The 72,089-nt window shown below is 41.0% G+C and overlaps 1 protein-coding gene across 1 annotated transcript; it reads left to right on the forward strand.

The window, feature by feature from the left end:
- The first annotated feature begins 8,606 nt into the window (after positions 1-8,606).
- PRDM13 (PR/SET domain 13) lies at positions 8,607-17,435 on the forward strand. Its single transcript, XM_025384437.1, has 4 exons — positions 8,607-9,011; positions 10,604-10,735; positions 11,049-11,169; positions 14,895-17,435. The coding sequence occupies exons 1-4, from the start codon at positions 8,868-8,870 to the stop codon at positions 16,619-16,621; spliced, it is 2,124 nt and encodes a 707-aa protein (XP_025240222.1). The 5' UTR covers positions 8,607-8,867; the 3' UTR covers positions 16,622-17,435.
- The last annotated feature ends 54,654 nt before the right edge of the window (positions 17,436-72,089 follow it).

Here is a 72,089-nt window from a genome sequence, read left to right on the forward strand (position 1 = left end):
CTTGAATTCCCAAACTCTTTATTCATTTATGAGATAGAATACATCTATAAAGAGAGGCTTTCCTTCATCAATTATTTGTTGCCCTGAGCTATGCATGACTGTATCTTATGTGACTGACCAAGTAGCCTCTGGCGCCAGAAGTCCTGCTCCATTTAATTTATCATATACAATTCCTAGCCTAACAGTACAAATACATTATCATAGGGCTTGGTAAATGGTGGGCATAGTATCATTATAAGAATATTATTAAGTAACATTTCTGAGTATGTCCTACGTCTTCAGTGCTCTGTTGAGCACTTGAGAAGTAGGTCTTTTTTATTACTCATATTTTACAGATAAGGAAACTGGAGAATAGAAAGGTTACCCTTGCTCAAGTTCACGTGGCTAAGTGTCAGAAGAAGGATTTGAATCTAGGCACTCTGACTGCAGAGCCCACTCTCTCAACTACTTGGATGTCCCATGGTAACTTAATCATTTGCATAGAGAAGAACAGATATGTGACATCAATTAAGCCCCTTAACGCAGTGAGGTCAAGTGTAAATGGCCTGGATTTTTTTTTTTAAATTTATTTATTATTATTATACTTTAAGTTGTAGGGTACATGTGCATAACGTGCAGGTTTGTTACATATGTATACTTGTGCCATGTTGGTGTGCTGCACCCATCAACTCGTCATTTACATCAGGTATAACTCCCAATGCAATCCCTCCCCCCTCCCCCCCCCAATGGCCTGGATTTTAAACCCAGAATGATGTGAGAGGAATTCTGTCTCCATTATTTACTGTATGACCCCAATAAGCTCTCAACCTCTTTGAAATTTTCTCATTGGTAAAAGATAGATAAAAAATTCTACCTCATAGTGTTGTTATGATCATTCAACCTAATAGCCTGTTATGTGTTGGGCATTTAAAAAGTTATAAAAAATGTGTGTGCTCAATAATTAAAAGACAAATAACCCAACTGAAACATGGGCAAAGGACCTAGATAGACATTTCCCTAAAAAGGATATATGAATGGCAGAAAGCACACGAAAGTATGTCTGAGCATTATTCATTTAGTCATTAGGGAAATGCAAATCAAAACTACAGTGAGACACCACTTCATCCCTACTAGGATGGCGATAATTAAAAAGACAGATAATAAGTGTTGGCAAGGATGTGGAGAAGCTGAAGCCCTTATACACTCCCGGTGGGAATGTAGAATGGTGCAGCTGCTTTGGAAGACAGTTTGACAATCCCCCCAAAATTAAACACAGTTATTGTATGGCCAAGCAATTCTACTCCTAGGTATACAGCCAAAAGAAATAAAAACAGCTGGGTGCAGTGGCTCATGTCTGTAATCCTAGCACTTTGGGAGGCTGAGGTGGGTGGATCACATGAGGTCAGGAGTTCGAGACCAGCCTGGCCAACATGGCGAAACCCCGTCCCTACTGAAAATACAAAAATTAGCTGGGCATAGTGATGCACACCTGTAATTCCAGGTACTTGGGAGGCTGAGGCAGGAGAATCTCTTGAACCCAGGAGGTGGAGGTTGCAGTGAGTCGAGATTGTGCCATTGCACTTCAGCCTGGGCAACAGAGCAAGACTCCGTCTCAATAAAATAAAATAAAACAAAACATATATATATATGTGTGTGTGTGTATATATATACACACACACGCACACACATACACACACACAGAGACACATACACACAAACACGTATACCAATGTTCAAAACAGCATTGCTCATAATAGCAAAGGCCTATTAACTAATGAATGGAAAAATAAAATTTGAGATATCTCTACGATGGAATATTATTTATCCACAAAAAGGAATGAACTCTTATACATGGATGAACCCTGAAAACATACTAAGTAAAAAACCTCAAAAGACCACATGTTGTATGATTTCATTTAGATAAAATGTCCAGAATAAGCAAATGTTTAGAGACTGAAAAACGCTGGTAGTTGCCTAGAACTGGAGAGGTTGGGGATGAATGGGGAGTGGTAGCTATTGGGTACGAGCTTTCTTTGAGTGAGGCAGATGAAAATGTTCCAAAATTAGCTTGTGGTAATGGTTGTACACTATGTGAACTGTGAATACGCTAACAAAATTTGTACACTTTAAATGGGTGAATTTTATGGCTTGTGAATCTCAATAAAACTATTTAAACAATATCTTCGTGTGTATGTACATAAAATTTACCTTTTGTAACCTTACCAAAATTTTAGATTGTGATTATTTATGTGTTGGAAAGGTTATCTGAATGTTTATCCTACCATAAAATGAAGGATATATAAAATTCAACTATACTTTCAAGAAATTGAAATGTATCCTCATTTGCTCACGCATATAAATAACATGAGTATGGATAACATGAGTGATAGCGTTGCATCAGACACATAATTAGTGGTGACAGTAGAAGAACACACAGATCCTACTAGTGAACTTTCTAATTGCTCTTTGAAGATGCTGGCTATGAACATAAATTTGGCTCTTAGTTGTGACAGAAGCAGAAAATTTTTATTGTTTGTTTATTTTGTTATTGCGGTGATCACTGGATCAACTTCAACTGCTCACAGGTTCTCCCAGGGACAACCAAGGTATCTGCCAGGCCAGCTTCCTCTGATAATGCACTACTTTCCAAAAAGTTTAAAACTAGATTTGGGGGTAAAGGAAAATCCTGTGCCTCCTGAACACAGATTCACAAGTTCTTTCTTTATGAGGTGGGCTAGCCTGGGGGAGAAAGAAGGTTTTAGGAATTGAAGGAGAAAGAAAATATTCCACTCATGGCTTGACATGGTTGTGGGGTGGGGGGAGCTTGTCACTCTGTCACATGGTCATCCCCTTTATCCAGAATCTCCTTTGTAGTTGGAGAACACAGCTTCTCACCATGGCTAAGCCCATGGTTAGCAGGTGTTTCTAGAGTGAGTTTGGGAGACTAATTTTGCATAGGAATTTATTATAAAAATTGCTGGTTGTCATCTCTTTTTCATATTTCCACATTACCATCCTTTTATTTCGTTCCTCTTTTCCCCTTGCCCTCATACAGATTTAAAAAATGTAATATCAAGAATAACTTATTAAAAATTTTTTTGTAGACACAGGGTCTCATTATGTTACCCAGGCTGGTCTCAAACTCTCAAGCAATACCCCAGCCTCAGCCTCCTAAAGTGTTGGGTTTATAGGTGAGAACCACCACATCCAGCAAGAATAACTTTTAATTGGAAATATACTCTTATGGTACCAAATCCAAAATGATACCAAAAGTAGTATAGTGAGAAGTCTCTCTCCTATCCTGAGCTCAGACAACCAGAGTCTCTCACTTTTCCTGGGAATCAATGTTTGCAGATGAATTAGAAAGAAAGAAAGAAAGAAAGAAAGAAAGAAAGAAAGAAAGAAAGAAAGAAAGAAAGAAAAGAAAAGAAAGAAAATCCAGAAAAGAAGTATCTGCTTTCCCCCTCATTCTTTTGTTCAGTGTTCATCTGTCCTTTCTGGCTTCTCTGCTCCTCAAGGGCTAAAAGAGGCTGTCACTTCTCTTTGCTTAGACAACTGTCTGAGCCTCAGTTCCATGTTGATTTTCAGGTTTTAAAAGGCCTTGTGGGCTGAGCACCATGGTTTACGCCTGTAATCCTAGCACTTTGGAATGCTGACTTGAGCCCAGAAGTTCCATACCAGCCTGGTTGGAATCTCCAAAACATAAATAATAATAAAAAAATAGCCAAGTGTCATGGCTCACACCTGTAGCCTCAGCTACTCTGGAAGCTGAGATGGGAAGATCGCTTCAGCCCAGGTGATCAAGGCTGCAGTGAACCATGATGGACCACTGAGCCATGTAAGCCATGATTACTCCACTGCCCTCCAGCTTGGGTGACAGAGCAGGAAGTCGGGGGAAGCTTTGTCAATTCAGCTCAGAAACCTAGCAGCTACTTCCAGGTGGAGATTTACCACACTATATATCTACACACAGCCTTAATTATATAAATACATATTATGATCGTGTTTAACATAGCATGTGTATAGTTTACACACACATTCATATGTCAAAATACTTTCATTGATTTATTTGGGTGTGAAGTCTTCAACATACAAAAAAAGAGAGATATTTTTGTTTCTTTTGTGACTTTTCCCCTCTCTAATTCGAGTACCAAATTGTTCTTATTATTGCTCCAAGAGAGGGTATGTTATTTAGGGTGGGTGTGGGAGGGTAGAGATAAAAAGAAATGTATCCCGGCTCTTCAAGGAAAAGAAAAAAAAAAAAAAAAAAAAAGAAGAAGAAAAGGGGGAAACACCGTCTGGGAATCTCCAGAACATCTTTATTTCGCCTTTTAACTCTCCGCCTTTCTGATTAAAGAGTTCAGACCTGCTCCCCCGCCCGCGTTCAATTATTCCCCAGCATCTTTTCTCAGAAGCTGTCACCACCACTTGCGGAACCGCAGCCCCATCGTGAGCCATTAGCCCAGTTGTTTCCCTTTTCGCTTTTCTTTCCTCAGTTTCTCCGAGAAATCTCTATAAATCTCCCCTGGAGGAGGAGCGTCCGAGCGGGTGGAAGTCTGAACACAATGCAACCTGAGAATTTCTGTCACTCTCTGCATATGCTCCTAAGTGCTTTAATCCCAATTAGGGGCGGCTGACACACGGTCCTATTCATTCCCATCAGCTCTTGAATACATTTGCCTAGAAATGAACTTCACAAATAGAGGCGCTCCTAAATGTGCCCAACAGCAAGGAAAATCGAATTGAGTGCGGGCTCATTCGGCAGCGGCCGGCAGAGAAGCGCTGAATGTGGAGGTGCCCCGAGACATTGCAATTCAGCAACACGCTCGCTGACTTTTCTTTGCACCATGTCAACCGAAAGAACCAAGAAATAAGTTGGAGAACTCCGGTTAAAAGGCAACTTGAGAGGGATTCTGAATACTTTTATTGAGCCGTTTCCAACGGAGGACTTAAAAAACAACAAAAAAGGCACCACAAAACCCACCAGCGGCGTCCGGGCTGCGTCCTGGCTGCCACTTTGGAGACTCCCGGCCGCCGCGCATCCACCGGCCACGCAATTAAGGGGAAAATGGCCTCATCGCCGGCGTGTCATCTGGTGGCGTTCCCAGAGCCCATCGCCGCCGCCCTATTCAGACCCGGCCTTAATGTCCCACCCGCGCCTCGGGGGCCGCGCAGCTGGTCCGAGCTGACCCGCCCGCCCGGCCCGCGCGGACACCCTCGGGGGGTGCAGCCTAGGCCACCTCCGGCCAACATTCGGCTACTGAAAGCGGGGCTTGCAGGCCTCTCTCTGCTTTCCCCAACCTCCTTCGTCTCGGGTCGCTGACCCCGAGCGGCTCTCTGCATCCCCGGGTTCAGGACTCCTCCGGGACCAGTTTCGGGATTCCGCGCCGACCTGGGAGGGAGGGGTGTTTGGTGAGTCACCAGCACCAGGGTCTCCAAGACTCAGCCCTCCCCACCCCCGCCACCCCTCAGGACAGCTCACTCGGTCCCCGTGGGGACCTGAAACTCAAAGCCTTTGAGCAACGGTGACGAGCAGCGCAGAAGTGTGGTCTGAAAGAAGCCACTCGTCTCAGCGCCAAAGTCTTAAGGCGCTCCTTTTCTCTAGGCGGAGTCCAGTCAGGTCACACGTGCTCGGCGCCGGCCGCATTCCCAGCTCTTCGCTCATTCGCGACTATGCACCGGGCGGGGCCGTGCGCTATCACTGCCGGGTCCGAAAGCCGCGCGCGGGTGGGACTTAGCTCTCCCCAGCCTGCCCCTCGGAGGGCCGGCGGCTGCTGGTGAGCATTCCAGCCTTGTTATGGCAACCTGTTACTGGAGCGGGAGCCTTGCACGAGCGGTTCCACAGTGGGCAGGGAGCAGGACCGCCCCTAAACCGCCTTTCCCCGCACCTCGGTGTAGGAGAGATTTCGCTTTAACGGGGCCTCTGGACGCCCATTTCAAGTCGATAAAAAAAAAAAAAAAAAGCCGAGTGGAATGTTTTGATTGAGTCTCAACATTGTCTTTGAATAAGGCTGAGACCATGTAATTAATGTGTCTTTTTAATAAGGGACAATACGGCCGTTCAAGCTATTTAATTTCATTTAATTTTCCATCCCATTTGCTGCACAGCCCGCTTTTACTTTTAACACCCAGCCTTTCACGGCCCATCTTGCTCCACTGGGCACATTAGATTGGTTTCACCCTTGCTTTTTAGGGGAGGAAAAATAAAAGAAAATGTGTTCCTTTTCTCCTTTGTGGACAATTTATTTCACTTGGGGAACTTCAACTCTGAGCCACAGGACAGAATAAAACTCGGCGAGCTGGTGTGAATGCCTCTGGCGCAGTCTCTTTCTTCTCGCGGGGCTGGGAACCAGTCACAATTGGCTATATTAATAAATAACTTTCCTCACAGTCGGCCTTTACATGGTCCTATTGATAAAATTGTTCGCGTGTCGTTCACGCTTTTTCACTCATTAAGGAGGGCCGGGGAGGCGCCCCGAACCCAGGCCCAGCGCTCGCCCCTTCCCGTTTGCAGGGCTGGTAATTTAAACTGGGTGTCATCCCGGAGTCGCCAGGCCAGAGGTTAGAGGGACATGTTCATGGCTTAAATTTATTGCCCTGACTCTTCGGAGAGGCTTCCTCTCCTCCTTCCCTCCCCCACCCCCGGCTTTTGCCATTCATGGGCCGCTGGATCAAAGGCTCCCTCTTCTCCGTCGAGGGCAGTCTTCGCAGCCCTCAGAGGCGCAATTGGAGGCTTCCGAGGAAAAATCAGTGGCAGCTCCCTCAGAAAGTGACCTGGGCATAGTGTGGCTGCACGGTCCCAGAGGCCACAGTGTGTGGCCCTCCAGACTTTCCAAGCGACTCTTCTCTGCCTCAGCAGCCATGTATACACAGGCCCTGGAGTTGGCCCGAGGCCAGCCATCCGTGTGTCCTCTCAGGGTCTGACGTGAGACGTTAGACTTGAAACCTTTGGCCTGACCTGGATTCTCCCATTAGGCAAACAACCAGTTTTGGAGCTTCCAGAATGCACTCACTCTACAGATTGTTGTTACAAATGAAAGTGAACCGCGGAGAGGGAGCAAAGGGTCTGTTTGTATCCATCATTCCCATTTTACAGACTAGGAGGCCGAACCTCCGAAGCAATCCACTAAAGGTTCCCCGAGTCTTGAGTGGGAGAGCACAGAATGAATGATCCTGAGTGTCCTGGACCTGCCCAGTGTGGCGAACATAGGTTTCGACTGAGGGGCACTACACGGAGCTTCTCTGAAGACCTCCTCAGATAAACTGCTGAGTTGCAGGTGTCGCCACCTTGCGTCCTGCCACCCTTGCTAACCACAATCGCTCCAGCACCTTCAGCCCACAAAGCCTGGAGAAGCTAGCAGCGTGGGCGCTGCTGAGGGCCCTCCGCCCTTTTGTGCAGTGGCTGGGCCTCTGGCGCTAGGCTTGGAAATACACCACCACTCAGGCCTCTCTTGGAAGAACTGCATCGGGCTCGGTGCTGGCTGCATAGGATTGGGGGAGCTGTGCCCAGAGCTAGCAGCACGCGGCAGGTGCCGGCAGGAGTCACAAATATCTGATGATTTGATTACTCGGCTACTATTTATGAAAATAAATGTCCGCACGCTAATTGGAGGCTTCCCTAAAAGAAAACGGGGAGCTCTCCGGTTTAACTCTGAAGCACAACGTCTTGTTAGTTCACAAAGTAGGTGTAAGAAAGAGTTGTCCCAAACGCCCACCTCGCCCCCCTTCTCTACAACCTTTAGCAGATTGCGGTGATTTCGTTTTTGTTTATTTTATTATTATTTTTTAATAGAAAAGTCCAGGTTGTTGGTTTTAGGGGAGTTAGTCCAAGGACCTCTTCCAGGGGACGTGATCAATAACCCACTGTTAGAACTTCTTCCTCTTCAACCCTGGGCCGCGGACCGGGGGTCAGGATCCCCGGTCGAAACTGTTGGTTCTGGGGTCGTTTCCCATTCTCCAGAGAAAGTGCAGGCCCGGGGTGTGCCCGAGAAAAGTGATGCACAGTTGACCTCGCCTTCTCAACTTGATCTGGAGGCTTCATCATATTTTGGGACGAAATGGGACAGAAGTGACAATTAAAGCAGTTCTAAATAGACGACTGGCCTGAACCCAATCCCCTGAAATGGTAAAATGGTCGTTATTTAAAAAGTGTAGGTATTTTCTGGTGTTTTCCCATCAAGTACCTGCCTAATTTCTGTATGGCACACGCCAGAAATCAATAGAAGTTAACAAGTCCTCCAAACAGTCTCCATCTCTTTGTTTAATCTCCTTTACAATAAAGCCAAGGGGAGAGAATTAAAAATCTTTGAAGTAGACCAAGGCTCAAAGGAATCAGCCAAGTAGACTTAAAGTAGTCACTTATTTCCCAAAACTGGTTTGTCGGGGAACAATAAAAGGAAGTAAAATTTATGGAGAAATTATACAGTGGATTTGTCACTTAAAATATCGTAACTGTCTCGAGGACAATACCCCATGCTGAGGATTAATGGTCCCGCCGGACCTTTGATTCACCAGTGCCTTTTCTTCGCCCTTGACAAATTGGATTTTTAGGAATGGGAAGGTCGCCTGGACCATTGTGTGCTAGCCATTCAGAGGCCTCGATTATGCAGGGGGCTGAGGGAACCACTCCATGTGACCCTCTCGGGTAGGACTCTGCAGCTGCTTCGCAGCGCAACTCTCTCACCAAACTACGCGCCCTTGCGCTGGCGGTGCCAAAAGGCTCCCGCCCCAATTGAAAAGGCGCAGTGCATGCCCGCCCGCGTCACTCCGCGGGCGGAGGACGCACGTCGGGGCGCGGCTCCCTGGCTAGCGCGCAGCTCCAGCTCTGTCACTCGCGCCCTTCCGAGGACCTGGCGCACCCGAGCGCCTGCCTGGGGGCGGCGGCAACAATGCACGGAGCCGCCAGAGCTCCAGCCACCAGCGTGAGTGCCGACTGCTGCATCCCGGCCGGCTTGCGCCTCGGACCGGTGCCTGGTACCTTCAAGCTGGGCAAGTACCTGTCAGACCGCAGGGAGCCCGGGCCCAAGAAAAAGGTATTGACCATTCAGACCTCCGCCTACTGCTGTTCGCCTCTCAGTGCCCTGACCCGGGAAAGGGCTAGAGAGAGAAAGTGGAGGAAGGGAGTGATTGAGTCGTTACCTGCTAATTCTGCCGGGTGGAAGGGGACTCCTGTTATTCTGAGCAAGTAGCCTCTTTAACTGTGAGCGCTGGACGGGTCGGGTTGAGAGGAGAGGATGTGGCCGAGAGGGGACAGCCCTGGGTGGGGTGCACTGAGGGCTGTAGGTGCCGGGACCATTCGCGGCTTGTGTTTTCCCTCGGGCTCTCGGGTCTCCTCAGAACCCAGAAGCCCACCCCCGCACCCTGACCTCAGCTCTCTCTGCAAAAGCACCCTCTTTCTGGGGGCGTAGGGCATCGAGAACCTTTCTTCCCTTCTGCCCTTCAATATGTTAATTTGAGGCCTAATTTCGCCTTAAAATAATTTACTTTTTTTTCCCCTAAACAAAAAAAAAAATCTTTGGGAGGCTCTCAGTTCCCAGAATCTCCTCAGATATATATTTTTTTCCCTTGCCGATGTCGGCTTGTGGGTTTGGGGCATATGGAGAGAGGATGAGCAAGGTGCTGGCTCTGACGCGGGCTCCAAGGGCGAGGGGCGCCCATCCGCGCGGGGCACAGGATCAGAGCGCCTACAGCGGGGCTCTGAGAGTTCAGAGTCCCAACCGGCAGGCGCCAGGGCCAAACCACTAGCTTTGACTCCCACACCCCACACACCGTTGCGACCCCTGACCAGGGAGACTTAAAGCACTCGCCCGCTTTGGGGGTGTCCCAGGAGCCAAAGGTCGGCAAACAGCGACCAGGAAATGAAGGCAGAAGTCAGGCGTAGAAGGAAGGGCTTTGGCTTCCTTGGCTTTATAGCTTGCTTTGCTTGGAGATTTCTAGTAAGAAAAAGCTCCGGTGTCCAGCCAGCGGGACTTGTACCTCGCTCCTCCTGCAATCACGCCCCCACCCTCCGCCCCTCTATAGTCTAAAGCAGGGTTTGGTGCCCACCGCTCATTCCTCTTTAAACGCTTTTTAATCGCTTTTAAATGGCCTGCCAGCTGCGGGCAACCTTTACCCGCTTGGGCTTTGTTCTGAGACTTTCGCTGCAAGGCTCACAGGCACCTAGGTGCGATGCACACAGAATAGAGGAGGCATGAGATAATTTTTTTTGTTTGTTTGTAGGGGGACGCTCTGGGTCCTGGGACTGACCTAGAAACGTCTCTAACCTGGTGTTAGGGCTGCTCTCAGAACTGCCAGTGGGAGAGCTGGGGTAGTGTGTGGGGAACAACTTGGTACAAGATGTGCTTAAGCACTAAGGGAGGATGTTCCCAACATCCCTCCCCACTCCCCGTGTTGCCAAGGTGGGGCGCAGGAAAGTGGTGGTACTGTTAGCATAGGTAGACTTTCCTCTTTCTCCCTCCCCCAAGCAAGGTCATTAGGAATTCTCCTCCTTCCAGTAGCCCCTAGTGGTCTGGCCAAACCAAAAACAACCACTTTCCTGTGTTGGGTGGGGGTGGAGGATAAACTTTCTGTCTGGGTTGTGGGCCTGGCCAAGGTGCGGGGAGAACGACCACTGCTTGTGTTGCAGGTGCGCATGGTGAGAGGGGAGCTGGTGGACGAGTCGGGGGGCTCCCCTCTGGAGTGGATAGGGTTAATCCGGGCAGCCAGAAACTCCCAGGAACAGACTCTGGAAGCTATTGCAGACTTACCCGGAGGACAGGTACTGCGGGCTTCTCTCCACGTCCCCTAGTCCCCACCACCAATTCAATCTACCTAACCATCCCTGCGGTGGCCAACAATATTAAGAGCAAAGTGCTTTAGCTAGACGTCTCATTTAAATGTCTTGACAACCCTATAAGGTAGATACTATTGTTTTTCCGTTTGAAGGGTGAGGGAAGTGAAGTTCAGAGAGCTCCAGTAGCTTCTCCAGGGTCACACAGCATCAGAATCGGGATTTGAACCTTTCTTCTCAGTTGCTTTTTGACCAATTACCCAGGAAATGACAGAGAACTGTTCCATTCCTTGCGTCCCAGATCTTCTACCGAGCATTGCGAGACGTCCAGCCAGGGGAGGAGCTGACAGTGTGGTATTCTAACTCCTTGGCTCAGTGGTTCGACATCCCCACCACGGCGACTCCGACTCACGATGAGAAAGGTACCCACTCCAAAAGCGTGGATGGGCAAGAGTCCAGTCCTCCTCCTCCTGTCTTGAAGCGAGTCACTAGACATAGCTCAACCAGTGTAAAATGGAATTCACATTCCCTGTATTTCAAGGCAAAGAGGAGAGGTCGCCACTACCTCCTTAAAATCAACCATAAACGATAACAGTGATAGTAATCTGGCTCACAATGGCAGGGGAAAAAGTACGCATTATGAACTTAGGGCCATCCTTTTTCTGATGCCTATTCAAAGAGACCATTATTTACTCAATTAAGATAAAAAAATTAGGCGCGGTAGTTCATACCTGTAATCCTAGACTTTGGGAGGCTGAGGTAGGAGGATCACTTGAGGCTAGGAGCTTGAGACCACCCTGGGCAACATAGTGAGACCTCTGTCTCTATACCAAAAAAATAATTAGCCAGGTGTGGTGGTACATGCCTGTAGTCTTAGCTACTCAGGATGCTGAGAAAAGAGGATCACTTGAGCCCAGGAGGTCAAGGCTCCAGTGAGCTGTAATGTTACCACTGCATGCCAGCCTGGGTGACAAGTGAGACCCTGTCTCAAAAAATAAATAAATAAATAATAAAAAAGGAGCCTTAAATTGTTGTTACAGCAATTACATCCTGAGTTCCACAGAATATAACTCAAACCTGGATTGCTTTTACAAAGTCCAAGGACATTTCTTCTCCACTGGCTTTCCAGGAGAACAGTGCATTTCTACAGCATTTTAGAAGTATTACGGTACTTACAGCTGGTCAGTTGGCAGGTACTGAGACCCTTCCATTTAAGTGGCATTTATTCATTTCCCTTTGCCTACTTAAATTGAATCTGGGATGTATCCCAGTTTCTTCTCAGATTTATTTGATCCCTTCAAAGCCAAGAGCGGATTTATGCAAATTAAGGTGCAGTAACTAAACAGAAAAACATTTTTAAACCTACCCTTGAACACTGAAGAACACTTCCTGTGGAAAGAAGTCTAGGAGGTGCTAGAATAGTTAAGGTCTTGGAGACTTCCTTTTCACATACAAAGCTACCATGGCTTTTTTTCCATGACAATGGTCTGTAATTTCTCCTAAAGACACATTTATTATTTAACATCAAAATAATGAATGCTGTGAAATATTCGAACATGCTGTCTTCCTGGATTGCCTGCTCAATCACATCCCTTTAGAAATAGGGTTAGAGAAATTAATACAAGTATGTGAATTAGGAAACACTTCATGAATAAGACAGAATGAAGTTTATTCAAAACAATGAGTCACTTTACTTTAAAGTATCATCGTCTCCTGCAAGTTAATTGTTTATTTTGCATGTATAGTATTCAAATTATCCTAAGATAGTTTGTTCCTTGCATCACATTATATTACATTCTCTTGTCAACTTCTTCCAGTAAAAAGAGACGTATAATAAAAGCCGCATAGTGGAGAACTCTCGAATCTGCCACTACAGAATTTGGAGGACCACTAACCTTGAGGAGCCAGCCATTTCTACACAGAACATCCTTTCTTAGGTAGTTCCAAATAGTACAAAAGCAACTGGAATAGCGGTCCTTGTGTTTTCCTTTCAGCCAATTGAGCTTATAAACATCATATGGTAACAGATGTCAAAATAAACACTTTTTTTTTTTTTTTTTTTTTTTTTTTTCTGGAGGTGAGAAGGCATGGGTGATTTTGAACCCTGACTTCCCCATCTTGGAGAAGTCTGAACTGTTGACTACCTTAGAGTTACATGAAGAGGAGGCAGTCACTTGTTAAATGTGTTTGGTACTCTTGGCATGATTTGGATCTGAGAGTCTGGAGAACATGTCAGTTGGTTAGGATAACTGAAAAAAAGTATATATTAAATGTATGCTGCTTAAAGCTTGGAAAGAGGAAGAAATAAATACGGATGGCTGCTATTCTCCTAATTCTAGCTAACTTCAGTGGGTTTCAATTTCATAGTAAGGTGGAGGAAAATACTGCCCCTTCATGTTAAGAAAAAAAGTGTATGTGGCTTTGCATTAAGCTGAGTCATTCTGCGGCAGACTCGGAAAACTCCCTCTTTCAAAAGGGGTGATGAGAGACAGAAAGGCTCTGAAGTTAGAAGGAAGGTTATTTAAGACAACATACCCACCAAGAGAACCAGGAGGTCTATTCTTTCTGTTTTTCAAGATTTCTTTTACATGAATGTTCAGTACAAAGTAACAGAACATTGAAATGGTTTTATCTAAGACTTCTATAAACAATTAGGATAGGGTCTCATAGGGAAATACTACTCTCCCATTTTTCTTTCTGCTCTCCTTGGAATATAGTGCTTATCACTTGAGTTTTCACAGGTGTTTCACAGGGGTGGGGGTGGGAGCTACTTGTGTTATGCAAACCCAGAAGTTACTATACATAAAGGGAAGAAGATCTGGAATTTTTCCCTATTGTTATTTCTGTAGTAATATTTCAGAAGTTTGAGCTGCTTGTATATGCAGAGGGGGAATTTAACTTTCCTGTTAAATTTTATGAGACTGATTTATATTTTGGATATTTCCTTGCGGTTCAACTAACTTCTTTCTCACAGACATCTTTCCTTTCAGTATTATCAATCAACCACGTTTTAAAAGAAATCCAACTGCAAGATCATTTCTCTCTACAGCAGTAATACGACCCTTTTAAGTGGAAATTAACTTCTAGTATGTGATCATATATGTGTCTCTTGGTTGTGTTCACAAACTCGGGCGAAATGAAAAAACTAATGCTAATAATACTAAACACAAAAAAAGATTTGACACCAAACACATATGTAGTGCCTGGTAGAGAATTCTGCACTTATTAAAAGCTGAGTATCTATATTTATTTATCGATCTATATCATTTATATATATTCATATAATAAAAAACTAATATATTTTCTCCAAAGACTTTACTAAGCTTGGATTTGTGCAGCTATCTAGGAGTTAATTAATTACCAAGTGGCAGACAAGACAATGCAACATCATCCTTCTTAGATTATCATCATTCTTTATAGAGTATCATGGCATAAGATTTTTTTCTTTTCTCCCAGCAAATTAAATGGGGTTAAAGAGGAAATAAAGATACAAATAATTTTGAAGAATGGCAAATCATAGTCCCTATGTGGTCCTTCAGTTGGTCACGCTCCAGGAAAACCTCAGGCAAAGTGTTTAAGGCTGGAAGGGGGTGGAATGGGTGGGTAGGGGACACAAAAGACATTGTTCTATGAAAAGGAATGATTACATATGGCCTATACATACAGGATATTGTCTCGCCTGGTAATGAGGCGCTCACGACCATTAGATTGGTCTTTGTTCAGTTTATCCAAGCTCCTTGACATACGCTACCTATTCTGCAAACGCCAACAGATGGGCCCAGACACTGCACAGCCTCAACACTTGATTTAAAGCAACAGCTGCTCTTTGCTCTTACCCGGCCAGCCTGCCTGAGTGCTGCCCTTCCAACGAAGATTTTGCTTGGAAGGCCTGGAGGAAGTCTTCGTTGGAAAGGTCCCGTCACCTTTTTTGGCCTCTAAGTAGTCCCAGAGGATGGAGACACTGATAAGGATTGGCCATTTGGGGTTTTTCGGGGTCCTTGATACCGTAGGGCTACCGAACTTATATTTCGCCCTCTCCCAATACCGCTGGTCGAAACTTGGCCTTTGCCTTGGGTGCACTGGCGCTTTCTTTCTGTCTCTCTTGTTCGCCTCTCACCGGGTCGCTTTTCCATTCTTTCTTGCCCAGGGGAGGAGCGCTACATCTGCTGGTACTGCTGGAGGACGTTTAGATACCCCAACAGCCTTAAGGCACACCTGCGTTTCCACTGCGTGTTCAGCGGCGGTGGAGGCGGCGCCTTCCTGCACCACGAACACGCGGCTCGTCAAGGCGCCGTCCCAGCGGCTGATGGCCTCGGTCTCTCCCCGAAACCCTCCGCGTCCGATTTCGCCGCGCCTTCCCAGGCAGGAACTTTGCGACCCCACCCGCAGGGCCCGCCACCAGCTCAGGCCTGCGGTGCGCGGGAGGGCATCAAGCGCGAGGCCTCTTCCGCGCCCTCGGCCACCTCGCCGACCCCAGGCAAGTGGGGGCAGCTCAAGAAAGGCAAGGAGCAGCTGGACCGTGCCTTGGACATGAGCGGGGCCGCCCGAGGACAAGGGCACTTCCTCGGCATCGTGGGCGGCTCCTCGGCGGGGGTCGGCAGCCTGGCCTTCTACCCCGGCGTGCGCTCCGCTTTCAAGCCAGCCGGCCTAGCCAGGGCGGCGGCGGCCGCCCACGGCGACCCCTACCGGGAGGAGAGCGGCAGCAAGCAGGGGGCCGGCCTCACCTTGGGCAGGCTGCTGGGCGGGGGCCGGGCGTGCGGGCGCCCGGGCAGCGGGGAGAACTCGGCGGCGGGCGGCGCGGGTCACCACCATCACCACCACGCGCACCACCATCACCAGCCGAAGTGCCTGCTCGCGGGGGACCCGCCGCCGCCACCGCCCCATGGCCTGCCGTGCTCTGGGGCCCTGCGCGGCTTCCCTCTGCTCTCGGTCCCCCCGGAAGAGGCGTCCGCCTTCAAGCACGTGGAGCGCGCCCCGCCCGCCTCCGCCGCGCTGCCAGGAGCGCGTTACGCGCAGCTGCCCCCGGCGCCCGGGCTGCCCCTCGAGCGCTGCGCGCTGCCGCCCCTCGACACGGGCGGTCTCAAAGCCTATCCAGGTGGTGAATGTAGTCACCTGCCTGCCGTCATGCCGGCTTTTACAGTCTACAACGGGGAGCTGCTCTACGGCTCACCGGCCACTACCGCTTATTACCCGCTCAAATTGCACTTCGGCGGGCTGCTGAAGTATCCGGAGTCCATCTCCTACTTCAGCGGGCCAGCAGCGGCCGCCCTAAGCCCCGCTGAGCTGGGCTCGCTGGCCAGCATCGACCGAGAGATCGCCATGCACAATCAGCAGCTGTCCGAGATGACTGCCGGGAAGGGTCGCGGACGCCTGGACTCGGGGACGTTGCCACCGGCCGTCGCGGCGGCGGGAGGCACAGGGGGCGGCGGCAGCGGAGGCAGCGCCGCAGGTAAGCCCAAGACCGGCCACCTGTGCCTCTACTGCGGCAAGCTGTACTCGCGCAAGTATGGGCTCAAGATCCACATGCGGACGCACACGGGCTACAAGCCACTCAAGTGCAAAGTCTGTCTGCGGCCCTTCGGCGACCCCAGCAATCTCAACAAGCACATCCGGCTGCACGCCGAGGGCAACACGCCCTACCGCTGCGAGTTCTGCGGCAAGGTACTTGTGCGCCGCCGGGACCTGGAGCGACATGTCAAGTCCCGCCACCCTGGCCAGAGTCTGCTCGCCAAAGCGGGCGACGGCCCGGGTGCCGAGCCCGGCTATCCCCCGGAACCTGGGGATCCCAAGAGCGACGACAGTGACGTGGACGTCTGCTTCACAGACGACCAGAGCGACCCCGAGGCTGCGGGCGGCGGCGAGCGCGACTTGTAATAAGTCTTCCCGGGAAGGGGCGGGGCGAGGACAGAGGAATCGAGGGTCTATTCTCGCAGAAGAGGAACTCCTGGTGGTGGGAAGAGGGACCCAATGGACAAAACCGTTTTTGTTTTTGAGAGGGCGCCAGATTTGGAACAGTGAGAGGTCCCAGATCTGGTGCTGAAACTCAGAGCAACAGTTCAGAGGTGGCGTAAATCCGGCCACCTGGACAGCTCGAGGGCGACCAGGACCTCCGTACCCCGGGCCTCTGGACTTCTTGGATGAGCTCACCCTGAACCGCCCAGGCGGTCTGCTCTTGGTGTTCAGGATCACATCAATGCGAACGTCACAGCGCCCTCGAGGGCGCACATTTTAACTGCCACGTATTTTTAAGTTGTACTTTTCTGTGGAGGAAATTGTGCCTTTTGAAACGACGTTTTGTGTGTGTATTTTACATTAGCATTTCATTTCTTAGGCAAAACACTAGTCACAATTGGGTAGATGTGACATCCATATACTGATTTCCATTTTATCTGTTCTCATGTCAAAGACTACGCCTTGCCCTATTGAATATAGTGGTAGCAGGTGTACAAATTGGTCAAGTTGCAATTATTTATGAGAGAATAATGATAAATGTAAAATATCTAAAGCATGAATCTAAGAGCACGCAATATATAATTTTGAAGAAAATATTCTATTTGGTAGAATACAAATGTGGTGTGTGTTGTTTTATAATGAGTGCTGTACAGTGGATATAGTATTTTGGTTTTGGTTCCAGCTTGTGCAATCTTTAAGAAAAATAAAGATACAAACGAGAGTTTGTTCACTTAGTGATTTCAGCAGATATTTTAAACAAGTAGTTTAATTTGAAAACAATTTGCGAGGAGACTGCATAATAAAATAAATCATTGGAGACTTGAATACTTTGACTATTCATAAAATAATGTTAAGCGGTGTTGTATTATAAGAGGGAAGTATGCCATTTTCAATATGTGCATTTTACAGGCTCCCAAACATCAGGCAAAAGAATTGTTTCCTAAAACCATTGTTAATCATGCTAAATGTTTTCATGTTTACTGAAAGAAGTTCATGACCTTCAAGAAGAAAAACTCCACATATTGTTAAAGTATGGAACAGTAGAATCACTATTTCTTGTTGTGTTCCATTTTGACAGAACTTTCCTTGGGAAGCAAAAAAGGAAACTTGCTCAGTGTCTTTTATGAGTCATATATTTTATTAATTCAACAAATACTAAAGGAGGGTCTGTTTTGTTGGAAGTGCTGATCTATTTACTTTACTCATAAGTTTCTTTTTCCCATGTCCTTCTTCCAGTGGTCTTCTGCTGTCAGTATTGGTCCTATCTTACAGAAAAGAAAGCATATTTTTTAAGGTCACGGGGATGCCCATAATTAGAACAGCAAAATTAGAAGCAATGACTATATTTACTGGTTTTTTAAAAAATGCTAGCTAATGGGCAGATATCATAAAGAATATAATTTTGTTGACTAAAATTGGAAAGCACCCATCTTCATCCCCATATACACTCTGGGGAGGATTTCACTGTGGAAAGTGGAGGCTCAGTTAACCCCTTAGCTAAGGGCAGGTACCTGAAGGGCCCATGTCCACAGCACTTTTTCAGAGATCAGTTTGAAGATTCTGGTGAGTCACCCAAGGGTCTGGATGTGGCGCTGGTAATTTAACTCAGTTAAAAATGCCCTTTATTTTCTGAATCCTGAATGATTTGCAAGTCTTCACCTTGTCTTCCTGTTGGCAACACTGCCTTAGTCGCTTCGCCTGGTGGCTGGCAGGAACATGTTCTGGCACATTACAGCAGGGGGGCATGGGTAGGGGAGGGCATTCGATTTCTGTTGGTGGTGATCTGCAAGATTTCTTCTATGAGAAAATGTATGCTAGGAATTACAGGTTTTTAGTGGCAGCTGACCAGAAAATGTTTTGCTTTGTAAAAGAAAGCTAACACACAGAGAGAGAGAGAGAGAGAGAGAAAGTATCAACATGAAAATATGGTGACAAAGATACCATCATTTTTGAGGACCTATACTGTGCCAGGTTCATATGCTACTTTCAGCTCTTTCCATTCCATAGAAGAGGACCATTGACTTGCCCCACCAGGTTCACAGTTCGTCACACAGAACTAGAAGTGAATTCAAGCATCTGCCTGCTAAATCGGCTCCAAGAGCCCAGAGCTTCTTGCTGTCTGTTTAGTATTGTGGTCCTGCCCTTTGAAGCAATTATTGCTTCAAACCAAATCCACCACTACAGAAGAATATTGGAAAAGCTTTTCTGAAATCAGAGCATGTGAGTTCTCAAGGAAAGTGAGAAAGGCTGCCCAGATTTGAAACATGGGAAACATTTTATCAGCTATAACAGTATTGCCCCCGTCTCCCGTTTTCTGGCTCAGTACCAACTCCTGTAACTTCTGAAAATAGCTCATAAAAATAAATTGAAAATAAGCCGGTGGCAGTGGCTCATGTCTGTAGTTTCAGCAACTCAGGAGGCTGAGGCAGAAGGCTAGCTTAAGCCCAGGAATTCAAGGCTGTGGTGTGCGATGATCATGTCTGTGAATAACCACTGCACTCCAGCCTGGGCAACATAGCGAGACCCCATCTCAAAAAATAAAATTAGTTTGGTTAAAGGATATACATTTAGAATTCAATAAAACAAAGGACCCAATATTCTGTTTCCCCTTTGTGAACTGGTATCTTCTAGACGTTGTTAAAATAGATTCCAATACGAAAAAATTGAACAAAGAGTCTCTTAATCAAAAGTCATGTGTAATTCTCCATAGGTTGCCTCAAATAACTCATATATTTGTTCATGTCTGTGCATACTATCATACGTAATGCCATTATTCATTTTAATGACAAAGTCATATCAGCGATATACAATCAGGAACAATAGTATTGTTTGTGTTAAGTGCCTTAGTTGAATTAGTGTTTCTCAGATTACTTCTTTCTGTCTCCTATCCCCTTCTCTCTTCTCCCTGTCACCCACCATTCAACTCTTCTTATCTTGGTGACCACAACTAACTTTGAGCATTATGCTAACGCCACTGGAGGTTTCTGGGATTCTAACTGAATATTTTGTACCAATTTTTTTTTTTTTTTAAAGATAGGAGGCGTATTCATTTTCTTTAGAACTGAAAGACTCTAGATTGCTTGAACCTAGTTCGGTTGGGTATTAAACTGTTTTGTTAATCTAAATACCTCAGACAGACCTGGGTTCTAGTCCCGCCTCTGTCACTTACTAGCTTTGCATCTTGGGCCGTTTTCTCTATTGCCTCAATTTCCTCACTTGTAAAACAGGGCGAAATAAGCAATAGGATAGTTGTGAACATCAAATGAGTTAACGCAGGCCAGCAGCTTAGATCACACCTGACGCATAGTGAGCTATCAAACGATAGATATATTTTTGAAAACCCTAAACTCTAGCAACTCTTTGTGTTTTCATTTGGAAGATATCAACCTAAGGAGATAAGGGTTGACAACCTTATATAACACTAGCATCTTTTTGCAGAACACTCTCCTTGGTTAACTTCTAACCCCCAACTCGCATCAGCTTCAGTAAATAAAGGCTTTCCATCCTTTTGCTAAGGAGAGACTTCTTTCAGAACTCTTCCTTCTCAGGCCATCTTTCCATTTTAAGCTGAGACAACGGTTCAAATGGTTCGTAGCGGTCAACTGCGTGGTAAAAAGAATTCTCGTTTGTTTTCACTAAATTTTGAAAAGCTTGGCTGGGCATCGAGGGATGAGCTTAAGCAGAAGAACGCAGCGGAGGTGAGCGCGTGTGCATGTCTTCCTGAGCCAAGCATAAGCTGCAACTCCGCAGGATTCTACTCTGGGGAAAGTATATTTAATATCTAGACTCTGAGGGAAGGACTGGAGTGGCTAGAACTACCGTTTGGCGGAGTTACAGGAGTAGTGATGACACTGCTGGTGGGGTCCTAGAGCCGAGAGGGGGGTGATTGGTTGAGCCGCGTTACTCCGAGCGCTCCCATTGGTGCATTCCTTGGAGCCAGGGTTGCTATTGGTGGCGAGTTGGCCACAGCGAAAGAACCCCAGGCCCCGCGACGGCTTCGGCGTTTGGGCTAGTGCGGCGGCGGCCAGGCGGAGCGGGAGATGAGAGTGAGAGCAGCATCCTGTGGCGCGGCGCCCCCTGGGCTCACAGCCTCGCGCTCTCTGGGCTCACAGCCTCGCGCTCCCTGGGAACAGGGTTTTCTGGGGTCTGGTTGGGGCAGAGGTGCGGGAGTCTTGCCCCGCTTAGGTGGACGGTCCAGGCGTCCTGCTGGAGAGAAGGACCGGGGAAGACCCGCGGTGCCCGGCAGGAGGACGGGAGAGTTTCAGGCCTAACGGGTCCTTGTGGAAACTGCCCGACCCCGCTGTGGAGGGGAGCTGCGGCACCCGCGCGGTGCGCTCTCGCCATCTGCCGCCTTCCCAACGGGAAGAGGGCAGAGGCGCTGGCGCCAACGCGAGGTCAAGAGTGACCCTTGGCCACCCAGGTGTGAGTTGTGAAGAGAAGGACTCAACAGACGGCGGGGCCAACGTGTTTAGTTCCAGAAGGAGCGTGGCGCTCGCTCTGGGCTCGGAGGCCTCCCTACAAAAGATGAAAGGAGGGCTTCTGTCATCTGCGACTGTAGTTTAATTCAAATTAAGCCGTTGTACCACAGACAACTTGTTAATGCCTTTAGCTTGCAAACCCTCCAAGAGTCCTGCAAAAAGGGACCGAAAGTGGGTAGACTACACGTGTACATGTAACTCCTCTGAAGACACTTTGTTTCAAGTACATTTTAATTATTTAAAGTTTAACGTTTCATGTAAATGGCCAATAAAGACGAAATCTTGAGTTCATTAAAGAATATAAAAGTCATAGATTTTTTGGTAATTTGAGTTAAACAGATTAAGAGAAATGTTTAGAAGTAGAGCGAGGAAACTATTAAAAATAAAATAAATATCCAAACGTCATGAGCGTTCTCTACTTTTTTCTATCCATATATACTTTTGCATAATTTGATATTGTAAGAAATGGCTATAAATACGAATTTTCTATTCTTAATGCTGGTAGTGCAGCAGTTTTCCTGGAAGTTACTTTAAGTAGAGAATGATTTAAAATCCAGCGTTTCATGGCAAGTTGTATTTGAGTGGGAGACACTTAAATCTAGTGATTTGAGTAGAAAGCCTTAGGTGGAAATGTCTTATGTGACAGGAGATATGGTGAAGATAGATGCAATAGCAGATGGCTTTACATAAGAACATAGCGAAGGTCAAAGATTGTTTTTAATCTATGTTAAATTCCTGGGAAAAAAAAAGGCAGAAAGATAAGATTCTATACTTGACACTGAGCAGTTGATTCCTGAATTGTCACCTTAAGGGAAATGGAGACGTGACCAGGTCAGATTCAAGCTCTCTTGAGGGCATTGGACTGTAGCAGCACACATGTGTGAGCAACAAAATGCTTTCAGGTATGCTAAAAGTCAATCCAATGAGAAACAAGTCAACGTAGGATGTCGCATTTTATAAGCTGATTTGTGATTTTTCAGAAAGCATGAGAAAGAAATGCCTTAGCAACCAAGAGGATGTAGAGAAAAGAAAATACATCAGAGGGTTTATGGGATAGGCTTTCGGAATTATTTAAAGCTAGCATGCTGAAATGTGATCTCAGGGTACTGGCGTTGCCATCTATAGGTGTTTGTATATATTCTATGCCCTACATTGGTTTCTAAATCAATTTGTATATTATTGTCTTGAATTAGTAGTTTGAGACTTCATGATATTTATATGGGCCGATATTCTCCTCATAAAGTGGAAAAAAATAGCTTTGCCTCAAGGTTTCCTTGACAGCACTCATTTAATTGAATCTTCATGATCTCATTTAATCTTTATAACAATCTATTTTATAGATAAGGGAAATGGGGCTTGTTTCAATACCAAGCTATAAGTATTCCTAAGATTCATTCCTAAGTCTACCGTCTCCACTCCACAGCCTCATTCTCAACATACTATTAATGTATGTCCTCTTGTTCTATTTATTTATTTAGGGCTCTGTTGTAGTTTGTTTGTTTTTGAGATGGGTTCTCAATATGTTGCCTAGGCTGGTATGGAACTCCTGCGCTTGAGCCATCCTCTGGTCTCAGCCTCCTGAGTAGCTGAGATTACTAGGCACATGATACGACACCCAGCCATATGACCTCTTTAGAACAGTGTCACCTGATGAAAGAAGTTTGCAGAAATTCAATTTGAATCCTTTGTAACTAGATCCGGTGAATGTTTTATAGGGTGATGATAAGGTGAACTGAAAGATAAGTGGGTTTCCAGGCTTTTTCAGCTGAAACCAGAGTTAAGTTAGAGACCATCTTTGGCTTGTTATGTATTTGAAGTCGTTTGAATTCTGGTAAATCCCTGCAAGGCTGTGTCCAATCTAGTCTAGGCTTACTTGGTTTTGTTAAACAAAAAGATGTGTATAAGGATAGATCTAAAATGGCCCACCTGTGATCCTGAGGACCCTGGGAAGGAAGGTGTAATAGTTTGATTCTGTTGAGAATTTCAGGACTATGGTGCACAGCCAGAGAATCACCAAATTTCCAAGTCAGTACTTTAAAAAGTTCCCAGTTTCTTAGTATCCCATGGTATTGGAGATCATTTGTGGTGTGATTTATCCAACGTTCAAACTCTTTTTCACATGTAGCAGGCTGTATTCCTGGAAATCTGGGCTAGGCAGGGGGCAGAGGTGGGGCTGGGGTGGTCTGAAGCTGCTCTATTGATGACAGAGCTGAGAGTGATCAGAAAGAGGGAAATACAAGGGCAAATTCAAAACAGAATGCTAGGCACATTGTCATCAGGAAAAAGCCAGGCTGAGGGAGAATCCCTGCAGACACAAGTTTGCAGAATGGAGCCAAACTTGAATAAGATGGTTGAGATGCTCAGGTGTGGTGGTTCATGCCCATAATTCCAGCACTTTGGGAGGCCAAAGCAGAAAGATCACTTTGAGGCCAGGAGTTCAAGACCAACCTTGGCAACATAATGAGACTCCTGTATCTACCAAAAAAAAAAAAAAAAAAAAAAAAAAAAAAAAAAAAAAGGTTGGTTTTGCATTCTAAATAAGAAATATATTCACATTTTCAAAGACCAAAACGTCTAAATAGGTATCTATCTAGGAGTCTTAATCCAATCTCATTTCTGTGCACTTCTGTCAACTCAGGTAGTCACCACGGGTAGATGTACCATGAAGCTCACTGTCATGAAATCCTTATATAAGACCTTGATATGGTCTGGCTGTGTTCCTACCCAAATCTCAACTTGAATTGTGTCTCCTAGAATTCCCAAGTGTTGTAGGTGGGACCCAGGGGGAGGTAATTGAATCATGGGGACCAGTTTTTCCCATGCTATTCTCATGATACTGAATAAGTTTCAAGAGAGCTGATGGTTTATCAGGGGTTTCCGCTTTTGCTTCTTCCTCATTTTCTCTCTTGCTGCTGCCATGGTAAGAAGTGCCTTTTGCCTCCCGCCATGATTCTGAGGCCTCCTCAGCAACGTGGAACTGTAAGTCCAATTAAACCTTTTTTTTTCTTCCCAGTCTCAGTTATCAGCAGCATGAAAATGGACTAATACAGAACTGTACCTAATTCTGTGTTTTATTTCTTAAAGTAGGTCACCCAAATTCTATGAATTTCAAAACCAAAAAATCTGGATCTATACTTGTAATCACTTATTTTAGTTTCTTGTATACATCTAATTTTCTTTTTATAAATACAAATATCCAAGAATGAATATATTTTTATTTTCTTCCCTGTCTTAAATATTTAATATTCACTCTTCTGTATCCTGCTTTTTATTCAAATTAATATACTCTGGAGAAATTTTCCATGATAATTCAAAGAGAGCCTCCTCAGTTTTTTTTCTTTTATTGCTACATAATACTGTATTGTGTAGAGGTAGAAAGCTAGATTTAACCAGTTCTCCTGTTGATGACCTTTGGGTTGTTTTCAATCTTTTATTACCTTAAAGACACTTCAATGAATAACTTGTGTTAGGTGATTTTGCAGGTGGGGTGCAGGTGTATTTCAGAAGGTGTTACCACTTTGATTGCAGTGAGGAAAGAGCTATTGAGGACACTGAGCTGGCCAGGATAGTGTCAGAATCAGACCAGCCTCTGGGAGAAGGATGACTGGCTGACTGTTCAACTGGTCCTTCTCTCCATAGTTGGAAAACTCAGAGTTACCTTTAGCTCTTGATAATACTCTGTACATAGGGAGACAACAATGGGGCCTCCACCCATTCTTTTGTTCTCTTCAGAATTTGGCAAAGGATCCTTGGGAGGCCTTAGCTATAGAACTTTACTTCTCCATACCTAGCAATATAGAAGTCCTAATGTTGGGCTCACATGGGAAAAGAGTATGTTCTCATGCACATGCATTTGAACTTTTAAAGTTTTTTCCTGTGAACACTATCACCAAATTTTGATTTCCCAATGATGCATATTATTTAAAAATACCTCATGTAAAACCATCTTTGGGATTATGATTCAGACTTGTAACTGGATGACTGGAGCCTGGGCCTATGGTAAGTGGCAGGTACTGAGCACAACCCACACCAGCTGTAGAATAGTGACAAGCACTCCAGTAGGGAAACAAATGAATGCAAATGAGATGTACTTGGCCATGGAACAAAGATGAAAATGACATTCACTTGTAAATGAGTTTTCTGTGTTTGATGTAAACAGAATGACATGTATTTTGCAGGAAACCTCTATGACCTTCGGACAGTTGTTGAATTCATTACATGGAGCTGCACGTGTTTCTGACATTTCATCATTATTAATGTATCTCATGATCTAACAGTCTCTAGGTTTTTAATTTATTTAGAAGCATTTCCACAATTTTCTGTCCTAGGAGATGATCTTAGAGTTAAGGTGAGATGCTTATCATTGAAAGATTAAATGCCCTGGAACAAAACTTGAATCTGACACTTTGCTCTTGGATAAGGAAACAGCTGATCTGACAGAATTCAAGAGCAAGAGGAAGACGATCAACTTCTCAGATTTGCCATTTATAGCTAACCATGGTTCCCAGCCTAACCATTTGCTCAAACATTAGATTTAGATTATTGATATGTGGCTTTGCTTTCTGAGCCTTGTACATCTTTTGACCCCATTTAAATCTTCCCTTTTCTCTATAGCCTTCCCTGACTGTCCCGGCCCAATACTTTAATACATACATTAGAAATAGTAGATATTCAACAAATATTTGAGAATTAGTTGACTAAACACCTTTATTTCTTATTCTGAACATTGATGAAGCACTGAGAACCCACTACATGCCAGGCACAGCACTGGCTGGGGACATATGGATGATTAAGATGGTCTCAAGCCAGGTGCGGTGGCTCACGCCTGTAATCCCAGCACTTCGGGAGGACAAGATGGGCTGATCCATTGAACTCAGGAGTTTTAGACCAACCTGGGCAACATGGCAAGACCCCATCTTTATCAAAAATAGAAAAAGTTAGTCGGGCATGGTTGTGTGTGCCTGTGGTGCCAGCTACTCAGGAGGCTGAGGTGGGAGCATTTCTTCAGCCCAGGAGGTGGAGGTCACACTCTAGTCTGGGTGACAGAGTGAGACCCTGTCTAAAAACAAAACAAAACACAAAACAAAACAAAACAAAACAAAACAGAAAGATTGTCTCAAGCTGCTCATCATGGTCTAGTGGAGGAGGCAAACATAAGAACAGAAATTGATAACACAATGTGGTGGGTGTAGTAATGGAGATGAAGACAGAGGAAGGGTACCTCCTGAGTCAGAGAGAGAAAGGTGAGGGCAGGGAAGGAGTTATATAGGAAAAGGCTTCCTAGAGGATGCAACACCTGAGCTGAGTCTTAAACAAAATGGATAAGAGTCATGTAGGTCATGGTTAAAAGGAGAAGGAAGGACATTTCCAAGAGACAGAATAGCATGAGCATAGTGAGTGGGGAAGCAGCGTGAATGTATTTGAGGAATTCCAGGCATTGCAGTGTTACTATGGGGCAGAATGGCAAAGAGGCAGTATTGCTGAGAGATGAGGATCCACCTGTGAGGAAGTGTGATGCAGTGGTTAAGAGAGTATGTGGGTTTTGGAGTTCAGTAGAGCTGAGTTTGCATCCTGTCTCTGCATCTTTCTAGCTGTGAGAACTTGGTGAAACTACTTAGCCTCTATATGCTTCAGTTTACTCATCTGTAAAATGGGAACAACAATGGCATTGTATTTAAAACATTCTTATGAGGGGTAATTGAAGTAATGTTTGCAAAGTGCTTAACTCAGGTAAACATTAAAAGCATGTTGGCTAATTGTTACTGAGAGACTGGAGAGTTGTGGGGCAGGGTGCAAGGGGATGAGGGGACATAAAGGGAGGGACTCTGGAAGGTTAAAGTTGGCACTAATGGCAGTTTTGCATTGCAAGAGGACTATTTTGGAGACAGGGAGACTAGTTAGAAGGCAGTTAAATTCAGCATTTCAGGTGACAGATGATGAGGGATAGTGGTAACAGGGATGGAGAGGAGAGGATAGAGTTAAATATTTAGGAGGTAACATTGATGGGATTTTGTTACTGTGTGGAGGAATGTGAGAAAGAGTAAGGAGTCTAGCATATTAATGACAAGACAGGTATAATATTCTCAGTAGTTTTGAACTGTGTTGATCACTATTGGCAAATGCACTGTAGGTCAAGATGATCTTAGAGGTGTTTGGTTTTGTTGGGAAATAAAACCTTAAAAAGAAATTAAAAGACCAATATATTTAAATGTATAGACAACAAAAGTTTATATTATCCCTCCATACAAACAAAAGTAAAGTGAAATAATGATAATACAGCCTAAGAAAAATAATAGCTTTGCCAAGAAGGTAATAGTGATATGTAAATAGTTCACTAAAATTTATGAGAAGGCGTCATGATTCCAATAGATAAATAGCAAATTATAAGAATTAACCATTTTAATTATATTTTCAAATTCTGGCTCTCTAAGGTCAGCCAGCTAGGTTTCATGTTCAAATATCATTGTCAAGTACTTCCTGTGATTTTGTTTGAAAAAAAAATTCTGAGGCTGAGTGCAGTGGCTCACGCCTGTAATCCTAGTACTTTGGGAGGATCACATGAGGTCAGGAGTTCAAGACCAGCCTGACCAACATGGCAAAACCCTGTCTCTACTAAAAATACAAAAATTAGCCAGGCATGGTGGCATGTGTCTGTAGTCCCAGCTACTTGGGAGGCTGAGGCGGGAGAATAGCTTGAACCAGGAGGCAGAAGTTGCAGTGAGCCGAGATCACACCATTGCATTCCAGCCTGGGTGACAGAGCAAGAGAAAAAAATCCTCTCAAAAAAAAAAAAAAAAAAAAAAAAATCCTGAATAAGCTTTAAAAAAATTAACCAAGTTGCCAATAAACAAAGATGTAAACATCCTTATATATAAAAATTTGATAAAAATATAAGAAAATGCTAGTAATGGTCTGAAATTGACACACACACATTTTGCTGATGTCACTAAAACCATTTGTCCAGCAACGTAGAAAACTTTTGCCAGGGACATATATATACATATATTTTTTGTTTGCTGTGAAATTATAGTACTGTGGTCATGGAAGAAAATGTTCTTGAGGCACACTACACTATTAAAGGATAATATGTCAGAATGACTAAGATGTACTTTAAAAGATTTCAGCAAAGAAAAAACACTGTTCAAGGAAGTAAGAGAGGACACAAACAAATGGAAAAACATTCCATGCTCATGGATAGGAACAATCAATATCGTGAAAATGGCCATACTGCCCAAAGTAATTTATAGATTCAATGCTATCCCCATCAAGCTATCATTGACTTTCTTCACAGAATTAGAAAAAACTACTCTAAATTTCATATGGAACTGAAAAAGAGTCCGTGTAGCCAAGACAATCCTAAGCAAAAAGAACAAAGCTGTAAGCATGATGCTACCTGACTTCAAACTATACTACTAGGCTACAGTAACCAAAACAACATGGTACTGGTATCAAAACAGATATATAGACCAATGGAACAGAGTAAAGGCCTCAGAAATAATGTCGCACATCTACAACCATCTGATGTTTGACAAACCTGACAAAAAAGCAATCGAGAAAGGATTTCCTATTTAATAAATGGCATTGGGAAAACTGGCTAGCCATACGCAGAAAACTGAAACTGGATCCCTTCCTTATACCTTATACAAAAATTAACTCAAGATGGATTAAAGACTTAAATGTAAGACCTAAAACCATAAAAACCCTAGAAGAAAACCTAGGTAATACCATTCAGGACATAGGCATGGGCAGAGACTTCATGACTAAAACACAAAAAGCAATGGCAAGAAAAGTCAAAATTGACAAATGGGATCTAATTAAACTAAAGAGCTTCTGCACAGCAAAAGAAACTATCATCAGAGTGAATGGGCAACCTACAGAATGGGAGAAAATGTTTACAATGTATCCATCTGAAAAAGGGCTAATATCCAGAATCTACAAAGAACTTAAACAAATTTACAAGAAAAAAACAAACAACCCCATCAAAAAGTGGGCAAAGGATATGAACAGACACTTCTCAAAAGAAGACATTTATGTGATCAACAAACATATTAAAAATAGTTCATCATCACTGGTCATTAGAGAAATGCAATTCAAAACCACAATGACATATCATCTCATGCCATGTAGAATGGCGATCATTAAAAAGTCAGGAAGCAAGAGATGCTGGAGAGGATGTGGAGAAATAGAAATGTTTTTACACTGTTGGTGGGAGTGTAAACTAGTTCAACCATTGTGGAATACAGTGTGGTGATTCCTCAAGGATCTAGAACCAGAAATAGCATTTGACCCAGCAATCCCATTACTGGGTATATACCCAAAAGATTATAAATCATTCTACTATAAAGACACATGCACACGTATGTTTATTGCAGCACTGTTCACAATAGCAAAGACTTGAAACCAACCCAAATCCCCTTCAGTGATAGACTGGATAAAGAAAATGTGGTACACAGACACCATGGAATACTATGTAGTCATAAAAAGGATGAGTTCCTTCCCTTTGCAGGGACATGGATGAAGCTGGAAACCATCATCTTCAGCAAACTAACACAGGAACAGAAAACCAAACACTGCATATCCTCACTCCTAAGTGGGAGTTGAACAATGAGAACACGTGGACACAGGGAGGGGAGCATCACACACTGGGGTCCGTTGGGGGTTGGGGGCTAGGGGAGGGATAGCATTAGAAGAAATACCTAATGTAGATGACGGATTGATGGGTGCAGCAAACTACCATGGCACGTGTATACCTATGTAACAAACCTGCATGTTCTGCACAGGTATCCCAGAACTTAAGGTATAATAATAATAAAAGCAAAAAAAATTGTTAATAATTACTGAACACAGGTGACAAAACTAGACTTACTAAAGTAAAAACAAAAAGAGCAATGTAGTGCGCATGAGAATATGCAGTCTAGTACAACTACTTTCATGTTTTGCATATTATTTTCCAGTCGTAAATAAAAACATATTTATGTTTATATATTATATATTTATACATTTTTATTGTATTATATATTTTATTATACATATTTATATGTTTTTATTATATAACCATAATATGTAATAAAATTATGTAACTATAAATATGTACATATTTGTGCTCCATTCTTATAGTTCTGAGGATTTATTTTAGTGAAACAATTTAACAAAAGCATAAAGCTATATATACATGATTTTTCTCTGCAACATTAAATCATACAGCAAAAAAGCGGGGGACCAACTCAAGTATTCAAAATTAAGGTAGTGTTCTTTAGGGAGTATCAGTATTATGGCGCATTATAAAGTATTGTTAAAAATAATTATTAAGACAAAACAATGAAAAATTGAAAATATTAAATGAGAACAACTGACCAAAATGATTGTCTGATTGTAGTTACTTAAGCATATGTATTTGTATAGATTAAGACTGGAGAATAATATGCAAAACACGAAAGTAATTGTACTAGACTATACATATTCTCATGCACACTATATTGCTCTTTTTGTTTTTACTTTAGTAAGTCTAGTTTTGTCACCTGTATTTAGTAATTAGTAACATTTTTCTATTTTTCTTTGCTGAAGTATTTTCAAGTACATCTTAGTCATCATGACATACTACCCTTCAATAGTGTAGTGTACCTCAAGGACATTTTATTCCATGACCATAGCACTATAATTTCACAGCAAACAAAATGAATAGTTTTTAATATGATCTAGTACTCAGTCCACGATTAAATTTGTCCAATTTACATTTTCTTTCCAAAAATGAAATGATTTGATAAATCTGCCCTGTCCAGTGGGATTGTTTACTGCTGGGTAGAGTACTGCTGACTGGATCCCAGCCCCTGGTACCATGGTGGTGAGTGTCCCCAGGCTGGTGGCCTGGGAGTGATCGGCCATTCGCCCTCTGGACCTCTCAGCATGGAGCCCTAAGAGGAGGAGGACAGCTGACTCTGAGATGGTGAGTTCCATCTGCAAGTAGAGTTGCCTCTTTTCTTCTGCCCTCTGCTCCTGGGAGCTGGGGGCACAGGCTGAGACCCTTGGAGCCAGCTGGCAGTGAGCAGTGGGAAACCAGCCAGCAGGTCTGTATTTGGGCTGAGTAACTTTGGAACGTTGTCTTTGTCAAGTCAGTTGTGGAAGATCCCAAGATTTCACACAACCCTCCCTACTCTGCTTGGTGCTTCTAAACACCTGGCCTTTTTTTTTTTTTTGATGCCGATTTACCTTCTTTATGGTTTGTACAAAGAACTGTCTCTTCTTTTGATTAGTTGGATCTTCTGTATTAAATCAGGTCTTAAAAAGAATCTTCAATGTATGATGTGACTAATAAAGTTATCAAGTCTCTGTTGTAAGAACAAACAAGCAAAACCAAAGCAAAACAAAAGCTAACCTAAAAATATTTTAATATGAAAGTTTTCCAAAACTCACAAAAGCGGAAAAAATGGCAAGATGAGTCTCCCAATGTTTTACCAGTCTCGTTTCATTTACTTTTGCTTAAGTATAAATTCCTAGAATTGTATCATTTCACCTGTTAATAGATTACACCTGACAAAAAATTGACAGTTATTCTGATATCATCTAATACCTAGTCCATGTTGAAATTTCTCAAGTTATCTAAAAAATGTCTTTTATAGTTGAATTTGTTTGAATTTCAGTCTGAATGAGGGACACTCATTTGCATTGATTCATGTTTCTAAAGGTTTTTTTAATGTTTATAATGGCTCTCCTCCTTCCACCTCTCTTTTATGTGTTTAAGAAACCAGGTCATTTGTCCTTTAGAATTTCCATAATCTGAATCTGCTTCTCCACAGTGTTTATCATATTTCTCTACCCCTCATATTTTCTGTAAACTGGTGGTTACAACTAGATGATTGATTAGATTAAGATTTAGTTTCCTTTTTTTCTGGAGGGACAAGAATACTTCATAGGTGGTGCTGCATACTTTACATTGTATCCCTTCAGGAGGCATGTCATGTGTGTATGCTCCACTCTTCAGATGATTAAGATTGATATTGGATTCAGGTGTAATTATTATTGTTTCAACTAATGGTTTTGGCAACTATTGATGAAACTTGCTTAGATCCATTCTTTCATTAGGGGTGCAAAATAGTGGTTTTCAAATTCAAATATTTCTCTGCATTTGTTATTTCTTTGTGCTATCTTTTAAACTTCAGGCCTCTGTGGCTAGTTGCATTACCTAGTTCACTCACACTTCCCCTAGAAATGGGCTATGGTTAAGTTCTTGGCACAGTTGGAAGTCGGCTTCTGTAAATTTCCCTTCTTCAGCTGTAAACTTTTGAGGTAATGATAATTTAGACAGTGTCAGATTTATGCCTTGGCATAGTTTTGATGTCTGTGTAATATGACTTGAGGAAAGCTAAAAGGTTGGCCTATAACAATATTTTCCTCTTCTCCAGCAATGGTGTTTGACACCCCAACACTGGTATTCTCTCTCAAGGGCCTTCAGCTGACTTGTGAATTTTAACCAGGGTAAGGTATAATGTTATCTGGAAGAAGGGATGGGAGGAGCAAAGACCAGGACGTTAATGAACACATTAAAAGCAATTTTAAAAATGTGATTTTTTAGTTGATTACCACCAGTTCACTCCACGTAGTAAGGTCTGGAACACACAACTGAAAAGTGTAGCTGGGAATGGAACATGGGTGTGTATTAGCTTGGATGAGGGAAGAGGGTTGCAATTGATACAGATAATGTGCATACTTGGGGCTTGGTTCAGCTTTTTATGTAGTGATTTCCAAGAATGAGGACTGTTGAGTGGGTAGAAAGCAGAGAAAGAAAATGTTAAAAGATGTGGGGGAACAAATTACCTCCTTAATACTTTCATTGAGAACTCCTACTTAAGCTCTCAAAGTAGCACAAATAGGAAAAACAGTAATCCATTTCCTGTTTTTTTCTCTACTACTATGTTGGTTGGGGAGCACAAAACAGTGCTATATTCTAAGTCCTAGTGGAGTTTTCATTAGAGATCAGCAGTCATAAAGAACAAAATGTTCAAAGGAGGAATTTAAGCAAGACAGAGGGCTTATAAGAGTATGAGGGAAATAGAAGGAATCACTTTTTAAAGGCAAAGGATGACAGATTGATCCCTTTTGACAAAGAAGAAAGTTCAGTTTGCTGTTTTACAGAAATAGACCATTTTCTCTTTCCACCTACTCAACAACCAGTTCTAATAAGGAAGTTTCAGTATTTTTCTCTTTATGATAATTTGAGAAACAGTAGTCCATTTATTCCTAATAATGTTACTGAAAAATACCAGTAATTATATAATGACTGCAGAAATCACATTTTTAAGTAAATGAAGAGGGAAATGATTTTTTTCTTATTAGATGTCCCCAATTTATATGTAATTACCAGGTATAAAAGAACCTTCCTGGTATGCTTAATAACTGCCTTTTGTCCTTGCATGAAAAGTCGAGGTTTTTTGATTCAAGGTTTTGTTCTGCTCAGCTTTTTTCTGGCTGGTTGGGGAGATAGAGGCAGCTGTTTTATGACATGTCTCACAGGCCTTCTTCAGACCAGGAAGCGTATTGCTTTGGAAACCAGCTGTCCATGTTCTTCGCCTGTCAGACCCAATGCAAGCAAACAGAATTCAGGCAAACCAGTGGAAATCCGCCAGTACAGGGAGAAGTGGCTCTTGATCAAAAAACGTGATCACTTTAAGCCAACAATTTCTAATTACCTGCAACTCCTCCATTGGTAGATAATAACATATAATATATAAACATGTATGGTTTTTTCCCCATTAACTTTGACTTCATTGGTTATTTCCTCCTTTATGAAACATCCTTTGAAAACAAGGCAGAAAATTGAAGACAGAAAAGAAAAACAAAACATAAAACAAAAACTCAGAGCTTTCTTTTTCTATTTAGTGATGGGATCAGGTGGTTGTATATCTGCTGTCTATACATTGCAAGAGAAATAATAAATAGAATAACACTTTTCCTCTTAACTAAAAAAAATTTTACTTTTTTCTCTTTTCATAAATTTATTATACATTCCAGTCCAGAGTGAGACCTTGTCTTAAAAATAAAAGTCAAATAAAAGAAGAAAAAAATAAAATTTATTATAGATCTATAGTTAGATTAGCTAACATTTTATTTTTGCATTTAGTATGCTCAAATCATATATCACAGCATTTTTATTAAATTCTTATATTTTAAAATATTTCACATGAAATAATGTGAAATCATGACACATAGATAATAGATAATAGACTGTAATATCTTTGCAGATGTATATAAGAATTACTTATAAAAATCATTACAAATTATAAAGTCTTATTTATTCATTTGCAGGTTATTTTTATTTATCAGGTTAATGCCAGGTACTGTGCAGTTATTAGAGCTACAAAGACATGGATGGCCAAGAGATCACTTCAGCTACTGATTGTTAAGGAGTACAGTTTGGGAGAGGACCCAGGCAGGTAAACAAGGATTTTAGAAATACAAAATTCAATGGGAGTGCAAAAGAAAAAGTGAATAACCAGTTTTCAACTCTGATTTATTATCAGAGTAAGATGAGAGAGGCTTTCATTTGTTCTGTGTGTGAGATGGCAAGATGGATGAATCCCAGAAATTCAGCATGCTTGTGCAGACAGTGCTTGGGAGCACGCCTACCTGATTCAGTGTGAAATGAATAGGTGACTCAGAAAGAGAATCTTAGCTCTACTTGGTCTGTTGTGACCTTGGATACATCATAATCTCACAGAGTCACCTTGGAGCTGGGGGAGGATTGGGTTCATAGGTAGGAAGATGAGGGGGTGCTGATGAGGGTGTAGCAGGACAGAAGCATGGACTGTTATTTCCCACGCTGTTACTTCTGCTTAGAATTTTTCTTATTTCCTCAGTGTGAAAGAAAGGTTTAGCTCAAATGTCATCTTTGGTGAAGTCTTCCTGGATTTTCCCTGCAGTAGTAATTATTCCCAATGTATTTTGTACATATGTATATTATAGTATTTATATCACATCTTAAATATTCATTTATGAAACTGTCATCTGTACTGAAATGTGAAAGTCTTCTAGGACTGAAACTCTGTGTTGTGTTTAATATCTGCAGTGCCACTTATAGCAATAGGAGTATAGTAAGAAATTAATATATATCTGTTAAGTGAAATTAGTGAATCAGTATGTAGTTGTTCTCACAAAGTTTTTTTCTACTGGATGGTGACCTTTTTGTTTAGTTAGTTCTTTAACAAATAATAATAATGACAATTGATGTTGTAGATACTGTTCTATGCCCTTTGTACACTATTAACTACTTTGATCCTCATCGTTAATCCTGTGAGTTAGGTAATACTATTATTCCCAATATTGTTGATGAGAACAATTAGTAAGCTATAAATTTATATTTGTTTCCAGTCTGCACTGTATTTATTCAACCAACAATTTTTGAGTGTCTGCTTTGTGCCAGGTACCATTTTAGGTGTTAGTGGATACAGAGGTGAACAAAGCGCCTGCTCTCCTGGAGCTTACATTCTAGTGGCAGAAGACAAACAGGAACAAATACATACATAAGCAAAATACTTCAACTAAGTGTTATGCAGGTAAAATTAAGCGATGTGACAGGAGGGACTGGGGAACTTCTATGAATCAGGTGGTAGGAGGGGCCTTTCTGAGGATGTGACACTTAACATGAAGTCTGATTGACCAGAGGAGCCAGACATTGGATATCAAGGGGAGGTTCTCTGTGGCAAAGGGCAAAGCTCATGCAGCAATGCTTATGGCAGCAACGAGTCTGGTGCTCCTAAGAGAGAATGGCCAGTGTGATGAGGAGAAAAGTAGGATGAACTGAGGCACCTGAGGTAAGCAGAGTGAGGAAAGTTAGGGCTTGCTCTATAAGTCAAGGCAAGAATAATGATTTTTGTTTTGAGTGTGGTGGGAAGCCATTAGAAGGCTTAAAGGAGGGTGGTGGTGTTTTAAGAAGATCATGTTGGCTGCTGGGAGGAGAAGGTGTTGTGGAATGAGGCAAGAGTAGAATCAGAAAGGTTGCAGTCTTTGAAGGGAAAGATGATGGTGGCAGTAGAGATTGTAACCAGTAGTTGGATACTGGTGTGTATTTTGGAGACAGAGTCTTAAGCACTTGTAGATGGATTTCATGTAGAAGGCGAAGGAAAGAGATGAATCAGTGCTGATTTCTAGATTTTAGGCTTGCAAACTGGGTGGCTGGTGGTGGTGTTACTAAGAAGAAGAAGGCTTGGGGATGAGCAGCTGGGGAAATGGGCAAACAGGAGCTCTGTGTGATTCGTGATTTTTTTCCTGAAGGGCTCAGCAACAACTCAGAATTAAGAGAATGTCAGTGAATGGATTATTCGACAGTTCAGTTTGCAAAGGGAGTTGAGGAGTTGACAACTTTGCAGTTGCACGGGAAAAGAGTTTACTAAAGTGGTGGAGAAGAGGAAAGAGTTCTGGTGCTGAAAGTCATGATGCATTTAAAGATTGCATTTACAGTAAGGTGGGAAGAAGCTTGAAAGATGCGGGGGACTAAGACATGGGAGTTTGAGATTTCAGATGTGAAACTTTTCTGGGTGTTGATAAGGTCCAAGCTGTGATCATGGATATGGATTGCTGAAATGGAGCAGAGGTCTTTAGGGTATAAATGTTAAGAAAATGTGGTATTGTAGAAAAAAGTTGTTTTTATTTTTTAAATGGAGATTGAAGTCCCAAAGAGTAATGGAAGAAACCAACGTAGAGGGAAGAAAGTAAACAAGTGCCAAGATCACGAGAGGCAAGATTTGGAGGCTGGTAGATGACAATCATGAGAAGATTTAGAGGGTGGTACAGAGGCATGGCACGCTTTTCAAAGACTTGTGTGCAAGTGGAGTTGCTTTTTTTTTTTTTTTTTTTTTTTTTGAGACGGAGTCTCGCTCTGTCACCCAGGCTGGAGTGCAGTGGCCGGATCTCTGCTCACTGCAAGCTCCGCCTCCTGGGTTTACGCCATTCTCCTGGCTCAGCCTCCCGAGTAGCTGGGACTACAGGCGCTCGCCACCTCGCCCGGCTAGTTTTTTGTACTTTTTAGTAGAGACGGGGTTTCACCGTGTTAGCCAGGATGGTCTCGATCTCCTGACCTCGTGATCCGCCCGTCTCGGCCTCCCAAAGTGCTAGGATTACAGGCTTGAGTCACCGCGCCCGGCCGAGTGGAGTTGCTTTGATGCAGAGGAGTGTAGGAGAATGTTGTTCCTAGATACCTTATTAGAGGAAAGGGATCGTTCTTCAATAGGAAGGGCCCCCAGGGTGCTAGGTCCTAGTAGGTTTCAGTTAAGTCTGTAAGTTCAGGGAACCCTGTGTTGAAGGTTTAGAGTATAGAGAAACTTGTTGATGAAAGAATGTAGACCCAAATAGAGGAATAAAAGGGAGTAAGCTGCAGGAGCATAGCAGAAGACTGAGCCATGAAAGAGAGGTGGAAGGTGTTGGGGGTGGACTGCAGGGAGGGGTCAGAGCAATATGTGGGGAGGATGGACTGCCAGAGAGAACTGCATCAGGACAGTGATAAGAGCTCTACAATTCTGCATAAAATTGGAAAACTTTGGGTTAAAACTGTTTGTAACAACTTGGTAGGATCAAAATCCTAGTTTCATACTACAGAGTACTTATTAAGGTACCTCTCCAGTGTATTAGAGACAACACTGCCAACATATCTAATTTAACATTATCAGTAATGGGACAAACTGAGTTGTGTCCCCTGATGAGATGCACTTATAAGGACCCATCAGCAACTATGGAGCACTCTGGTCAAAAATATTTAACCTGAATCTAATCATAAGGAACAGGCTAGTTCAAACTGAGGAGCATTCTTTAGAAACAATTGGCCTAGATTCTTCCCAAATGTTAATGTTACCAAAGGACCAAAAAGCTGAAAAATAATTTTAGATTAAAGGACATTAAGGAGAAAACAATTAAATCTAATATGTGATCCTTGATGGGATCCAGAATTGGAAACAAACAAAAAATTTAAAAAATCCCTGAATTCCAACTATAAAGGATGTTATTAGGATGTATTAGTCTGTTTTTACACTGCTAATAAAGACATACCCAAGACTGGGTAATTTATAAAAGAAAGAAGTTTTATGGACTCACAGTTTCACATGGCTGGAGAGGCCTTACAATTATGGCAGAAGGCAAAAGAGAAGCAAAGGCACATCTTACGTGGCAGCAGGCATGAGAGAGCAGGGAAACTCTCATTTATAAAACCATCAGATCTCATGAGACTTATTCATTACCATGAGAACAGTATGGGGGAAACTGCCCCCATGACTCAATTATCTCCATCTGGCCCTGCCCTTGACCTGTGGGGATTATTACAATTCAAGGTGAGATTTGGGTGGGGACACAGCCGAACCATATCATTGCACCCCTGGCCCTCCCAAATCTCATATCCTCACATTTCAAAACCAATCATGCCTTCTCCCAAAGTCTTAACTCATCAGCATTAATTCAAAAGTCCATGGTCCAAAGTCTCATCTGAGACAAGGCAAGTTTCTTCCACTTATGAGCCTGTAAAATCAAAAGTAAGTTAGCTACTTCTCACATACAATGGGGGTACAGGCATTGGGTAAAACACCCCTTCCAAATGGGAAAAATTGGCCAAAATGAAGGGGCTACAGGCCACATGCAAGTCCAAAATCCAACAGGGCAGTCAAATCTTTTTTTTTTTTTTTTCTTTTGAGACGGACTTTTGCTCTTGTTGCCCAGGCTGGAGTGCAATGGTGCGATCTTGGCTCACTGCAACCTCCATCTCCCGGGTTCGAGTGATTCTCCTACCTCAGCCTCCTGAGTAGCTGGGATTACAGACATATGCCACCATGGGGCAGTCAAATCTTAAAGCTCCAAAAAGATCTCCTTTTTCTCCATGTCTCATGTACAGGATACAAGAGTTGGGCTCCCACAGCCTTAGGCAGCTCCACTCCTGTGGCTTTTCAGGGTACGGCCCCCCTCCTGACTGTTTTCATGGGCTGGTGTTGAGTGTCTGTGGCTTTTCCAGGTGGATGGTGCAAGCAGTAGATCTACCATTCTGGGGTCTGGAAGATGGTGGAGGATGACGGCCCTTTTTTCACAGCTCCACTAGGCAGGGCCCTTGTGGCAACTCTGTGTAGGGGAGCTCCAGTTCCACACTTCCCTTCCACACCACCATAGTAGAAGTTCTCCTTGAGGGCCCTACCCCTGCAGCAAACTTCTGCCTAGACATCCAGGCATTTCTATACATCCTCTGAAATCTAGGCTGAGATTCAAGAACCTCAATTCTTGACTTCTGTGCACCTGCAGGACCAACACCACATGTAAGCTGCCAAGACTTAGGGCTTGTACCCTCTAAAACAATGGGCCAAGGTGTATGTTAGCCCCTTTTAGCCATGGCTGGAGCTGAAGCATCTGGGACACAGGGCACCATGTCCTGAGGGTACATAGAGAAGGGAGGCCCTGGGCTTGGCCTATGAAACCATTTTTCCTCCCTAGGCTTCTAGGCCTGTGATGAGAGGGGCTGCCATGAAGGTCTGTGACATGCCCTGGAGACATTTTCCCCATTTTCTTAGTGATTAATATTTGGCTCCTTGTTGCTTATGAAAGTTTCTGCAGCTGGCTTGAATTTCCCTTAGAAAATGGGTTTTTCTTTTCTGTCACATCATCAGGTTGCAAATTTTCTAACTTTTATGTTCTGCTTCCCTTTTAAACATAAGTTCCAATTTCAAACCATATTTTTGTGAATCTGTAAAACTGAATGCTTTTAACAGCACCCAAGTCACATTTGAATGCTTTGCCCCTTAGGAATTTCATCTGCTAGATGCCCTAAATCATCTCTCTCAAGTTTAAAGTTCCACAAATCTCTAGGGCAGGGGCAATATGCTGCCAGTCTTTTTGCTAAGACATAGCAAGAGTCACCTTTATTCCAGTTCCCAGCAAGTTCCTCATCTTCATCTGAGACCACCTCAACCTGGACTTCATTGTCCAGATTGTGACAGGAAGTCCAGTGATTGGACTTAATATCACTATCAGCATTTGGGTCAAAGCCATTCAACAAGTCTCTATGAAGTTCCAAACTATCCCACATCTTTCTGTCCTCTTCTGAGCCCTCCAGACTGTTCCAACCTCTGCCTATTACCCAGTTCCAGAGTCGCTTCCACATTATTGGATATCATTACAGCAGCACCCCACTCCTGGTACCAATTTACTGTATTATTCTGTTCTCATGCTGATAATAAAGACATACCTGAGACTGGGTAATTTATAAAGGAAAGAGGACTCATAGTTCCACATGGCTAGGAAGGCCTCATAACCATGACAGAAGGCAAAGGAGAAGCAAAGGCACATCTTACACAGTGGCAGGCAAGAGAGAGCTTGTGCAAGGGAACGCCCACTTATAAAACCATCAGATATCATGAGACTTATTCACTGCCATGAGAACAGCATGGGGGAATTGCCCCCATGATTCAATTATCTCCAACTGTCCCTGCCCTTGACACATGGGGATTATTACAATTCCAGGTGAGATTTGGGTGGGGACATAGCCAAACTGTATCACAGGACAATTAGGGAAATCTGAATATGGCTTATATATAAGATATATATAATATATAGACAATAATACTGTTGGATCAATGTTCAACTTCCCCAGTATGATATTTTTATTAAGGTTATAAAGAAGAATGCTTTTTTCTTACTAGATGCATGCTAAATTATTGAGAAATGAAGTATTATAATGTATTCAACTGACTCTCAAGTAATTCAGCAACATTGATATATCTGTAATATCAATATTTATACAATATATTAATGTCTATTTCTCTTTCTATTTAGAGAGTGAGAAAGCAAATATTTAAATTTACCAATGTCAGTTTCAAGATGTGATCAAAGTAGAAAAAATTTCAATAATTACATTAAGCAAACACATTATTAAATAATTTAATCAATTTAGTAATTATTACATTATCTTAAAAATTATTTTAAGAGATACATTAAAACCAATCGCAGAGCAGTATTAATTTTTGAGGATTATTATAGTCTATTTCCAGCCCAATAATGAATCATCAGGACTAATGATATTAATACCATAACATGCCTTATTTTACATCATGGAAGTCATCCAAATGGGCTATGTGACAGAGAAGTAAATATACTTTATTATTTATGCAAATAAGTACTAATTGCTCATGCCAAAATACTTCCTTCATTAAAGAGGATATAATAACTTTTTCAGATGGACTTTTAAAAAGTTTCTTCCGTATATCTGTATTTTTCATGATGTCTTGGGTAGGAGTCTACAGGCAATATAGTGGAATTAAGGCCATAGGATGCACTACCTTGGCTCCTCACTTCCTTCTAGCCTTGAAAAGTAGAACAGTCACTAATTTACAGAATGTATGCTCTGTTCCTACTCTTAACAAGAAGGAGGGAGAGAGTCCCACCGGCAGCTGGTGTAAGCTCTAGATAAAAAGAGAATGGAGGTGGGAGTGGTATAAACAGCTGCCTCAAAAGCTGTCTCTTTCTGGGCAGTGTTCTTGTTATAGGTACCCATCTTGTACCAAGAGTACTACCCTGAGTACTAGATTACCAATTGTAGCTCAGGGGACTACATACAGTTTTTTTTCCTTTAATTTTAAAATGCTCTCCCCGCTTAGTGGAAAAAGCGCATTTCTGAGATGCATTTTATCTTTGAGATAGAATCTGCCTCCGTGACCCAAACACCTCCCACCAGGACCCACTCCAGCATTGGGGGTTACAATTCAACATGAGATTTGGTCGGGGACACATATCCAAACTCTATCAGATCCCATGTGTCCCTAATTTCTTTTCCGTTTTAGAAAGCAGTTTACTAATTTGGCTGTGCTGTGAAAAATCCCTGAGAGGTTGTAGCAGTTTTACTGCTCCACGCCATCTGCATATCTCATCAGATCACACTACGTAATCTCTTCGGGAAAAAGGATGATGGGGCAAGACCAAAAGGGCCAGGCTAAAAGATAAAGCCACCAAATAGCTTTACAGAGATGTCAGTTCAGCACACGCATAGGAACATCAGGCAATGGAAGTGACATTCCAAACAACATGTCTTTTTCCCCTCCACACATTAAAAATGCTTCTATTAATTGAAAGCAGATAAAAGGTGAAATAATACAATGCACAGTAACTCATGTTAAAGCTTGCAGGTAAAAGACTGAATTCTTGTGTGAAATAAATGGCTTTCCACTTAATAAACTGGAGTTGTTCCAAGGACATCTTTTCATTTACGGAGCAGGTGCAGATGAAGTTTTGAGAAACTTGTACAGTATTTTAAAAAATAAAACATTTAATTAACAAGCTTGAAAACAGTGGAGCACTTGAGGTGAAAAACAATTGTTTTATATCAAACAGTGCAAATCCAATTTGTGAATGCAACTGTATTGAAAAGCTTGAAAATATTAATGAATTGCTGTGGGCTTTAAAAAAGAAGTTTTAATTTTCTTTCAAGGTTTTCCCTTGAGACAAGTTCTAAGTCAGAAAAGATGTTCAAATGAATGCAAAAAAAGTATATTCTATTTGAAGGTCCAAATGCTTATCTAAAAGAAACAAAGATGAAAAGGGTAGAATATTTATAAGCATTAAAAAATAAACCAAATTCAAACACATCTCTATATGTGGATCTTTTTGTTAAGGTGGTTTGGAATTGCAGTTTCCATCATGACTGTTTACTCACTTGTTCTTAGGATTTAAACACAACAAATTTGGAAAAATAATATAATATTAAAGATACATGCTGTTTCACAAGGGATGAAGCCATAAGGGATCTATGAAAGGTTATATATTAAAAAAAGAATCTTGAGAAAGATAGTGTTTCAAGATAAGACAACTTTGGTCAAAGGCTTAAATTTCTTTTCATTAAGTTTTCTGTAGAATAATCCCTCCTGATTCCAGCGTTTTATAGCAAAAGATCTAGTAACAGCACATGCTGTTGGTCATACCAAATATTGCTCCAGGCCACAGTATTTGCTGGGCTCTCAGGTAATTGCTTATTTAGTGACTCTGGTCAGGAACCCTGAGCCACATGACAGGGTTAGGTGTCCTGCAAGGCAAGCTGATAAATCCTTGTGATGACAGCCAGGTCTTTTGGCAGAGTGTCGAGAACTGACAGGCCACCAGTGCTCCTTTCCTTTGTGTCTTATGTTTGGAAAAATGCAACAAATAAAAATCACTAAAGAGCTTCTAGGAAAGTCAGCCTGCACTGTGGGGACTTAATGAGATTAAAGAAAAACTTGATTTATTTCTCTTTCTTGACAAGGGCTTGTTTCCCAGAGGTAATCCTGAAGCCACCAGAAGAAAATTAAATGTACCCAAGATGATGGTCTCCAAGTTACTCACAGAAAAAGTCAGAACAGTGCTCACCACCTACAGAATCCTGGTTATTCTGTAGTATACAACCTTTCTAATAGCTATTATCCCCATCTCTTCATAATATCAAATAGGTTACAAACAGATAATGGTTGAATAAGAGGTGATGCTCTAATTTTCCTTTTATAAAAACTAAAGAATCTTGATGCCATGTGCTTAATTTTTCATGTCTTAAATTTTAATACCTGGACTTTTAGTGTATTAATTTTTGTTTAGGAAAAGAAAACAAATAAGCAAAGAGGGAAAAACAAGGCAATGAATAGAAAGTAGTAAAAGTAGCCAGCTTACTACAAAGCACATTGGCCTTCTGTGCTATTAAATTACATTAGTTAATGCTCACACTTAAAAAGTGCTCAGTTTTCTTAAATGTGTGCTACTATTACAGCTCTAAATAAATTCCTCATTAAGCTGCTCAGTTTCTCTTCCCTTGTGTTTCAGGGTTTAATTCTTTTTTTCTAGACTAGTCAAGTGCAGCAGTGAGAAGCGGGGAAAGAGTAGCACAAGGAGTTTGATCTGTAACTGACTGTGAACAATTAATTGAGATAACATTATCTTCGAACCAGCCACATTTTTTTGTTGTTTCTCTGTCATTTTGCTTTCTGATCCCTTGATTCTCTTCATTCAAACCATTTGCTTAATTATTTAACCTTCTTAATTCTCACTCTCTTCCACTCTTCTCAATCAGCCTTTCATCTTTTTAGGTGTCCTATCACATCTTAATCTTTCTTAGTGAACTTTTATTAGTGAAACTGTTATGTATTAACTGAAGCCACAGAGATTAAAGATAATTTCTACTTCCTTAAAAACCACAATATTTATTTTTTCTTTTGTTATATCATCAGACGTAATGCAATACAAATATTACCAGTTTATGGTTTCATGTAGTATTTTTAAGTCCTTGCTACAATGTTATTTGCCATGTAGAAGAACCAGAGACTTTTAGAAATTATAGCAACTCTTAACCAGAAAATAGAGGAGAAACTTTATAAACTAGTCTCCTCATAGACCCCTCACTAGCAGGACTTTTACTAATGTTAGAGAATATAATGGAGGTTTGCCTGTGACATCTGGCAGAACTTTCATTCTTACGGTTGATATGGCTAAATCATTCCAGGCTAAGGGCTCCATTGAAAAGAACAATATTTAAAGATAGAGGAAAGAAGCATTTTGATCAACCACACATATAGGGGGATGTTAGAAAAGAATTTTGACAGGAATAATAGAAAATCATAGTAAATATATGTAACCTTGACGAAATTACTTAACCTCCTTATGCTCCAATTTCCTCACCTACAAAATTGGAAAGGTAATAGTAATATTTGTCTCATAAGGATATTGTGGTAATTAAATGAGTTGTTATATATTAGTGAAATATTTAGGTAAGTGGAACTTATTGTTAAATGTTAAAATAATGACAAGTTCCACCATTATAGCTTTCTTTGTGGCTGAGTTACAATACATATGTATGTCTTCTCCAAAGAAGACATACAAATGGTCAACATGTATAAAAAATTAGTAATCATCAGAGAAATGCAAATTAAAATCACAATGTAAGGTATTACTTTACACTGGTTAGAATGACTTATCAAAAAGACAAAAGATAGGCCGGGCATGGTAGCTCATGCCTGTAATCCCGGAGCTTTGGGAGGCTGAGGCAGGCAGATTACTTGAGGTCAGGAGTTTGAGACCAGCCTGGCCAACATGGTGAAACACTGTCTCTACTAAAAATACAAAAATTAGCCAGGCGTGGTGCTACATGCCTGTAACCCAGTTGCTTGGGAGGCTGGGGCAGAAGAATCACTTGAACCTGGGAGGTGGAGGTTGCAGTGAGCCAAGATCGCGCCACTGCACTCTAGCCTGGGTGACAGAATGAGACTCTGTCTCAAAACAAACAAACAAGCAAGCAAACAAACAAACAAAACAAATGATAAATGTTGGAGAAGATGTGGAGAAAGGAAACCCCTACACACTGTTGGTGGGACTGCAAATTAGTACAGCCATTATGGAAAACAGTATGGAGGTTTCTAAAAAATTAAAAATAGAATTACCATTTGATCTAGAAATCCCACTACTGAGTATACAGTCAAACAAAATGAAATCAGTATGTTGAAGAGATATCTTCAGTTCCATGCTTATTGCAGAACTATTTATAATAGCCAAGATTTGGAAGCAACCTAATCTTCCAACAATGGATAAATGGGTAAAGAAAATGTGGTATAAAGGCCGGGCGCGGTGGCTCAAGCCTGTAATCCCAGCACTTTGGGAGGCCGAGACGGGCGGATCACAAGGTCAGGAGATCGAGACCATCCTGGCTAACATGGTGAAACCCTGTCTCTACTAAAAATACAAAAAACTAGCCGGGCGAGGTGGCGGGCGCCTGTAGTCCCAGCTACTTGGGAGGCTGAGGCAGGAGAATGGCGTAAACCCGGGAGGCGGAGCTTGCAGTGAGCTGAGATCCGGCCACTGCACTCCAGCCTGGGCGACAGAGCGAGACTTCGTCTCAAAAAAAAAAAAAAAGAAAATGTGGTATAAATACTTAATAAAATATGATTCAGCCTTAAAAAGAAGAAAATCCTGTCATTTGTGACAACATGGATGAACCTGGAAGATATTACATTAAGTGAAATAAGCCAGGTGCAGAAACACAAATACTGTGGGCTCTCACTTATATGTGGAATTTAAAAAGTTGAATCCATAGAATGATGGTTACCAGGGGCTGTGGGGAGGAGGGACTGCAGAAATATTGGTCAAAGGATACACAATTTCAGTTAGATAGGAGGAATCAAGAGATCCATTGTACAATACGTGATTATAGTATATAACAATGTATTGTATTCTTGAAAATTGCTGAGTAGATTTTAAAATGTTCTCACCACAAAAATTGATACGCGAGGTAATGTATATGTTAATTAGCTCAATTTAATCATTCCACAGTATGTGCATATTTCAAAAGAACATGTCGTACATGATAAATATATACAAAAAGAGTTCTAATACATAAATAGCTCTAGGTCATTGTGCTTTCTTGATTTTATTTGACTGCCTTTTGTTGTAGATGTCATTTTTTGTTTCTATTAGCCAGTATTCTCTTGCTGCTTCTGATATACTGCCATATGTTGCATTCATTCACTCTATAGACCAACACCATCTAATAGCCGAATACGTAATTTATAATTTCCAGTAGTCACATTAAGCAAAGTAAAGAGAAACAGGTGAAATGATCTTTAATAATATATTTTATATAACACAGTGTATTCAAAATGCTATCATTTCAACATGTAATCAATATACAAATATTAATGATGTATTATATATATATATATTTTTAAAATTCCAAGTCTTTGAAATCTGGTGTGTATTTAACTCTTGCAACACAACTCAATTAGAATGCTAAATTTTAGTTAGACACATGTTATTTATTTAGATTTCATAAAATTTACAGTTGAAAAGTGGATTCATGTATCCAAATTGTTTTGAGAGTATTTAAAAGTTTCTCAGTAAGTGAATTGAATGGCAGTGTATTAGTCCATTTTTATGCTGCTATGAAAAAATACCCAACACTGGGCAATTTGTAAAGAACATGAGGTTTAATGGACTTCCAGTTCCACATGACTGGGGAGGCTTCACAATCGTGGTGGAAGGTGAAGGAGGAGCAAAGGCACGTTTTACATGGTGGCAGGCAAGAGAACATGTGTGGGGAAACTATCCATTATAAAACCATCAAATCTTGTAAGATTTATTCATTATCGTGAGAATAGCAAGGGAAAAAAACTGACCCCATGATTCAATTACCTCCCACAAGGTCCCTCCCATGACACATGGGGATTATGAGAGCTACAATTCAAGATGAGATTTGGGTGGGGACACAGCCAAACCATATCAAGCAGTTTTAAAATTAAAATTAATTAAATTAAAATAAAACAAAATAAAAATTCAGATCCTTAGTCTTGCTGGCTACTTTTCAAGTGCTCAGTAGCCACATGTGGTATGGCTGTTGCACTGGTAAATACTGTTACTGAATACCTAAGATGTATAAAAAGGCCTTAGGTAGAGATAAGTTAAAGACATATTGCCCCTCCCCTCTTCAAGAGTGGAGGAGTTGAGAGAGGTACAAAAAGACAGCAATAGTGTGAGAGCAGTTCTTTGTCTCTTCCTATAGAGTAATGTGACTTTGTGGCTAAAAGACCTCTTTTTGTGATTCCTTTTGAGTTCATGTCTATAATTGAGATCACTGAGGTTGCTGACAGTCTGACTTCTCCATAGGTGAGGCATTATTTTGTATTTGTCACATATCAGGGTTGTGCATGATTGTTGTATTTGTAATGCTTTTCATGATCAAATAAAGCACTTTGCATTTAAACTGTGGCTTTGATCAAATAGCTCCATATTTCCCCGTGTGGAATCAGATTTTCTAATGTTAAAATGTACACATTTCTCAATTATTCGAGCTCCCTGTCCATACTGTTGTTAACCTCAGATTTCTGTCTCATTTCATCCCTTCAACTAACTAGATTTTTCTCATTATTTTCTGCTATTGAGCCCAATGTTGCACAGAAAAGTTGATTTGTTAATTAGTTTAATCGCCTCTTCTCATAATGGCGGGGTAAGATTGGCGGAGGAAGCTTGTTATCAGTCTGTGCTACTGGTAAGCAGTAATTACAGATAATGATGCTTTTGTCTTGCGGTATTCTGAAGATTGTCTTGAACTCCTCCTCGTTGAATTAGCAAATGGACTGTCATGTTGAATTCTCTGGTTTCTTCCCCCAACTCGTCCTCTACCCTCCACCAATGAAACAAAATTACAGCTTGTTAGGTGGAAGCTCATTTGAAGTCTCAATTTTCTTGAGTATTCAGCTCTCATGGGGAAGTGCCAGCTGCTCAGTCATGGCCACAGCACTTGCCTTTGGCTTAAGATTCCTACTCAACTGGCATCCTACAACTCTTTGATTTTTCTTTTGCGTGAAGAGGCAGCGGTTGTCTTGACAGCGGAGTTAAAGCTCTGTCCTTGTACTTTGATGCACATTGTGGTACAATCTAATAATCAAAGTCATTTGTCAAGAAATAGGGTGTTCACACTTTTCTCTGAAGAGATTGGAATAAACAACAGATTTTATGTGGATGTAAGCCAGAAAGGGCAGTCACCACCACTTTAAAAATGTGCCTGAAATGTACAGCCCAGAGTAGGTTTTAACTAAGACTGTATCTTTATATCAGCAGTTCTCAACCTGGGACAACTTTTATTCCCAGGAGATATTTGGCAATGTCTGGTGACATTTGTGGTTTTCACGACTGATGAGGGGAGGGACAGCTGGCATCCAGCAGGTAGAGGTCAGGGCTGCTGCTTAACATCCTACAATGCACAGGACGGTCCTTCACAATAAAGAATTATCTGACTCACAGATGGCAATAGTGCTGAGGTTGAGAAACTTTACTTCATATGATTATGAAGGGAGCCCTGTGGTATATTTGATCCCCACCCTGAACAGTCAATTATTTATATGATTTGGGGGAATAGTTGATTGAGTAGGAAAATTGGAATTAATTGCTAAGAGGATGGGTTTTCCATGTCCTGCTGTGGGGACTCTTTATGGACAATAGATAGGGAATAAGAGTAGAGATTAAAAACCCCTGTCCTCATAATTACAGTAGAAACTTATTTTTCACTGTTGCATGAGTGTAATAGAAGCAATATGCTAAACTCTACATGCTTCCGACTTACTGAAAAATTCTCTAATAGAACCACATTCTTTTACCAGCAGGGAGAAATTACATGGTCCATGAATGTTATAATCAGATGTATTTTAGCCAAAGCCTGCTTGCTCCTTTCATATCTTGAGGTTAGACTCCATTTTTAGAAAATCCTGATGTTGTAGTCTTGACACCAAGTCCAGTCTTCTCAGAGCAACTTGGTGAGGCTCAGACATTAATTTATCTAATCAAAGTAAAGAGTTTGTTTGAATAGACACAATTTCTAGTAGTCTCTTAGACTGAGATGGATCTAGAGTTTGAGCTAGGATCACCTTGAAGCTGACAATCCATTTTTTCTAGTATGTTTTGGATAGCATGCCATAAACACCAATTTATTCTTGACACAGCCTGGCATGTGAAAATGGGGTGACATATTTTAACATATTTATATCTCCATAGGCCAAGAAGAGAACAATGATAACTCTATAAAGAAGACATTTCTAACAACTAGAACTCTCTCTCAAAAGATGGTGAATTTTCTTTCTCTCACTGGGAATTTTTTGGTAGAGGCCATATGACCACATACAGATATTATTGTATTGAGTTGAAAATTGGATTTGATGATTTCTGATGGATTATAACTCTGAGGGTCTCTGATTTAATGATTCCGCAAATTTACCCTTAAGAACCTACAATTTTGCAGCCTCTCCATCCCCCAATTCCCCATTCTTCCATGTGCATTTCTCAATATTCATTATCGTCTCTGTAATCCCCCAAACGAGACCACTGCTGGCATCTTTTCTGCGCCTTGCACATGCCATGCTTTTTCAGTCTCCCACTCCTGGAATGTCTTCTGCTTTTCCTTCAAGGTTTAGCTCCAACACTACCTTTCATGAAGCCCTTTCCTATTGTTCTACCCTAAAATGTTTGTTTCTTTTCTTATTTCTTTCACACTTGTCATCTGGGTTATATTCATAGGGGGTTATAGTCATAGGGAATGTGTCAATGTTTTCATAAATGCACTAGCAGAAGACAAATTGATTTCTATTGTAATTTCTCTGTTTCTATGTTTACTTCTTATTTAGGAGTTCTTTATCTCTTCATAATTAGTGACATTAAGACCATTTAGCACTTGGTTATATGTTGCCTTATTTTCTTGCCTCTTTATACTAAGTGTTTGGAGTCATACATGTGCTTTGGTTTTTCTGTGTGTCTTTTACAGTGCTGAGGTTGTAGTAAGAAGGTAATAAAACACTGCTAAATTAAATGAAGAACAGTGGAACCGAGTAGCTCCACATGGTAAGTAGCTCACATGATATGCCAGTGATTCCACAGAATAGGGTTTTCTGCTAGAATAGTGTATGCCAGGCTGCTTTTGAGATGGTCTGTTCCCTTGTATGAATAATTCTGGGGAAAGTCATGTTTTAGTTCTCTTTTTCATTGTCTTCTAAGAGCAGAATAGGAACAACAGAGAGAGAAGAATAGAAATGGCTTAGAAAGAAAAGAAGAACAGGGCTGCCAATTTTTTTCTGAATCATAGCAACTTCCCCTTACTATTTCTTTCGAAAAAATACATACCAATTTCAAAATGTCAGCCTCTACCTCATTTTACTTGCCTCTGTCTTTTAATATTTTCAGAGCTAGAACCAAAGATGCCTCTGTTTTATGCTGAATCTTAAGCACCTGAGCCTGCTCTTTTAGAGACAAAGGATGTGTGTCAACATTGGCCCCAGAATCTTCTGCAGCTTAGAACTGGGTTACTTTCCTGGATTTTGGATTCAGGGACTGTTTTGCTATCTCCATTATTTCTTTCAGAGTTGACTTCAGCTGATCTCACAAGGAACTTGGTGCCCCAGGCACAACTCTTGAGTACCAATATCACCTCTTAGGTGAACCTCTCTCCTACCCAGTTTTGATCATGTTTTCTGATAAGTATCATAGTTTCCATTGTAGAATTATAACTCAGCCCTGAACCTTAGGTTGGTAAGATAGACCCTGTTGTTCTTTGCCTTATCCTGTTGACACTGTTCTCTTTCAGGTCTAGACCTTCCTTTGTATCCTCACCTACTTATTGGTGTGCAAGGAGAGTCAATTGAGGTACCAGCTGCCCATTTCTCTTTTCACAAGTGTTACCTGAGGTCTAGATTGTCTACCTCTCAGAATTAGATGTGGTATTTTCACTGACCTGCTCGGTAGCTAAGTCAGTTTTCCTGAGTGCCTGGGCTTGGTACATATGTTTTGAGTTAGATCAATATTCTTTTTTCTGACTCTGATAGCTCAAAATGTTTGCATGTGGCACCAAACTTGAGTTGTGCTTTACAAACTTAATTTGTTGTGGTCTGAATGACCTTTGCCATTTACTAAAAGAAGGGAAAATTGTTTTGGCCTGCATTATCCCAGGATCCATGGGATATCAATAGATGTTGCAATGGACTGAATGGTTGTGTCCCCCTGAAATCCGTATGTTGAAATCCTAACCTCCAATGTGATGGCATTAGAAAGCGGAGACTTTGAGAGATAATTTAGGTCATAAGAGTGGATTCCTACTAAATGGGATTAATGCACTTTTAAAAGGGACCCCAGAGAGATCTCTCTTGGCGTCTTCTTACCAATGTGAGGATACGACAAGAAGTTTGCAGTCTGCACTTCAGAAGAAGGCCCTCTCCAGAACCTCACCATGTCCATATTGGCCCCTGGTCTCAGACCTTCAGCCTCCAGAACTGTGAGAAGTGTTTGTTGTTTGTGAGCCAGCCAGTCAATGGTAATTTGTTGGAGCAGCCCAAATGGCCTAAGATGTTATTTGAAAAAATGTTTCCATGCTCAGATACTTTTGGGAAACATGGAGTTAAACATAGTTATACAGTATTCTTAACTGAAATATGACTTAAGAGGAAGGCTAGAGTATCGGCATTTTCCAGTTTTTTGGCTATGCAGGCCATTTCTTTCCAGAAGGTCTCCTGATACCTCGAGGAATACTAGTGATGTTTATAACTCTGATTTCAGTTTGGATTGTTTATTTAAAGAATAATAAATTTTGGCTGGGCGCTGTGGCTCACGCCTGTAATCCCAGCACTTTGGGAGGCCGAGGTGGGTGGATCATGAGGATCAGGAAATCCAGACCATCCTGGCTAACACGGTGAGACTCCGTCTCTACTAAAAACAAAAAAAATTAGCCAGGCGTGGTGGCGGGTGCCTGTAGTCCCAGCTACTCAGGAGGCTGAGGCAGGAGAATGGCGAGAACCAAGGAGGCGGAGCTTGCAGTGAGCCAAGATCGGGCCACTGCACTACAGCCTGGGGGACAGAGCGAGACTCTCTGTCAAAAAAACAAAACAAAATAAAAGAAACAACCAACCAAACAAAAAAAGAATAATAAATTTTGGGTGATAGCATTATGTTGCCTTATTAGGTGTTTTTTTTTGTGGGGGGGGGACAGAGTTTCGCTCTTGTTGCCCAGGCTGGAATGCAATGGCGTGATCTCTGCTCACCGCAATCTTCGCCTCCCGGATTCAATCAATTCTCCTGCCTCAGCCTCTTGAGTAGCTGGGATTACTGGTATGTGCCACCACACCTGGCTAATTTTGTATTTTTCAGTGGAGACGGGGTTTCTCCATGTTGGTCAGGCTGGTCTCGAACTTCCAACCTCAGGTGATCAGCCCACCCCGGCCTTCAGAAGTGCTGGGATTACAGGGGTGAACCACCGCTCCTGGCCCTTATTAGGTTTCATAAGCAGAGAAGAAAGCTAGTCCTGCGTAAATACAATAGCAATTAAGAATAAATAACAAGCTTCATATGTGAAAGTAACTTCTGTGTACTTCTGTGGTAAACAATGTACATATTCATACCCTAATAATCTATACTTAGGTAGAGAAAGTAAGAGTCAATCTTACAGCAAAAATGCAAGAAAAAAAACCACACAAAAAACCAAACCTCTAAGTCAACTTAATGCCTCGAAGAAGACCAGACGCTCTCTTTGGTTTTGATCCTTTTGTTCCTCTGATACAGACATGAAGTACCAAACACTAAATATTTCTCTTTTAGCAGGTACTAAAACTAATTAAGAGTTTCTCGGTGGAGGTGATTTTAGCACCCTAAATCTTTCAGTTTACATTAATCTAGTGCTTTCTTTTGGTGGTGTCTGCTCTATGCCAGCCCCTCCTCCTTCTTGTAGAACCCTCATAGGTTTACTATTCACCTAGAATTGTTTTCTTTCCTCTTGAGAAAGGCTATTTTTTTTTCTTTGTGAATCTTTATAGGTGAAAATTAAAACACATCACTAATATTTACTGACAGATTAGAACAGTGGTCTTCCATGGATAATGATTCCTATGGGCAAGCATGTGTTAGAAAAGAACATTAGGAAAGTTAAATTCAGTTCAGCCAAGTGTTTATATCCTGTTTTTTCCAAACATTATATTTGCTGGGTGGGGCACAGAAGTTAACAGAAACACATGAAAATAATTCTTTCTCTCCATCTATTGAAGAAATTTATATAACTGGAAAAATATGTAGTATTTCTCTAACTTCTATCTTCCAAGTATCTCTTTTCTATGTCTGCCCAGACATTACTTTAGTCAAGGTCTCATAATTTCTATCCTGGACTGACCATGATTAAGTCTAGAGATATAAGGCATAGCATGAGGATTATAGTTAATAATCTTGTGTTGGATACTAAAATTTACTGAGAGAGTAGATGTCAGGTACTCTTACTATACACACACAAAAAGGATAACAATGGAAGGTGATATAGTTTCGATGTGTGTATCTACCCAAATCTCATGTTGGAATGTAATCCTCCGGGTTGAAGGTGGGGTCTGGTGGGAGGTGTTTGGATCATAGGGGTAGATTTCTTGTGAATGGTTTAGTACTGTCCCCTTGGTACTGTCCTCATGATAGTGAGTGAGTTCTTATGAAATTTGGTCATTTAAAAATGTGTGGCACCTTCCCCTTCTCTCTTTCTTGCTTTTCCTCCTGCTATGTGAGACACCTGCTCTCCCTTCACCTTCCACCATCATTGGAAGCTTCCTGAGGTATCCCCAGAAGCTGATGCCTGTGTTATGCTTCCTGTAGCGCCTGCAGAACCATGAGCCAATTAAATATTTTCTTTATAATTACCTAGTCTCAGGTATGCCTTTATAGCAATACAAGAGCGAACTAATACAGAAGGTGATGGATATGTTAATTTGACTTTAGTACTTATTTCACTATGTATATGTATATCAAAACATTATGTCATATACCTTGTATATACAAAATAAAAAATAAATTAAAAAATTAAACTCAATTGCTTATTTTACCCTGGTTTCACTGAAATCTATCCTTAAACTACCATCAGAGAGATCTTTCTAAAATGCAAATATCATCAGCTATTTGCAGAATTCCCCAGTGGCTCTTCAGCGCCTAAAGCATAAAGCTGAGTCTTCTCAGCTGGGTAGACCAAGCTCTTTGTGATTTTTTTCAACTTTATTTCTAGCCACTACCCCCAGTGCTCTTCCTGCCCCCGACATATGTAACTTCTTACTGCCATGCATAACTACCCATACCTCTCTGCGTTTGCACATTTTGTCCTTCTGACTAGGTGCCCTTCATCAAGCCCATGTCTAACTGTTGGGTTCTGATTTATCTCCCAGGTCTCAGTCCAAGGTATGTCTTCTGGAGATTCCTCCATCCTCCCATCCTCCAGAAAGAGCTGGGTGATGCCACACTTCACCTGTGACTCCAGGTGATAACATTGTGTCTATGGGAATAATGATACTATATACCTCATAATATAGTTGTGCGCTATTTATAAACCTGTCGACGAATATCAGCACTTATTGTTAAAAATAAGGGCTACCATTTTTGGGGGAGAGGAATGATGCAAGTATACCAGAATCCTGTTTAGAAATCTTTCCCAGATTTATGGCATGGAAGTAGCATGCAATCTGGTTTTTAATCAGATGTCTATTGCCAACATAGTAAAACACACACTATGTACCAATGGAATTTAATGCTATACTGAAAAAATGAAATATATTTGTTTATATCTATTTTCATATTTCCTGTAATAGTAATAGAAAAACTTCCCTTTAGGTTTCTTTTTTTCTTTTTCTCTTTTAAAAAATCTCGCTATATAACTCTGTCTCAACTTTCTTGAGTCTGATGTGAGGTTAGTCTGTTTCATGGCCTATACCACTGGAAGAAGCATTAGGAATGAAAAAACAGAGAAAAGAGAAAAGGAAGCAGGAGATTTTATAGGTAATTACTATTTCTGTGATACTGTGTGGTTAAGTGGTAACTCTCTTACTGCTTTCCCAGAACTCCCCTGTTGGTCCAAGGGGAGTTACTGTTGTTTCCGGGAGCTACTAGACTGACCACTTCTAGTCTTTTCTCCTTTACAAAATATAAGGACTCTGTGAGAATGACACTCAGGTGTAAACGCTTTCAGTATAATCAGAATAAGGAAAGCCAGTTATAATAAAAAAAAGTTGTGAATATTTTTCAGTTTTTTTAATGAGGAAATAATAGGTAATGCATTGTGAATTATATATTTTGAATCATTACTAATAGATAATAAATATTATATTTATCAAAGTTGTAATAGTTTAACTATTAATCATAGAACCCTTGGCATATGAATGTTAAATTTTAAGTTTATTCTTAATGAATAGGGAGCTTGTCGGGAAAACTATAATCCAATTTTCTCCCAACTTTTTATTTTTAATAAAAAGTGTGGCCGGGCGTGGTGGCTCACGCCTATAATCCCAGCACTTTGGGAGACCAAGGTAGGTGGATCACAAGGTCAAGAGATCGAGACCATCCTGGCCAACATGGTGAAACCCTATCTCTACTAAAAAATACAAAAATTAGCTGGGCATGGTGGCATGCACCTGTAGTCCCAGCTACTCGGGAGGCTGAGGCAGGAGAGCCACTTGAACCTGGGAGGCGGAGGTTGCAGTGAGCCGAGTTTGTGCCACTGCACTCCAGCCTGGCGACAGAGCAAGACTCCATCTCAAAAAAAAAAAAAAAAAAAAAGTGTACCAAATGTCAGTGTCTGCTTGTATATGTCTCACTGTCAAATATACTTTCCTGGAGAACAAGGATTGTGTCTTATTGATTTCTGGATATGTGGTTCTTAGCACCCTGATGGGTACAATATGTTTATTGTATCAATGACTGTAAATGGTAAAATTTTTTCTAATTTTTTTGGTAGAATTTCTAATGCTAATTTTTATTTTTACAGATATGGAGTGGAAGATGTTCTCTCTTTATTGTGTGTTAAGTTGTTGTATTGAAAATTGTCACAGCATGTTCTTGAAAATATTTTATTTAGTTCACTACTTTCAGTATGTAGGGTGAAACCGATCCAGCCATTTCTCTGAAATGTTATGAATTTCTCTCTGAATGTCACTTTTTAGGTTTAACTGGAAGTCTTTTCTCAAGCCATGTTATTTTGGCTCTTGGCCCATAGATATCACTGTTTTATAGCATTAAATCATAAAAATTTTCTTCAACTGAATGACATAAACAGAACATACTTTAAAAATATATTTAAAGGCTTTCAAAAGAATCATTTGCACTTGAATGTTAGTGCAGGATGACCTTCATAAAAAATCACCTATGGTACGTTCACAACATATACATACATGGAGAGTTAGGCTGGCAGAAGAAAAAAAAACCCAAAACAAAAAAATCAAAAACCAAAAGTAGAAGGTTTTCCTTTCTGAACTTAAACATATTCTGTGAACAGATTGAAATTGTGCTGAAATGTATTTGTATATATCAGTCTACATCAGGGAACATTAGTGATCAGGATGAGTTTCTTAGAGACATTTGGTTTTGTGCAGAGCTTTTCAGGGGATAGAAACCGTGATTTTTAGTTTATTTTTCTGGTTCCTAGAAAAACTAAAATTTTATGGAAAAACTCCCTGAATTTCTTTTAAAACCTCTCTGAAAGGGTACTACAGTTATATCATTCCCTCGCAGGTGCTTGTACGCAACTTATTTTGTGGAAAAAATTGTATTTGGGAGCAAGTTCTTGTTTTAACCATGCTATTTTCTTAACCTCAGATTAAAAAACAACTTTTAAAGTAAACAGAATACTACTTATACTATTGATAGTAATGCTATATTTTGTTTGAAAAGCTGAAAAATTATACACATATAAGGTAACTAAAAAACTTTCTTGTAGAAAATTTTAAAAATACAAGAAGTGGACAAAATAGTATAACAAGGCCCCATGTATCCATCTCCTAGTTTCAACAATGATAAACTCGTGGCCAATTTTATCTATTTAAGCCATTTTCAGAAAAATATCACTTTTCTGCTATTCATTCTTTCTTCAATTGTTTAATGATCTCATTTAACAGTAGTTTTTAAAAATTGAGATGATATAGAATATTTAGGAAAATTTTCTCTCCTCCCTGTTCTCATTTATTTCAAGGGACAGGACAGTTGTATGCCTTGTCAAGACATAGTTCAACTGGACAGGTGTGGCTGAAACCGTTCCTGTAGCTTCTTTTGGCTGCTCTTTGCTTTCGTGATATCCAGTGACTGGTACCTAGCTGTTTTACCAAAGAGTAAGATTTGAGTCTGTAGGTGGTACTGAGCACACACACAGCTTTAAAAAAGTCCTGGTTGTCCTTTGCCCAGCTGCCTGTCTTTGCACCGAGAGTGAAGACTGGTGGTACCCACGTGGCAAGTTTGACCCTCAAAAACAAATGCACTGACCTTCAAGGAGGACACATGGAAGCATTTTGCGTCAATCCTCTTTCTTACTTTTTGATCAAAATAATAAATGGGTAGAGGGCTTTGCTCTTAAGGAGACACTTCCTTCCTAAGCACTGTTTCTTTGTGTTTTGGCTGTCTCCCTTGTGTGTGTACAATGGAGAGAATAGCTCAGGAGACCCTTTGGCCAAGCCTATTATGCTGCTATTCCATCTGTCTGTGGCAAACCAGAAAAAATCTGTGTTAGATCTTGCCTTATGGCAAATTCTGATCCACAGTTGCTGTTTTCCCACACTTACTTAAACTTCTTTGCACATCTACTGGCACAAAGGCCTGAGGGCCTCCTTCTGAGTGTGAGATACTTTTATACATCCAGGCCCTCTAGCCTTGCCTCTGGCAGATGCAAACAAACAAAAGCCTGTTTGAAGTTGACTTCCAACGTTAGAAACTGGTTCATGGCCAGAACAAGAGAAGGCATATTAGGATGGTATCTGTGTTATCACTCCTCTGGAGATTGGCAACATTTTGCAATTTTGGGGAGGTAATATATCTCTTTTTATGTAATCTTTTGAAATGAATTAGTAATCAAGAAAGAGCCTCATTGGGGAAAGTGGCTGATTTTATTTAAAGACCTGTTTAAAAATGTAATGTGATCTGAAAATAGATGAATAATTTCAATAAGTTTGGAGGAGGTACTTAAAAATGAATATTGGGCTGCATATTATGATGGCACTTATAAAATAAGGAAAAATATAGGTTATTGTCTTTTTTTTTCTTTTTTTTTTTGAGATGGAGTCTCACTCTGTCTCCCAGGCTGAAGTGCAACGGCATGATCTCGGCTCACTGCAATCTCCGCCTCCTGGGTTCAAGCGATTCTTGTGCCTCAGCCTCCTGAGTAGCTGGGATTACAGGCGCCCACCACCATGCCTCGCTAATTTTTGTATTTTTAATAGAAATAGGATTTCACTATGTTGGTTAGGCAGGTCTCAAACTCCTGACCTCAAGTGATCCACCCGCCTCATCCTCCCAAAGTGTTGGCATTACAGGCATGAGCCTTCGTGCCCAGCCTGTGTTTTTATTATAAATAAGAAACCATATCATGTAAGAATGCCTCTCTTTTCTATGGATAATGTAATAGTTGTTAAAATATATCTCTTTTCACAAAAATTCGATTTTAAAGATACTATCCCTCTATTGGGGGAATGAGAAAACCGAACATTTAGTTATAAAAATAACATTAACTAAATTTTACCAATTGAATAGAAGAACAGGAGAAATAAACAGATGTAATTGACAATCTCTAGACTTTGAAGGGAAATTGAATAATTAGGTAAATCTACTTTTTCTATATCTACAACCTAAATTTTTTCAGCTCATGTATCTTCTCCCAAAGTCAAAACCATTTTCATTAGAAAATGGAATTTCAGGCCGGGTGCAGTGGCTCATGCCTGTAATCCCAGCACTTTGGAAGGCAGAGGTGGGCGGATCACTTGAGGTCAGGAGTTTGAGACCAGTCTGGCCAACATGGTGAAACTCCATCTCTACTGAAAATACAAGAATTAGCCTGCTGTGGTGGCGGGTGCCTATAATCCCAGCTACTCGTGAGGCTGAGGCAGGAGAATCGCTTGAACCCGGGAGGTGGAGATTGCAGTGAGCTGAGATCATGCCACTGAACTCCAGCCTGGGCAACCGAGTGAGACTCCACCTCAAAAAAAGAAAATGGAATTACAAATCCCAGAGGATGGAATTTGCCGTCTAAAAGAAGACAAAGCAAAGACTAATCAACTTTCCCAACCTAGTCTTTCTTCACTGCACTTGGCCTATAGGTGGCCACCTTTGGGTTTAGCTCCATACCTAGACCATTTAGCTGTGGTAGGTGTGGTTGCATCACTTGACCTACGTTGTGAGCCAACTTCTGTGCAATCAGTCCCAGTGGCTGCTTTCCTTATGAGGGACCTTATGTGTGGCAAAACTTGGAAAATCAGAGTTGACTCTAATATGTCTCTTCACCCTTTTTTGCCTCTGGGTCCTGTCTGCCGACATTCCAACCTACACTGTGATTTGCTGTAATTTTTCCTGTGCTGCTGGTTTTTCTTGTTTCAACTTTTTTTCCAAAATAATTTATATGCCCATAATTTTCATAGTTTTTCTATGGCCCATAATTTCATTTTAATTCAGTTTGGGATAAAACTAGATGGCCTGTTTAAAGTTCTGGTGCAGTTTTGTTTTCCTTCGACATTTCAATCTAGTCAAAAGATGAATGACCAGATAATAGGTATTTGTTAAGATTTCCTTGGGAATTTTTGACATCAGTGTGTCTTGCTCTAATTAATTTCCCATTCTTCCTGCCTCAGGATGAAGGTCACTTGATTACAGCTGGTTTGTCTTGACATATGCTACTTCTGTTGGGGTTTTCTGGGAAACTGGAAGCAGACCATGCCCATGGTTATTATGTGTTGTAAGGGGATGGATAGCTGTGAAGCTAGCCTACAGTTTCAGGGTCTAGAGTATCTACCTCTTCTGTCACGAGCTGCTCTGTACGTACCAACTAGTTCAGGAATATTTAGTCACCCTTCAGGGCATGTAGCATAGGCTTTCCAAAGTATGTGCCATGAAAAAGGGTTTATAGTCAAAAACACTGGTAAAATCTTGCGTAATATATTATCCTCGTAGAGATTTATAATGCAAATTAACATAACGAAGGTTCTGAGAAGTCCTGCAGCAAAGAAGCATGCCTATCTACAGATAAATTCAGTATTTTCAAAATTTATTTGACCCTGGAACCCTATAATCAGCCTTATTTATTAACGTTTTCTGGAATTTGTATTAAAAAATGCTCTTTTTTTGGAATTCTAAGTTAGCCTGTTTATTTTAATCACATTTAAAAATGGCTTAATTTAAAATGCATTTTACAAAGCAAGTATTCTCTCTACTCTTATGATGAACCTCATACTGGGTACTAATTAGTCAACAAAAAGAGTTCATTGTCATAGAGGTTCAAGGGAAATGTAAACTGCGTCCTACTTTTGATTTAGATTATCTTATGAAGATTTTTATGCTCAATGCTTTGAGCCCTTGAGCCCTTTTGAAACTTTATTCTGCCTATTTTATGAAGAAGTAAAAATAAGTAAGAATGTGACTATGGCAGTGATTAAAGGTGGTAGTAAATGAGCCAAAAATGAGATACTCTCTACCTCCCTTGATATGCCAGGCCTTTCAAATGGAAATCATACAGTTAGTAACAAAAACTGCCATTACCAGAAAAGTGTGGCTCAACATTCAGATCCCCTGGGACTTTACTGTGGTCCATACAGTCCAGGGTCTTTCTTGGCAAGAGTATGTGTCCTTTCTGACAAATTAGTTATGTAATCTAAGCGACCATTTTGTCCCATACTGACTTCTTGTTCATCTCTATTATTTATGAATTTTTGTGAACTGGTTTTATTTTCAGTCTGTTTAGTTTCTTAATGTACTGGATTGAATTGATGCCATCAACTGGATGAAAGAGTTGGGCCCATTGTCCTCAATTCCTCTTTCTTCGCTCCCTTCCTTGTCAGCTGCCCACATGAGGCCTTCAGAGCCTTTTTGGCCTTGCTCTGTTTCACCACAGTTTCACTCTCACTCATGCCTTGCTGCTTCTCCAGGTGAGTGTATAGTCCATGGATGTGCCCGGCCTCACCATCTCTGTCCCTTCTCAAGGAAAATCTATTGACTCATTCTATTTATGGAACAACTACTCTTTACCCAGCACTGTGTTAGGAGCTGAGGAAATTAAGAAGATGACGCAATTCCTGCACATTCAGAGTTAGAAATCTAGAAGGACACAGGCAAATAAATGGACCCACTTAATATAATATGATGTATGATGACAGATAGCACAGTGTTCTATGGGAGGTATGGAGACCAACCTAGGGCAGTCAAGAAAGGCTTCCTGGAAGAAATGACCTGACGTGAGACTTGAAGGACAAATAGAAAATAGCCAAATGAAGAAGATCATGGTACTGAGGGCAGGTTTTCCAGGCAGAAGGCAGATTACAGACATAAGCATGGAAGTGTAAGGTGACAGGTAATTTGGTATTGCTGAAGTATGAACTTTGAGGCCAAAGAAGTCAGGAAATGCATCCCAGTATCTTGTTCACACACAGACTCAGTTCAGACTGGATGACTTCCTGAAGAATGGCATCCTTTATCTTTGCTGGGAGCCAAGGGCAGCAAGGAGGAAAATCACCCTGTCATTAAAATATCACATGATATATATAGGAAGCTGAGGGGGCATGAGTGAGGTTTTCCATTCCCTTGGGATTTTTCCTAGTTTTTCTCTACCCTCTGTGTTTAAATAAGGTTTATTTTTGGTGATGACTAGTCTTAGTAGACTAAGCTAAGGAATGCAACTGTAATAGGTCTGTTGCACAGCAAGGCAATATGCTGAGACTTCAGGTTGGAGCAGAAAAAGAGTTTTAAATATAGGACAGCCAAAAGAGGAAATGGGAGGAATCTTCAAAGCCATCTATTCAAAAGGCTTAGGGTTAAGATTTTTAAGGGTGTTGGAGTGAGCCAAAGTGTGGAGATCATCGGTTGGTCAGAGTGCAGTGTGAAGTTATGGGACTGGGAGGCGAAGACTCTGTATTCTCAGGCTGATTCAGTTCCTCAGTTGGGGGTCTTTAAAATGATTGGCATCAGCTGTTCTGCTAGAATTCAGGATCTGCTTTAGCAATTCTTAAGCAAAAGCCTTATGATTCGAACATCAGAAATCCTATCTATAGAAACATTGGCGTGCAAATGGTCAGTATCTAGTGCTACGGTGACTTTCCTTTACAAGGAAATGGGCCAAAGTGCAGCCTGATAAATGCTTAATTATAACTCTATTTCTATCCAGAATTCTTGTTAACCCTGTGAGGACAGCTTTAGGAACACCTGGAAAACACGGTCTCATAGTAAAATGTTGGACATAGATATCTTTATGATAGCACTGAGGTTGAATATGTCATTTTTATGATTTAACTATTTATTAAACTTTTTTTTTTTTTTTTTTTTTTGTGAGCAGACACTGTCTTAGGACCTGGGCACACATTGATTAAGAAAACAGAGGAGATTCTTTCCTCCTTGTCTTCTTGGAGCTTCTTGCCCGGTGGAGAAGAAAGATATTGAAAAGGTAATTGTCATTGTTTTATGTACAGTGTGGGATTCTAACTAGCTTGTGAGTAAGAGTATGCATAACAATGTTATTTTCAAATATAAGTGGACTGAGCACTTACAAAAGAAGATATCTGGAAAGAGTGCTACCCTTACCACTGGAATAAAAGCTAATACTCATTAGTGTTGGGATTTCCTAGTAAAATTAGGCATATAAAGGAAGACTATCACTGAGCCAAATCAGTCTTAGAAATGACCATTATAGGGGTCAAAACAATTTGTTAATGGGAAATTGAAACATAAACTTTGTAAAAAGACCAACTCTTTTAACCAAAAGCTCCATCTGGGAATATTTCAACCAAGGGCTCCATCTGTCACTAGGGGAGCTGCAGTGTGGCATCTTAGAGGTTAGGTAATTTTGCTAGAACCTCACTGACTGTGGCTTGTGACAAATGACTGACCCCTAAGGCCACCAACCCTGGCTGCCTGGTGCTTCGCTTGGCCCCTGCCGAGTGGCTCCTATTCTCGCACCTCCGACTGGGCCATTCCTCTAGCCTAAGGCGGGTATTTTCATTATGATCCATAATCAAGTCGAATGGACTTTGTAATTGAATGAGCATCACACACTGGAGAGTTTCGATGGGCTCAGCTCATCAGGATTTGAGGGAGACTGTGTGAGGGAGAAGGGGTGGGGGGGAGCTGGGCATACTTGCTCTCGCCTGTGCTTTGCTTCAGTCATTTGCTAAAACAAATCAGCAGCAATAATCTGTTTTCAGAGCCCAAAACTATCAATTTACTGCACATGAATTATAAACAAAAATTTGTATCTTTAGTAATAACAATGAATAAAAATAAAAATATTCCTGGCTGGAAGAATCAACTTGCTATGTATATATGCAATTTATGGAGGTAAACTACTTATCTCAGGATTCTTCTTCATGTTCTGTCATGGGCATCAATACCTAACTTGAATGAAGGCATACTCTGCCTGGGAGTACGTGGTCTGAACAGGAAAATGGTGAGCCCGCATGTCCTCATCCTCTTCCAGGCTAATTATTGCTCACATTTTCTGTTGATTGAATACTTAGCCTTATTCACCAATGAATGATAGGACACTTTCCAGTGAGGCTGTTACATACAAGGTTGTGAACAATGAATGAAGTTTAATGCAGTGCACAGTTGAGGAGAGACAGAGAGAGAGAACGAGAGAGAGGATGTGTGTGTATTGTGTGAGGTGAAAGAATTTGTAATTGTTGGGTCAATGTAGTTATCTTCTCTGGTGGACAAAGCCTGTAGCGTAAATCATCCCAATGGAGGAAGAAACTTTAAAAATAATATCTGATCTAGGATGTGGGTTATAACTTGCATCTCAAATGTGTCTATCTAGATTACTGGGAATGAACAATGTAGTATTTTTTTTTTCATTTGGGCCCTCAATGCATGTTTATTAAATTACTAGAGTGCCAGCAGAAAATTAATTTCCTGCCTACAATCTACTTTGAGTACTAAGACATATGTTCAATAGTTAGGAAACACTTGTAGGAGAGGTGGCATGAGTAGATAGGAGATAGAAGCCGGCCTGATGGGAGAAGTAGGTTGAGGTGCTTCCATAAAGAGGCAGAGAGTTGCTTTGGGAACTTGCCAGAAAATGGATGCACTGGGAGGAAAGTTCAGACAAGTGCGAACTCGAGGACAGTTGGTGGAAAGCTTCCATGTTAGACAGATCCTTCAGGAAATAAGGAGCCCCTGCAGGTTCTCAGTATAGAGTAACACAGCAGAGAGCACACAGTTTGAGGCACTCCACGGCTGAACAGTATTGACAAGATAAGAGATGCCAGACAGGGGATAGCCTGTCTTCTTAGGCTTTCACCAGAGCTGAGGTGATGAGGACTGACCTACAGGATGGCTGTAGAAGTGAGACATCAGATAAAGGACTAGAAAAAACGTGAAGGATTAGATGTGGGGAGGATGGGAAAAAATGTGAGTAAAAAATCATTTCAAATTATAAATCATGGAGGTACAATTATGGTGGTTCACAAATTTCAAGAGTAACAAAGCTTTGCAAGTAGGGTGTTAATAAATGCAAAGAGAGTTCTTTTAAAATTAAATGAGTACTTCAGATTATTACAAGAGTAGGAGACGCATGACCTGTGACATGTGTTTTTGTTTGTTTGTTTGTTTGTTTGTTTGAGTAGGGCCTTGCTATGTTTCCCAGGCTGGTCTGAAACTCCTGGGCTGAAGTGATCCTCCTGCCTCAGCCTCCCAGGAAGCTAGGACTACAGGAACTTGCCACCACACCCAGCTGTTGACATGTGTTTTTAGGACTGAGTCTTTCTTTGCTTTGGATCTGTAATGGGTGCAAGATATGCTCTCCTTTTCCTTGAAAATTTATCCTGTGTAGCCATAAACGTAAAGTTGGAAAAACTGTTTTCTCAAGAGATATAGAACGCAGGAAACAAACTTCTGAGATTGTTCACATCAGTGCTAAAAAAGTTCAGTATTTAACCAAATAGTATATTTAGTATCCAGACGTGTGGTTTTCCTTTGGAAATCCCTGGTTGTGCCACCCTGCCAATAGAACTACTGAAGAGAATGCTTGCTGTTAGAAAACAAACAGTATAGAGGGCAGAAAAGGATTTAAGGATCCACAAAAACCTATTTAGGATCAGTCATCAAAATCTAGGATCACTCTTGTTCTCTTATCACAAGAGATTTGAGCATTTTCTTGTGGTTTATATGATTTGTTGCTACATTATTAATTTCTTATTGGGTAACTAGGAAGTGATTTCACCATACATAAATTCCACTCATTTTGTACTACTCTATAAAACATATCATGTTTTAATAGTCAGTTGTCTGGAGTTGCAGACAGAATGTATATCATGGTTACACAAATAGTTACAACATACACTATATGCATCTCAGACTGGGCGTTCCAGAATGGACAGAAGAGCAGGTGGTGATTTTCTTATACAAAATTTAATAGCCAATTCTTGTATCTATTCTTGCCAAAATGTCTATAATCACAGAACTCTACTGATTGTCATTGCAATGTAAATTCATATATTGTAATATTTGTTTTGAAAATTTATATACTGGCTCACCATATGAACATGTTCTCATTGCCCACTCAGGCCTTTGAGCAATTTGCAGTCTTTTGTTAGCAGATAAAGGCCTTCAGAGCCTCCTATTTTGTGCCCCAAGTTTACCAGCTGCTATCCACTACTGGGCCTCATTAGAGGCCTGCTGCTCTGCTGAGAACCACACCACATGCTACACCCTCTCTTGTCTACATATTAGCCTGTTGCTGCTCCTTAAATTACCTGGTACAAAGGCTTGCTCTATTTCTCCACAGAGAGCTACCACTCCTATCCAGTCTGAAGAGGCTCTATATCATGATCTCTCAAACTAATTAAGGTTCGTGGGCAGGCCACAGGTTGCTATAGAGGGATCTTCCTGAAGGCTGATATCTTCCAGAATTTTTTTTTTTTTTTTACAAAAGATTATTGCTGCTGTACCTTATGTTCAAAAGTCTGTTTTTAAAATTAAAAAAACTTCCTTGTTTTTAATCTAGATGATGTATTTAATTTTACATTTCAAAAGTTATCTCCTGAGGAAAGTATAACATATTTTTAATTAAAAACATTCAAAATGAAAGGTTTAAAGTATTTTCAGGGAATGGAGTTAGTAAATATACTAGAAATGTATTTTCATGAAGATTTATTGGAAATCATAGATTGTACCCAGTATTTATGTTAATTGGGAAGTATCTTTACCTTTAAATAAAAACATCACATTTTTCTAATTTTTAAGAGGATTTGTTTGCAATTTCATGGTTTAAAAAATGAGTTAAGGGGCTGGGTACAGTGGCTCATGCCTGTAATCCCAGCGCTTTGGGAGGCTGAGGCGGGAGGATCACAAGGTCAAGAGATCGAGACCATCCTGGCCAACACGGTGAAACCCCTGTCTCTACTAAAAATACAAAAATTAGCTAGGCGTGGTGGTGTGTACCTGTAGTCCCAGCTACTTGGGATGCTGAGGCAGGAGAATCGCTTGAACCTGGGAGGTGAGGTTGCAGTGAGCCGAGATCACGCCACTGGCCTGGCGACAGGGCGAGGCTCTGTGTCAACAACAACAACAACAACAAAAAGAGTTAAATAGTGTTGGTTTCCTTATTCCAAATAACAACAACAACAACAAAAATTGTCAAGAAATTTCAGGATTTCTGGGAAGCACATTTTGATATTTTGGTTACCATTCAGAGAAAAGTGAAATTGCAGGTGTTCTATATTTTTAGCAAAATGGATTGATAAAGACCTGTTGGGACAAAAGACACATTACTAAATGATTATTCATTAAAGAAATATAGTTTACCTAGACTAGGTGTGATGGCTTATATTTGTAATCCTAGCACTTTGGGAAGCTGAGGTGGGTGGATCACTTGAGCTCAGAAGTTCGAGACCAGCCTGGGCAACGTGGTGAAACTCTGTCTCTACTAAAAACAGAAAAAATTGTGCGGGCATGGTAGCCCGTGCCTTTGTTTCCAGCTACTTGGGAGGTTGATGTGAGAGGATTGCTTGAGTCCAGGAGGCGGAGGTTGTAATGAGCCAAGATTATGCCATTGTACTCTAGCCTAGGTAATGGAGTAGACCCCATCTCAAAAAAAAAAAAAAAAAAAGAAATACAATTTACCAAAAGAAATACTTCACAATATTTCACATAGCAAACTCCTCTCATACATTAATATGTAATCCAGTTAATACATGTTCTGCTCACACATTGATTGTGTGAAGCAGGACAGTTTGAGTTGGGTAGAAAGGTCTGGCTTATCAACCTGCTGTACCTACAGACATGTCTCCCAAAGTACTTCTTAACTGCACATTTTGTTGATCGTGTAGCACTGCTTCTTCTTTCTTTACTTTCCTCTCTTGTTTCTTCTCTCTGTCCTTTATCTTTCCATATTTTATGAGAATCATATTTACTTGCTAAAATATAGCTTCGATATTTCCTCATCTGCTGATTTTTTAGGGAATTTGATTATTGGTGTATTTTACTGACCTTTTCTTCTGGATATCCCCTCATGCCAACGTCTCTTCTATGGTACTACCTTCCGTGTCTGCCAGGCTGAGCTTCCTGGACACTTCCTTAGCCACTAAAAGGGAATGAGAATTATCTTGGCTGCTCAACTGAGAGTATTCCAGGTAGCTTTTTGAATGGAATATATGTACTTAAGTTGTGGCTGTATACAGCAAGTATATTTGTCTATGAAAACTTAATAATGAGGACACCACTACCAAGCATTATGTCATACGTGAGATGGAGATGGATTTCTGGTTACTAAGTCTATAACTGACTTATGGAATAAAGAAACCCAGAATCTACCTTATTTACATCTGTAAATAAACAAAAGATAGTAAGTGTATCTGTCTAGCACCATTCTTTCAGAGAGATGTTTTAAATGCTTTTGGGTAAGTAGGAAAGTAAAGACTATTTAGATTAATTAAATAATACCATGCAAGCATTTTTTATGGGTGCAAATAAACACTTCTAAAAGTAACTGTTGGACAGGCACAGGGATCATGGCAGCTTCAACTGTGATTTCAGTGTACACAGCACTTTACAAATGTTGTTGACTGAAATGAACTCTAAAGGGCATATTTCTAGGATCTGTTGTGTTTTGTGGCGTGGCTGGGTAGCTGAGGAGAAGAGATGGGGCATCTTCCTCTTGGACGATGGCCATAATAGATTAATTAAACAAATAATTATTAAGTACTTACTATGTGCCAGGCATTGTTGTAGTCTGTGCTGGAAGTACAATAGCAAAAAGACAGACATGGTCTTTGTCGTCATGATGCTCATGGACTGGTAGGGGATAGAGACAAATAAACAGAAAATTGCTCTTTGTGTTAATTAGAGCTATAATGGCAGAAAGGAAAGTGTGCTGAGAGGACAGATTGGTCCTGCAGGTAGTAGAAATCATCCATGTGTAGTCTAGACTAGAGATACAAGCCTGGGGACTCTGGCCTTCACTCTCTTACTGGGGTTTTTGGACCTGGAAACCTTAACCTTCATCTGCACTTCTTCTGGAAACGGCCATTGCTGTAGTTATCTCAGGCTACCACTTAGGGACTTCTGTATTCTTTTTAGTTTACCAAGCCCTACGGTGATTTTGTCTCTTTGGTATGTGTGTGTACACATAACACATAAGCTTTGCAAAACCATTTAAAAGTAAGTCGTAGAGATCATTAGACTTTGATATCCATCTTCTAAGAATAAGATTTCTACACAAATCATAACTTCATTTCTAAAATAATTATCAATAACTTAATGAAGTTATCTAGTATCTAGTCCATTATTAAAATTTCCCCAGTTATTCTCAGAATGTTTTTATGACTTTTTTTTTTTTCCTGGAATGAAGATTCAATTAAAGTTCATGCACTAAAATTAGTTTTTATACCTTTCTAGTCTCCTCCCCTGCTAGAGGTAACTATTACTGTTATTATTATTATTTTTACCTTTCTGGTCTGTATTTTTATACTTTTGCTGCATATATATCTAAAATAGTATATAATATTGTTTTACACTTAAAGTTTTGTTTAAGTGGTGTTGTATTTTATGCATCATCCAACAGTTTTTTAAAAATTCAACATTATGTTTCCAAGATCTACCCACGTTAATACATGTAGATCTAATACATGCATTTTCAACTGCCATATATGTGTGAAAATGCCATGCTTTATTTATCCATTTCTCTACTGAAAAGTGTTTAGGTTGTTTCCTCTTTTCTATTAGCTAAAGTATTTCGCCTTTTTTTTTTTTTTAGCATTGCCAGGAGACATAACAGAGGGTCTGTTATTAAATTAGAAAGATGTTTTTACAGATTAGTTAACTTTTGTTTTTGCTCACGTTCTTCTGAGACTTATTCTGCCATGAACTTGGCTCCATTTTTATGACATGTTTCCTTGGCAGCCTCAATATCAGATGGCAGGACAGTATTTTTTTTGCCTCCCAGGAACCTCCTCAACCACCTTTCTGCTAATATTGCAGACCAGACATTCTCAAGTCAGAACTATCTAGGGAGATTTAAAAATAAACTGTTTAAGATTCTAATCTGGAGTGTGACCTGGGCAGCCACAGTTTAGACCCATGGTCAGCCATTATCCGGATCTTACAGAATAACCATATAGTCTGGCATGGGAGTCACATAGGGCCTACTGCAAGGAACTGGACATCTGGGCTGTATCTGAGCATTAAAAATACTATGCTGATAGTGTTGACTTAGAAGCCAAAGAAGGCTGCAAAAGACAAATGGCTGCATTTCTCCTAACTTCTGAGCTTTTGGTTATATTTCATGATTGCTGAAAATCTTTCATTGAAATGTGGCAGATGAAAGAATTAAATGGAAAGTTTCTTGTTTGACACAATTTAATATATTTTAATCTTATTTCTCACATTGTTTTGGTACTACAGAAATGTTTGTCTCTTCAAAGATAGGCTATGCTTCCTGTTATTAAATAATTAAAAAGATGTCTTGGTCAATGATTCTCTGTCTTGACTTTCAGGACTTTTTCTGGAAGGAAAACAATCTATTGAGCTGTACCACATGGCAGTTACTTTACCTACAGTATATAATTTAATCCTCAAACAAATCACCTTCTGATGGTGTTGTCTTCATTTTACATGTAAGAACATGGAGATTCAGGAAAGTTATCTGCCCATAGCTATAAATATAGCAAGTAGAACAGTAGAAGATTAGAAACCAAGCTCTCCTGACTACAAAATGTAGGTTCTTTCCATGCTTTTGCTGTATCTAAGAGGAAGGATTGAGAAGAGTTTCCTACAGTTTCCTTTGCTCAGTTGACAGGTGCCCATATCAAAGCCCAGATTTCTGATTTCTAAGACTTATGGTCCATAGCCTGGATAGCACGAGGGCAGAAGTTCTCTAAGGCAGAGCATGGTAGGGGCAAGGACACCTTTTGCAGCCACATCCCAGGCTAATCACCTCCCAGTCCTCTCTTACACAACCCCTTCTCTGCTCCCTCTGTCAATGCCACTGGAGCTGTTCTCTCCAACATGGGAATATTCAGGTCTTTTCCTTCTTCCCACAGCTTTGTCTGTAAGACTTCATGCTCTAGTTTCTTTCCAGTGACCTTGAATATTGACTTTTCCAAGGTCTTACTTGGTAGGATTGTTTTGGACTAATTGTTTGTGGGGAACTCAGGAATACAGAATAATTGGGAGTTGTGGTTGCTGGAATCTTGGTGGTCTTATGAAGACAGAAGGTGTAACATATATAACTCGTTATGTCAGTCTGATGAATTAAGGAGCAACGATACTTTTGTATTCATAAGTTTTAATAAGCAGAAATCTAGAAATTACAGGCTTCTGCAAATTCTAATACAAATATACAAATTTGGGCAGAACTGTTTTGGAAAAAAAATCTTCCTACACTTTTCTCTGAAGTGGGAAGGTAAAGCACAATGCAGGTGGATCTGACAGGCTTCAGTGGTCTGGTTTAGAGCCCACAATAGTGCCAGCTTAGCCAATATATTTGATTAGATGAGATCTTGGGTTAAGTAAGCTCTCATAAATGATAGGGGTGGGGGAGTCCTTGATAATATAACCTCATTTTAGGTAGCAAAACAATGCCCCATGAAACAACCACAATTTTGTATCTCATTGGCAGAATGATGAGAGAGGGAGGAGTAAGAGAGGGAGGAGGGCTGCGATTTGTTTAGGTGCCTAGAAAATTTGGAACAGGACACAAACCAAACCACCTGTGAACAGAATGCTCTGCTTGTTCCTGCTGAACCTTTGAACAAGATGTTGGCAGGGAACCCAGGTAGAGAGTACATGTATGAGGGCCATTTGGGGGATGGTTGGGCACTGGAGGGTAAGCTCTGTTGCTGCTCCTGGCAGGAAGTTTCCTATGTCACTCCGTTAATGCAGATGGTACACAGAGGGGTTCATGTTGACCATTTGCAACTTTATACTCAGGCAAAGATATGTTTTCTCTGCACACATCATTCTCTGCA

The sequence above is a fragment of the Theropithecus gelada genome, chromosome 4 (assembly GCF_003255815.1).
Source record: "Theropithecus gelada isolate Dixy chromosome 4, Tgel_1.0, whole genome shotgun sequence".
Lineage (NCBI taxonomy): Eukaryota > Metazoa > Chordata > Mammalia > Primates > Cercopithecidae > Theropithecus > Theropithecus gelada.

Excerpts from the sequence above, each read along its gene's own strand:
- PRDM13 (XM_025384437.1), top strand. The coding sequence starts at position 8,868 with ATGCACGGAGCCGCCAGAGCTCCAGCCACCAGCGTGAGTGCCGACTGC. Across the intron at positions 9,012-10,603 it reads AGCCCGGGCCCAAGAAAAAG|GTGCGCATGGTGAGAGGGGA; the intron begins GTATTGACCATT and ends CTTGTGTTGCAG. Across the intron at positions 10,736-11,048 it reads CAGACTTACCCGGAGGACAG|ATCTTCTACCGAGCATTGCG; the intron begins GTACTGCGGGCT and ends CTTGCGTCCCAG.